Source organism: Glycine soja, chromosome 2, assembly GCF_004193775.1.
Source record: "Glycine soja cultivar W05 chromosome 2, ASM419377v2, whole genome shotgun sequence".
NCBI classification, from domain to species: domain Eukaryota; kingdom Viridiplantae; phylum Streptophyta; class Magnoliopsida; order Fabales; family Fabaceae; genus Glycine; species Glycine soja.
In genome coordinates, this window is record NC_041003.1 from 12,356,257 (window position 1) to 12,428,345 (window position 72,089).

Genomic DNA, 72,089 nt, shown 5'->3' on the forward strand with positions numbered 1-72,089 from the left:
GCTTGGTTGGTGATTATCAATTGTGTTTTTTGCAGAGGTTTTATGTTTTCATGATATTATGATATGAAGGGAAGTGGAATAAAATTTTAATGGGAGTAATCAGTGATGAATCACCAATCACACTATTCCCCTTCTCTCAATTCCAATTTGTCTTCCCTTTTGATTGTTTACATTAGAATCCTTCTCCCAACAGGTTTGTATAGTTTGCATTAGCCTAGGTTTATTTTGATTACTTCAATGAACACGATGCTCTTGGGAAATTTAGTTGATTGTGTTAGGTGTTCATCTATTTAAAGTTACATTTGCACCCTGTCTTGAAATTTTTTTAGTGTTATGTTAGTGACAATTTCACACCCACAGCAAAGAACAGGTAGCTTTAAAACTTGATCATCTTTTTAAAAAGAAATTGAAGTAAAAGTTTGTGATTTAATGTGGGCATAATGTAATGTCATCTTCTGGCGGTTGAGATTCTTAGATGTAGGTCCTGCCGCTGAAGAAATAATAAGTTAACTGAACACAAGCACCAAAATTCTTAATCTGATGTGCATTGATCTGTCAGATTATACGAGCATGGTGCAACAAAAATTTCTTCTTCCCTGGTTTTTTCTTGCTTTATTTGTCTTTATAAATTGACATGTGAAGTAGAACTCGGGCAGGACATGTAGGAAGCTGCAAGCTTGTTAATTTTCCTGCAATCATTGAAATAGTTTTCTCAAGTAATATTTGTTCAACAATTACTTTTTCATGACATCTTCAACTTTGAGAATATAAGATGCCATCTTCCAATGACTTTGTCCTGATTGGATCTTCAAAGTTATGAAGCCATGTGATTTTCCCTATTGAAAACTTGATACTGTTTTAAGAGAAAAAAGGCTATTCAATCCTTGTAAACTTTTATACTCCAAATCCAGAACATCCCATTTAATCCCTTAATGATATTTATCTCAAGCTCTTGGTTAAGGTCCGTTTCAAATGACTTGTCTTGTGCCCTTTTTTTTGTGTGGTCAATGATGATAAATATAATCCCAGCTCTATGAGACCTTCTTTGCAAGGTCTGGGAATAGATTTGTTCACATTTGTCTGAGCCACCTTCTCTCAAACGTCATGTATACTTTATTTTAATGTTCAATTGCTGGAAATGTGATATTCTTAGAGCCAGTTGAGACCGTTTGATTGAAACTTTTTTGTGAAATTGCAATTCGTTCGTTGTTGTATGCCATGTTTGAAATTGTTGTACAAAATTAGGCATTTTGTGTAGTTGTTATCTAGTGTTGGTAGACAATTGTTAAACATATCTCATTATCATTAAATATTCTTTATTTCTTTTCTTATTTGTTATTAAATATCTTTATCCCTTGCATCTCTCTTGCATTTTTTTTTTGTTGGTCAATGATGATAAATGTGATCCCAGCTCATTACGAGACTTTCACCATTGCAAGGTCTGGGAATAGATTTTTCCACATTTGTCTGAGCCACCTTCTCTCAAACGTCATGTACATTTTATTTTAATGTTATTGCTGGAAATGTTGTAATTTTATAAATTGACTATTGAAGTAGAACTCGGGTAGGACATGTAGGAAGCTGCATGCTTGTTAATTTTATTACAATCATTAAGATAGTTTGCTGACTTTGCTCAAGTTTGTTCAATAATTGCTTTTTCATGACATCTTTAACTTTGAGAATTTAAGATGCCATCGTCCAATGATCTGATTAGATCTTCCAAAGTTATGAAACCTTGTGGTTTTCTCTATTGAAAACTTGACATTGTTTAAAGAGAAATTACGTGAACTTTTTTATTTTATTATTAAATTTATTAAAATATCACCCTTGCCTGTTTTTCCCATACCCCTTTTATGCATTTTTTATTGTGATCAATGATGATAAATATAATCCTAGCTCTATGAGACCTTCACCATTTGTCTAAGCCACCTTCTCTCAAACGTCATGTAAGTTTTATTTTAAGCTTAAATATGTTTTTGGTTTGTATTTTTTTCAATTTCGGTTCCTTTAAAGAATTATTTATTTTTAGTCCTGTAAATTTGTATTTTTTAATTTGTTTTTATAAAATATTTTGTTTATTTTAATCTTTATAAGTTTGTAATTTTTCAATTTTGATCTATGTAAGTGTTAATTTATGAGGATTATACATAAAAAAAATTAAAATCTTAAAGGAACTAAAATTAAGAAAGCAAAAATTTACAGGAATTTAAAAATGAACAAAAACTAAGTAACCAACATTGGAAAAGTGATAACATGTAGGGATTAAAATTAGACAAATGAATTTACAATTACTTAAAATGAAAAAAAATGCTAACCTATGGGAATTAAAAGCATAGTTATGCCTTTAATTTCAATGGCTGGAAATGTGATATTTTAAAAACCAGTTGAGACCATTTTTTTTAACATGTTTTATGATATTGCAATTCGTTCGACGTTGTGTACCTCTTTTTATTCAAGTTAGAGTAAATCCGCTGTAACCTGCAATTTGTGAAATCGATGCTATATGTAACTTCTTAATTGAAGAAGTTATAAAGAATTTCAAATAGAATTGCTTAGCCAAATTAAAAAATCATTTAAAATCCCTTTAACTTTTTTTTGGTTGATTTAAATAAATGTTATGTACGGTTGGATAGGGTTGAGCATATGTTGGATTTGGGTACAAAATGGCTTATTAGTCCATAATCATCCATGTTAAGATTTGGTTCAAATTTGATCGCTAGAAGCTTCGGGTACAAAGGGTTCGGATTGTTCGATTCACGGGTTTAGTCAATTGGGTAGAAATGGGTTGAAGACAACAACTTTCATTGCAGAACCAATGTCAACAACAATGACAAATCGAAAGTTTGTATCGAAACCAGAAACACAATGATGAAAAAATATAAGATTACAAAAGGAATAAAAAACCAAAGATGAAGAAAAATATATTGAACGTTCAAATGTCAAAGCACAGCACTGGTGCTATCAGAGAGTACGATGAGGGTGTTGTTCAATAGTAGCAGATAGAAAGATAGAGAGTGCGATAGCTTTTCCTTCTTGATGGCATGAAGCTGGACAATGAAGGGGAAGCAAGAAGATGAGTGGTGTAGGAGGAGAAAGAGTAACACTCAACTTGGGTAAATGTAAATATAGTTGTGTGACACAATGGCACAATGCTCAACATGCGTGGCAGAACTCTATCTTTTCTACTCATACCTGATATATCCGTTCTTAATCGAGATTTTCACTTCACCCCACCAGAAACCCAAAACCAACCAACCATTTCAATCAAATTAGGCTCGGGTGGATCCGGAATTGCTGCTCACCCCTAGGGTTGAATAACATATATGGGTAAAAAATTAAGGCAATCGTATAACAAAGTTATGGTTGTTGCTTTCTCATTTGGCCATTCTGGATGTTGCATTGGTAATTGGAGCTCCCCATTTAGACAATTTTGTTATCGGTGGATTTGATCATTAATTTTTTTTAACACTTTCTTATGTTATTTTGATGAGGTGGTTGGATTTAATAATCAAAGCCGAACATTAGTACATGCCCTTGTTTAAAGATGCTTGTAGGTGGGACTGCCTCAAATCTGAACTCTTCATGAACAATTGGTACTATCATTAAAAGATGTTTTGTGAAGCTGAAAAAAAATTAGTTTTCTTTGTCAACAAACTAATCAAGTCACTCATCATTTAACAAGGGCGTCGAGATTATATGCTGGATTAGTTATAAATTAGTTTTGTGAAGTCGAACAATTGGTTTTGTTGGTCAATACACTAAGTTCCTAGACACTACTCCAGCATTATTGTTTGTTTTGACTTCTGAGTTTATTTGGATTTCTTGATGTTGATTCGCGATGTGAAAGGGAATGGAAGTGAAGGAAGGATTAATTTATCTGGTTAAAAACTTATAATATGAGATAAATTTGAGTAAACAAAATAGATTTAAATATATTTTTGTTACTTGTAAGTTAATGTTTTTTGTTATTATATATAAGTATATTTTTTAATTTTAGTCTATTGATATTTTTTTAATTTTGATTCCAATAAGTTATTTTAATTCCTTAACATTTTTTTTCATTTATAGTCTTCACAAATTTGCTTTTATTGAGACTAAAATTGAAAAAATTCAAACTTATTAGAACTGAAAATAAACAAAATCTCACAAGGATCAAATTGAAGAAACATAAACTTATAAAGAATATAAAAAAAAATTGCATAGACCAAAATTGAAAAATTGCAAATATGTTGAGACCAAAAACATATATTTAAACCAACAAATCTGTTTTTTTTCTACAAGACATTGGTTTGAAAATTCTTTTTCTCCTTTTATAAGATTTTTTCAACTTGTCCATTGCATTACTTTTTTTTAAAACTAAAATACTCTTACTTAATTTAGTTCATAAATAAATGTTTCAATGCAAAGCTAAAAGGACAATTATATTATAACAATAAAGTTTTTCTTACAGGACAATTATAATGAAACGGATGAAATAATTTCCATAATTAGTGTAAAATTAGTTATTTTGTTATATACAAGAGTCAGATAGAATACATCTAATGTTACAATAAAAAGAAAAAATAATAATTATATTAAAATAAAAAATATTTTTCTTACATGACAATTATAATGAGACAAAGCGAATAATTTTCTTAATTAGTGTGAATTAATTTTGTTTTATATATAAGAGTAAGAGAGAATATATCTAATAGTTATAAATAGTAGTACACCATTAAATCACTTGTTTCACCTATTCATTATAGAATTTACTATGATTTAAACACACTCAAAAAGAAAAGGAGAAAGTGAAGAGAGAAAGGGAGAGAATCAAGATAACTTATCCAACAAAACATCAACTTGCACACACAATTCTATACCTCTTTCTAACTTGTTTATAAATTTAATACACAAGATGAGTTATAAAGGCAACAACCACAAACCCAACAGCTATTAGTGTTCTGTTGTCCTTGTGCACGAAACTAACAAAAGAGTAGTACTCCCCCTCAACTAGTTTGCTTCATTACTCCCCTCAACTCACTATTAGAAGAAGTTAGCATTAATGCTAGTCACAGTTGCCAGAAGGTTGCGCCCCTATTCCCAAACAAAACCACAACATAGAACAAGTAGGGGATATATCAATTACAAAAACGAAGTTATTGAAAGTAGGATGGTAGTAGTTGATTTCTATGGGCAGCCTAGCTAGTTTACATTTTACATAATAATATTAAACATTTGAATTGTCGATTGCTACTACTTAATAGTGTAGGTAAGAGTGTATTGAATGCTCAAAATGGGTGTGCAATAAACTTATCCAACAACTTGAAATATGGAAACATCGATGAAGGTGTTGGGAGGCATTGCACTTATGTAAGAGGTCACTTGTTACAAGACCAAGCTTCTATATATTATTGTGCTTCTTCACGTGCCTTTAAGTGTGCATGCCTTTTCGTTTGTTTTAATCAATATTCAACATTGCGTTGACTTATGCACTTTGACTGCTCAAAGACCACGTGAGGCAACTCATTTCTAGGTTTCCAGTTTCCTCCTCCCTTCCTGCATCCATGTTTCCTCCACTCCTGTTTTTCCAATTTTCACTTGCACAGTTGCACTTTTGCAACTTTTGAAATGTCAAGCTCTTGTCCAATCACCTACAAACAAGAATTGAGAAGAAAATGCGGACTGTGTCTATTATTATATCAAGGGTTGTGCAAGATTTGAATTTCGAAAAAATTACACCGAATCAAATCGAATTACATTAAAAAAAATCAACTGCTTTCATAAAGTGGTTCGGTTCAGGGATTTTTTCTTAAACACTTTGATATTTTTAGGTTTGGTTTGATTAAATTTAGTTATTCATTTTATACTTATATATACCTCAGGTTTTTTAAAGAATCAAATCGAACTACACTTTTTAAGAATAGTTTGATTAACTATAGTGTTTTTAATTTATGAAGCTATTTCATTCAGGGTTTTTTTCCTTCTCAAAACGGTTTAATTTTTATAATTATAAATTTGGTTTGGTTTTTTCATACCCTTATTTATGATACAAACATATAATTTCATTATATTGGATAATGATTATAGTGAAGCTTAAAGCACAATGCGTAGTCATTTTAGAAAACAAAAAGTATTAGTTGTGCAAGTGAGAAACCATTTCACATTTTTTTTTTTTTGGATAGGAGAAAGAATTTATTTCACATTAAGATCTTCAAATCAAAGGAATTCTATATTTAAATGATGTTATTATTTCAAAAGAATACACATCTTTAATCAAGTGGTATAGTTAAAAAAACATTAAAAGGACTATTTATGATTGATTTTGTACAGCTTTAGGTGAAGTACGGACACATACGGCCAGCTAACAGTATCTGAGATTGTTCCAACTTCCAATTAGCTACCTTAAATTAAATTAGCTTTTAAGAAAGTACATTGCTTGGATTCATTGGGTACAATTACAAAAAATGAGGAGCTATAAAAGATTGTGCTTTCATGTGTACAAAGTAGTACGGTACAATATTTGAAATTACAAAATATATACAAAGTCTATAAAAAAATATTTCTTATAATAAATGAATATTCTTATTGTCTGTGTTTTCCTCGTTCTGGTATCTTCAGAGAAACTTCACGGGGACTAACATACATATATTTTTTTTAATTAAAAAACTGAACTACTTTTTAATGCGAGATCAGATTGAACGGAATACAAATGATGAAAAAGATGTTAAGAGTTAAAGTAAATTTTGTTGCTATATTTATATCTTGAATAGTTAAAGTATTATTATGCATATTCAATACATTTGTCCGTTGTTATATTTTTTTTTCTCTCTTCTTTTCTTATCATACAACCTATTACATCTTACATTTCCTCTCTTATTATTCAAGATAGATACACCTCCAAAAAACAAATCTGCAACCATATATCATTTATCATAATTATTTAAGCCCTCTCAATTTTTTTTCAAAATTTTATTAATAAATGAATTAAAAAATATCATTTTATTGTGATATTTTATTTTTTAAAAGTAATGAATACTTAGAATTTGTTTGAAATACGCTAATAGTATAAAAAAATTATATTATCATTTAATTATAGATTGTTATGTAGGGTAAGATTATTAGTTTTTATAATACAATAAATATTTGAAAAGTCATATTTAAAATTATTTATAATTTTAATAATTTAAAACATTTACATTGACAATTTATAAAAATTAAATAATTGTTTATATTATTCTCAAATTAAAAAATAAATTTTGTTTTAACAAAATTTAAGGATGCTTTTAGAAGTTAAAATATAATAAAGAATGAGTTTAATATTTATGTAATGATAATGTAAAATAGTTTTATATCATCATTTAATCATATATTATCATTTGAATTACTTAAAATAATCATTTTAAAAGTTAATAAACTTATCATACATGGTGTGATTGAATGATTATGTAAAAAATTTATGGTGTGATTGAATGATTATGTAAAAAATTTATATTGTGAGTGTATAATCATTTTTTTTCATAAAGAATTCCTATTATTAGAATTTCATGCTTGATTTTTAAAATTAAATCTCTCTTTTTTTAGTTATAGCATTATAATTTTGTATTTTTTATTTAATTTATACAAATGTAGTTTTCATAATATATAATTAATAATTATGAATCTTTTAATTATTGATTAAATTTAATATATCAGTTTTAAAATTATATTTTGACTTTAATTTTTATATTTGATCCCCTAAAAAGTCTGGTTCCGTCCATTCGTACTAGCTTGGCCTTTCCACATCCAAATCGTGTTTTGTACAGTAAATACGTGTTTCGCGTGTTTTGTAACAACAAATAAAATTTTCGCACCTTCTCTTTTTGGTAAATACACGTGTCTTTACTCTTTGGTACATAGTCGCTTCATAAACGTGTTTGCTTAAAATTGTCTTTTTTTCCTAACATTTTGTCGTTGAAAGGACTGAGGACCAAATAAATAGAGTACGTCTTTTATATGAGTTTTCTTAAATGAGAGTAAACATAAAAAAAAAAAAAAAATTGGCTTTACATATGGATAAAGGGTGTGTAATTATTTTTAACTTATATTTTCTTAATTACTCTTAAATTACTTTCGTGATAAATATATTAAAAATGTTTGAGTAAAACTTTGGTCCTTAATTAGTTCCCGGTGTAAAGATGTCCTTTTTTTTTATTATCATTCAATTGGCATTGACGAATTACTAAAAGAATTTGATTTTGTAAACGGTTGTCTTTATAATTATCGAACAAAAAAATTAAATACCGACCATATAAATGTTTGGATTGAATAATAATGTAAAATAATTTTATAATATTACTATATCATCATTAAACCTATAATCATTTTACTTGTTGCATTTGAACTTTACAATAAATACATATATATAAATTAAGTAAAGATTATATGGAATGAATTAATATTATTTTAAAATTTTCCTTAAAAAAACATTATCTTAAATTTTAAAAATGACAAATAAATAAAAATATTATTTTTTTTAAAAAAATACGACAATTAAAAATGAACGAAAGTAGTACATTTTATCAATAACATACAATAAAGCACATGATTAAATAATAATTTAATTTTTTTATGCAAATAGTGTAACCTAAATCTCAAAGTGTTTTACCTAATTAGTTGTAGCTAGTCTTTGATTTTAGCAACTACTATAACCTCGTAAACAAAGTTTGTCTTCCATACTGGAAACAATTACTTTGTCTACAAGATTAGTAGCTAATGCAGGTAATTAAGGCCAACTTGCATTTGCAAACATCCCAAGCCAGATCACCTTGAAGACTGTTCCCAACAAACTTGACCTCACATAGACGTTAAATGTGTTGATTAGATGTTTATAGCCATAGTTTAGTATTTTGTCGCCAAGTTGTGTTTTTGAAAATGAATAAATTTGTCCACAGAACATGCTTAAAACTAAATATCCTTTTTCCAATAATTTTCTTTATTTTAATTGCAACATAAATTGTCGTTCACATTACTAATATTTATTGGCTCTATTACTTTTAGTACTTCATTCGATTAAAGATAAGGGCATACTTTTTTAAAAAGTTCGAGCTTGCAAATGCTAGATCAGAGCAGTTCTCTCCATTGAGTATAGCTTCTTTTCTAATTTAGTGACATAAAAAATTCACAAATATTAAGAAATTAAGAATTAATAAGAATAGAAATGACTTATGTTAATTATTTTTTAAAATCAATGTTATATGTGTGAAGTATTAACCGATTTTGTTAATGATTAATTTTTGTCAAAAAATCTTATTAATCAACCATTTTTTGTAAGGTTCTCCCCCCCCCTCCTAAATGTTTTTCTTTCATCTCAAATTTGAAATCTTACTTAAAGAATCCAAACTCAGATATACTCAAACCAACGACTTATTAGTTGACTTGTATTAAATTAAACTTATCAAACTTATTTAGGACTTGGCTAGGGTAATTGTGAAATTTTGAATTTTAATTTTTAGATCATTTTCAAAACAAATCATGTTTAACAAAAATGAAGTTGAAAGTAATTTTTAACTGAATTTCAAAATATTTCTACTTTCATTTTTAAAATCAAGAACAAATGATATGTGAATCTTGTTTTTAGTTTAAAAAAAAACACATTCTCCTTACATTTTATAATGATCTTTCCTGCTTCCATAACCACCACCACCATTGTCATTGTAAACATTATATTTTTTTCAATGTCTAATTAGAGTGGTTTTAATTAGATTTCAAGATTAACTAAATTTAATTTAAGTGCTTGTAATTAATTATTTAATTATGAATTGGTGGTGAAACTTGAAGGTTTAGTGGTGAGAACTACTTCCTAAAAGGTTTAGTGACTTTTTAGTGTTAATGAGATGAATTATTGTTGATGGTGAAACTTGGATACTCGAAATTGACCATGAGTAAGATGGTGGGTTCGAATGTGTCAAACCTGAAACTCTCAAGGAATGTAAGTGTAGTTGTTGTGAGTAGGCACATAAATTATGGGCTTTTGATGAGCCTTGGACCTAATGTTGGAGGTTGTCTTTGGTGGCTAACAGAAATGAACCTATAGAATGGATGGATGAGTGAATCTCTAAATGAATTAAGATCTTTGCAAGTCTTACCGAGATAAGTCAGTATCCACGCACATCCATTTTTTTTTATAAAACCACACTTTCTATGTAGGTTAATTCGAGTCTCCCCGAATGATCAAGGTATGATTATATTAAGGGATGTACTTTGGTTAATTGCTCAAAAGGTGAAATCTCCATGTAGTTGAGTTTGTCAGTGGTGTCGATGATTGATGGGTGGATGATAGTATTGTTTGATGGATGAATCATGGTGATGATGATTGATTGACTGATGATGTATGTTTATTGAATCTTGATGTGATGGTTGATGAACTAATAATTATTATGAGATGCTCTATTATATGATTTTATAAGATTTATGCCTTAAATATGATTTTTGAATATTATGTTGCATATGTATATGATGATGTTTGTTTATGTTTTAACTTTTAAGTTCTATCTTGTTTTCGGTATGTTTGTTTTTTATAACTTATCCCGCATTGTTGTCCATGTGATTTGTGTCTATAATAACCTTGTATCTGATGTACATGGGGAGTAAAGGCTAAGAGGTGTCCCCATGTCTTTGGAGTCTTCAAGAAAATGCATTTTCGTCTATTGTTTCTCTCTTAACATCTTGTATAGTATTGATCAACTTAGAGTCTAGGAAGTTTATCTTTATAGAATTGTATGTGTTTATATGTATGTTCTGAGGAGTTATGAGTTGTGTTGATGTTGTGTAAGTGTATTTTATGATAGTGTTATAAGACGTAATTATTTAGTTGTACGTAAATAAACTAATAAAAGAATTTTAAATGAATTAAAATAAAAATTTTCATTTCAAATAATTTCTAGTTTCATATAACGACAATAAATCATTACAAGCACATAAACACTACTATCATCATTATCATCATCGTTAACACTGTCTTCATTGTCGTCTCTATTGTCATCGCTATCACCATCTCTACCATTACATTGTTCTCATCGCCTTTGCAAAACAAATACCAAACTAGGTGCTAAAGAAATTTCCTTCTTCATAACTCCGCTTTAAGTGTTTAGTTAGTTGTATGAATGTGGCTTCTCTACAAATAAATGTGATCAACTTTTACATTGCATAACAAGATCAAACTCCTTATACATTAAAATTTAAGGCGTTATCTATCGAGAAAAGAAGAAAGAAATGATGGTCCAATTATGATAGTACAATGGTCCAAAAAGGAACTCCTTCAAATGGTCCAACGCTAGCATGTTTTGCTTCCTCAGCATCGTGATCGGGCAATGCAAGTGAGCAACGGTACCTAAGCCGACCACATCACTGTTTATTAATATATGTGGGTTCTCAATATTGATGATAGAAATTTAATGTATTGTCTAATTAAGAATTTTTTTGGCAATTCAATTGTAGCTCAAGTTAGGTGTTTGATGTCATTGAGCGTCACTGTTTAATTGCTATTCATGTTAATTCTATTTCTACATGTCAAAATTACGGATGAAGAAGGTTCTTTCCTTCTACAAAAAAAATGAAATACAATTTTTATCCTTCCATTTTATTTAATCTGTTATTTTAGTTCCTATATTTTAAAATAGGGACATTTTATGCTTCTATTTTATAAAATCTATATTTTTTGTTCTCCTATTTTAAAATAAAAACATTTGATTCTCATATTTTAATAAAATTGTAATTTTGATTTTCATATTTTAGAAAATTTGTAATTTTTTTCTAATTTTTAATTTTCTCTGTTTCATTTCTTACACTGTAAAGAATTTTAAATGAATTTGTTAAGTTTAGGATTCAATTGAATAAAAATAAAAGAAATAAAACATAGGAAAAATTTAAAAAATTGACTAAAGTAGAGTATTTTTTTAAAATATGAGAACTAAATGTCTTTAATTTAAAATATAAAAACTATAATCATATACTTTTTAAAATAGAGAGATTAAATGTGTCTATTTTAAAATAGAGGGACTAAAATTGTGAATTAAATAAAATAAAAAGACCAAAATTGCATTAAAAAAATGGATGAAGGGTTGGAAATTATTATCGTATATTCTAGATTCTGACTTACAACACACTTCTTATTTTAAGGGTTTTTTTTATCAAAAAATGTTAATTATTAGTTTGTTAGTTTTTGTTAGCAAAACAATCAAACTCACCGCCTTTCCTCTTTTTGATTCTTTCTTAACCACTCAACTAACCTTATATCTCCCCTATAATAGTGTAAATGTCATCAATGTGTTATGAGATATTACAAATTTGATACTTAATTACTTTTTATCATAGCTTTTAGATAATCTTTTTCATAAATATTTATGAAATAATTTCTTTTATATGCAAATGAAATAAAAAAAATAAGAATGAAAAATGAAATAAGCTTTCTTTATAAGTTACTAGTTTAAATATAAACTAATAAATGCGTAAAAGTTCTTTTATATTATATTATTTTCTTCAAAAGCTTCTTTTAATATAATTTACACATGAGTTAATTTTAGCTTTAAAATATTTATTATTATTTTCTTTTCTTATAAATACTCACTGATAAGTTTATCTAAAGAAATCTTAGATCTTTCCATCAACACTTATAGAAAAAAAAAAGAAAAAAATACAACAGATTAAGTTTCTCTCATAAAATAAAATTAATTTATGCACCTAATTAGCTTTTGAAAACGTTAAATGGGGAGAGTTTCTATAAAAAAAAATCAAGTGCATGATTAAGTTGGCTGTACATTGTGAGAGAAACTCAATCCATCCTATAAATACTTACCAAAAATTTTATCCAAATATTATTATCTTATTTCTTTTTCAAGGGTTGTTTTAGATTGTAATACTGTAAATGAGAAATAACTAATATTCTCGTATTTAATTTTATATTATATCCTTCATTTATATATATGAACCATTATTTTTTTTGTCATTTATTTTCTTCATTTTTCTCTTTATTTAATTTCATGATACTTATGTCACATTTCTCTTAAAAAATTATTAAACATACTTTTACTATGATAAAATGACCTTCTCTCACAAAATTTCCTTTATCAAATTAAAAGTCAATTATAGTTGAAAATTCACACGAAAAAATATACTTGTAAATTAAATTATTTATGTGAGCTACTAATAAATGAAAGTATTTTTTACTAATTAATAATAATTAATGTTTTCTAAATTTTCTAAAGTAACAAATATTTTTGGACATATTAAAATGCCTAAAGTGAAATATAGTATGAGACAAGTGTTAGATTATTTTAATTTGAGTGAATCATGTAATTATGGAATGACTTTAATGAAAAGAAATCTAATATAATGATGGTTAAACTTAAAATTATATTAAAGATATTAGGATTTATTTTTAAGTTATTAAAATAAATCTTTCTCTCTTTTGACTTCATTAATGTCAATTTTCACATTAAAGAAAAGATTAAAAAAGAGGTTATGGAGGGATAAATTTAGTCTCTGTGTGACACATGCTAATAACTTTGAAGTCTCACGAAAGTAAAAAGTGAAGAAACAATTTTCTTTTTAACATTAAAATAAGTTATCAAGGGTCTAATTCAGTTGGATTAAGTAGGATGTGAGAGTATTATAAATCCTCTAATATTATATTTAATTCCAACAAATAAAAAAAAAAAATTCTCCTCATTTCATTAAGGTTGATTTTGGCATTAAAGGAAAAAAAAATTAACTATGATATCAATATGATGTTATCTTTTATTGAAAACAGTAACACATCTCTGTGAGAGACCTTGAAGACATACAAGATATATATTCTCCTAGTGCGATACATCTAAAGAAAAGGATTTGAAAAAAAAATGAGATTATGGAAGTTATCAAAATAGAAATAAAAAATAACTTTCTTCTCTGTCTTGACACATTCTGATAATTTTTTATTTTTTTATAAATTTTATGATATATGTTTTTCCATGTTTTAAAACCTACACAAAAAGCAAGATAATCTATTGAAGATGGTTGAAAAACAATTATATTTAATAATACATCAAATGATATAAGGAAAACATTTTTCTACGGTTAACCATCACAAAATACATCACTACAAAATACCACTCAACAACTTCCACTGTTTTTCTATGCATATTAGCAATGTAATAAAAAAAAAGGTGTAGGCTACATACATTTTTATTTCTCTCCCCACTTATTTTCACATAATCAAACAATCTCACGCGTTTATTTTTCATCAATGTCTTTTGTCTTTTTCCTTTTTTCCCCGCCATTTCTGTTCTACCAAACAAAAAAGTAAAGACTAAAGAGTATGTTATGTTGCAAAAAAGAAATAATGAAGTAAAAATACAAATACTTGCTCTTTTTGTTGTTAAAAAGTAAATAAAAATGAAAAAGAAGAAAAAATCGAGGGAAATCATAGGCTTGTTTCATTTTTGGTACTACTCAATAATTTCTGTGTGAAATGTTTAAAATCAAATGAAGGCAAGGATACGTTTGATAAAATACTACTAATGAACATTACCTTAAACTCTTAAATTAAATGGAAATAAAAATAATAATATTTTGACAAAAAAAAAATCAACCGTTAAAGAAGAATAGATGTAATAATGATATCTGAAAATATTTTCAATATTATACCTTTAATTGCAGTTTCAAAAAAAAATTCTGAAAATAATGTCAATAACAACTCTATTGGCCATATTTTTTATTGGCAGCATTCATATGGCTCAACCTAGACAAGAGGGGGCAGAGCAGAACCAACCAGCAGCTCATTAATTTCAGAAGAATTTTCAATTCGATTATAGAGTTACATTATAATAGACTTATATTAATTCATTTAATATCCCCTCTATTGGAGAACAATTATGTATCACTTGAGTCATAATCTATATACAAGTAATAATAATTTATGTTATTTAATGAATTGATTTAAGCTTCAAATTTTGATTGATGCTGAGGTTTTAAAAGAAAAATATTGATCTTATTTGCACTTATGATATTAACGACTACTCATTCTGTTGGGGAATAAGCTTTAATTGCTTTCATAACAATTATAATTGACTGCTGTCGGTGAACCACCCTTTTGCAAGTTCAATGAACTGAACGCTGGCTACCTCAGTGTGTGACTCTTTAAACGGTTCCAAAGTGCTTAACAATGACAACACATTGATCAATTTCTAACTCTTTTGAAGACATCATTTGTGTGCATAGGCTTTTGCAGGGTTTGTACCAAAACCAACCAGACCAATGTGCATGCATGTACATGCCTACACCAGCACCCAACTTAATTGTCGGTTCTGAAAATTATCTAAAGTTGGATAAGAATTGAAGAACGGCAGGTGTATTAATCAAACTAGGAAACTTTGTTGTTTTATGTTTTGCAAGCATTTTTCTTAAAATGAAATCCAATTTAAAGGCATGTAGAGAGAGAAATTAAATATAATACATGTTTGGATGGATATCTTAAATACACTTAATGCTACAAATTCACGTTAAATAAGTAACATACAAGTAACAAGGAGGTGCTTCAAGATAACACACATTAATCATCTCTCGACATGAAATTAAACATGCGCATAAACAAATTTTAAGAGAATTTAAATTGTTGTTGGTTTGTTACAAGAAAAATTAAAATTTGGGATATTGTAATTTATGTATAATTTTTAAAAAAAGGTGGTAAAAGTTTTGTGACACTAATATTAACGACGAAAATGTCATTTTTTTCACAAAGAAATTATTTTTTTCTTCTCGTACGTTATTGGATAAAATTACTAAATTCAACCTCCATTGATAGAATTCAGTGTTTACTTACATAGAACTTAAAAGAACTGTTACACTAAAGTGGAACAAATTTTGAACACTATATATTAATATTTTAATGCAGTGTATACATTTTATAATAACATAGTCCTATATTTTAGAGTCTTAATTAGTCCCTGTTCACCAATTAACAATTTTTTTTTTATCAACACTTGCCAATTAGTAATTACTAATTAATGACTTTCAGTATAGGAAATATGGAAATATCGATGAAGGAACAAGGAGGCATATAGCACAGTGTGATGAAGACACTTCATTCATGGGAATGGGATCAGACCTACCAGCTACGTGCTTCACGTGCGTTCTTGTGTTTTCTTTTGTTTGCATCATTCAGCATTACGTGGTATCCTTTGACTACTCCACCACCACGTGGGGCAACATATTTTCAGGTTTTCACTTTCCTTCTACCTTCCACGCCTCCATGTTTTCTCCACTTTCAATGTTTACTTTGTCACTTGCTCTTTTTTATTGTTTTTATCATCAAAGTTATATATATAATTATGTATTAGCATTAAATATTTATTAATTTTATAAATAATTAACTTTTTTCGAGAAATTTAACTATTTATTAATTTAAGATTTTCATTCTAAAATTTAAATTCGATACTTTATTATTATCAAAGTTATTTACATGTAAATTTAATTCATCTACACTTAAAAAATAAACTATAAATTACTATAAAAAATCGATTAACCATTATTTTTAAGTTCTTCATATATTCCTAAATATATTTTTTTCACAAAAAAATCCAAACTCGATACCTTGCTATTGCCAAAATTATGTGCTCTAAACTCTAGTAATTACAAAGTTTCACATGATTTAAGAGTAAAAAATATGAATAATTTATAAACACCCTTTCCTTTTAAGTCTCAATGCATTAAGACACTTTTTATAAGAATAAAACCACGATAATCATTAAACACTTAAAGTGAATAATATCTCATATACAAAACTTTAAGGATATTTGGGGACTTGAGTTGAAACATTATACACTTTTAATTCATCCACACTAAAATAAAATAGTAAAAATGGGAACTATGGCATTATTATGTTTCAAACTATTTTAAGGAATAAATTATAAGAAAACTCAAAAATAATTATTCAAATTTTAAAAAATATATATGTTAGCATTTTTAGAAATCAACATAGAATATTCGAAAAACCGTCCATATTAAAACACTCATAGCTTCTTAAGGCAAGTGATATACGCGGAGGAAGTATTAATTGAAATGAGGTGACAACATGAAAAACGTGATAAGTGTTTGCCTTTTTGGCATTTAATTTACTATAACTCCAACTTTTTACTACTTTGTTCTTCATCACTAGCTAGGTTCAATGTTTTACGGCGAGTCAACAAGATGACACTAGCTGGCATTGTCTAACTTTACCAAACTTTCTTGGTCCAAACTTTGATTTGCGTCGACAATGGTAATTAAAAGGATAAGAGAGACGTATAATCCGAGAAAACAAATATAATGATGTACTAAAACGTATACTTTATACGATTAATTTCACATGCAAATTTAAGAACTTCGCGTATTCGTTGTCTGTTTTTGTTGTATGTAAATGTTATTAGAATATCACATAATTATGCAAATATTGTATTAATTGATTCATATATAAAATGCATCGATCTTCTCGGATATAAACGATTGATCAGTTTGGACTTTTCTTTATTTTTTAAAATCTATTTATACGATTGTGTAAAATGTGAGTAAGGTATCTGTATAACATAAGGTATTTGTGGCATTCTAAATAAGTTTTTTATTTTATATTTTCAAAAAATATTTTAATTTTTCAATGGTTTTTATTTAAAAAATAAAAAATTTATCTATACAGTATTTATGAACTAAAAAGCTCATAAATAAAAATCAAAGCATGCACTTTTAATAAATTGTAAATTTTCACCAATATTACTACACCCAAGTGGTCCCTATGTCAAATTCTCTTAAAGAAACAAAACAAAAAACTAAAAACTAAAAACAAAAGTTTAGAAAATATTATCTTATTTACCAACAAAAGAAAATATTAGGTAGCACTTAGTTTGAATGTTTATTTTTAATTTTTGAAATTAATTTTTTTCTTAAATTTTTAAGATTTAAAAAACATATATTGAGAAGAAAGTACTCGAACGTGTTACTGGGTTTTTACTTTTTCAGAAAACAATGTTGAAAACGTTAATCTGTTTTTTTCTTTTCAGTTTTAGATCTATTGTTCAAAATATTTTTTAAATTTTAAACAAACATATTTTTACTCTTATTTTCTGTTATTTTAAATAAAAATAGAAAACACATAAAGTGTGACAACTCAATATACATTTTCTCTTTGAATGACTTTATTCGCTCACAAATATTAGTTGATAAATCAAGGTATTCTTCATAGGTAATAGGTAATTTTACTAAAACGTATATCATTTAAGAAGAATAAAGAGAACATAATTATTATTTTATGTTAATGAGCTGAAATAATGATTATTATGAAAAATTCAACGGTCAAGAAATTAAACTGAACAAAAAAAAGTAAGGCTGAGAAGAATATGACAGATACATTGTTTTTGCTCCATCTCTATTTTCTACTCAGCATCCCAATCCATAATTTTTCACCTTTTTCACTTCAATTCGACATAAGAGTTTAGAAGATACGAAAAAAAGCATGAAAAAGGTAAAAAAAGAAAAAAAAAAAAAAGAACAGACGAAGACTAGAAAATTTTGGATTGGCCTCCTTACTTAATTTGAGTAGAACTAATAAAAACCATTTTCAAAACCCATGCGTGTAACTTCGGGGGCTAGAGAAAAAAAGAAAAAAAAATTATTGTGGCTGCTTAGCCATAGATATTAGATAGTGCCATTTGGTTTTTATTAATTTGGTTCACTGTTTTGAACATGTTAAGCTGTTAAACAGTATAGCAAACGAATTTTCTTTGTGCTGTGGAAAGTTTGGTCAAGTCAAAAATCTTAATTAGTTCATGTCAATGCAGTTGGTCTCAATTGGTCGAAGAAATTAACATAATATTAAGTATATAAAGTACATGATTGACGTGCATATAGGTTTGAATTCTCCATTAATTATGCGTTAGTCCATTTGAGTTTCTAACGAATTTTAAAATAATATATATATACCCTCATTATATATAGATATAAGTACATACAGTTTAACCTTATCTTAATTAAATTATATAAGATGATGAACGAAAAAACAAGTGGGGTTGGGGGATTGAAAATGATACTCCTCCTATAAATAACCATAACGTGTTAGGTATTTACATGTCTTTATGCCAACTTTTTACTAATACCGGAGTAAAACCCTATTACATGCATATATCTACGCATCCCTTTGCGTTTGTGATATGCATAACCTCTCAGCCTAATAAAAGTCAATGCATTATATAATTCAGAAGAACCTTTCTTCAATTGGAAAAACAGAAAGGCCAATTAGATTAATTGAAATAAAACATGCACTATCTGTTGTACCCCATTAACTAACTTTGTTATTCAATTCATATATATCACCTAATTTTCAATCAAATTAATTAGAAATTCACTTTGAAGGGGGTCATCACATAGCTAGATTGGACCGAATTTTTAATTTGAGTAAAGAAAGCATAAGCAAGGATGAATAAGGACAAGCTATGAAATTATTTTTGACCTCACACGGAATTTTGAATAGAAGGATAACAAAATGTCGGTCCAAACATGTTATCATAACTTAGATTCCAAGCGTTAATTATTGTGATGGTTACTAACAGTTCAGTTTTCTCTCACTTAATATTGTTAACAAATAAATTAATGTGGATTATTTATTAAAACGTGATCAGTATTTTATGTTAATGAGCTGAATAATGATTATCATGAAAACCCATTAATAAAGAAATGCACCGGCATTAGCCACAGTGATTATTCTTAATATTTTTAAATATAGAAAACAAATAAAAAAAAGTATAGTCATTACAAAATAAATGAAGAGAAAACAACAAATAAAAAATATCCATTATTTAGAAGTTTCGAACCTAAAGACAAATACCTTCTTTTTTCTTTTTTTTGAAAATATTAATTCTATATACATGCCAGCAGTATATATGAAAGCTGGACAACAATCTAACTAATAGATTTCTAAGTCATTTTCTATTAAACAAACAACTATTTTCGATATTAGTCGTGATAATTTTAATCAAAAGCCTTTTTGAAACCATAGCATCAGATTTGTTATAAAACGTAAAACACACATAAGTATAAAGAATTTTGGATAGGAAGTTTCACTGAAAAGGGGGAACACGTGATTGGGGCTACATATTAGATGATGTTCAAAATGTTGTGAATCTTGTCAGGGTTGTTATATCTTAAACTGTGTATATTACATAACATTTTCTTAAAATTATTTTTTCTCTTTATCTCTCAGTATTATATCTATTAATGATTTTATTACACACTTTTTCTGTTTTTTTTTTTAATATTTTGTTGTATAAAGGAATTATATAAATATAATTTATCTTTAGTACTTACCATCTTCTATCTTTTCCCGTTACAAGTGTGCGTTTTCTAATCTAAATTATTAATTATTAATATTTATAACAAACTTGCGTTAGGGTTTACAAGCGTACGTGCATGTATAACCAACAATTACATTTACATTGTCATTTTCCTTACATATAATTTAGGGAACTTTTTTAGCAGTGCCATAGTAAATATTTATTTCCATAAAATGTTAAGACTCATTTTTATATGACTATTTTCTTGATTTATTTTTAATTAAAAGAAAGAAAAGTTGCAAAATGAAAAAAAAAATTACGAAGGAATAAGTACCGTTAAAATTTCAAAAATTTACTCATATTAATTCAGATGGCAAGTATCCCTTCTTAATATGTAAGAGGCAGACTTAGATGATTTTTTACCCTAAATCCTTATTATTACTCTCAAAACTCAAAAGTACAACATATCTATATGTTATGAGAATCATATTTGTTAGAAATAGAGACATAAATTTGACTTAAACTATAATTAACAAGTGATAAGAATAAAAAATATTATTTATTTTGGTATTTCCCGTCCTAAATACTAGTAAGTCTGTAGGTTAAAGAATTAAAAAATATTTTTTAATATAATAAATAAGTTTTATAATTTCAATATTGTAATAAATGATTTTTATAATTTCAATGAAACAAATGTTTTTTATGATAAAATTTGTCTTTTTTTCACCCACTGCCCAGGTTAGAAAAAAATGTTTGTTCTGAAAGCAATAATCTTTTCTCTAAATATCTTTGTCCTCTAATTCATACACCTCAAAAGCAAATTAATTTCTTCTTGGTACGTTCAGTTTGACCATATGCCGTCCACATCATTCATTATTTCATTGCCAACACACCCCATTTAATTCGTCATGTAATAATCAATTTCATTATCTGATCACCAAATATTTGCTCTTTTTCTAGTTCTATTTAAAATTTTATAAGACTTCTTCGACACTGTTGGAATATTGTACTCTTTGTCCTAATCCGAATTAGAATGTAATTATTATGACGTAAACAGAATCATATTGATGATGATAAGAACAACACTAAGTCACAAACAGTTGGAGTGGAAAGGAATTTGGCATGACAAGATATATTAAAGCAATCATGTTATTAATTTTTTTAAAGAAAATTGTTCCCTTACCATTTTCAATAGATAGGCCGGTTGTAATCGTTCCTTAAATTACTTATGGTCCTATGTTTGGCTATAGATAATACCCAGTATCATTCGTAGCATTACATTAATTAGCATTTTGTAGTGACAACGTAACAACATGAAAAGAAAAAAAAATAAAAAAAATCTTAAAGACACATTCATTTTGAACAGCATATTTGTTAGAGACACAACAAACTGACTTAAACTGAAAACTTAATTATCCATCTACTGAAAAGAAAAAGAAAAAGAAAAACACAATTAATTCTAATAATTAACAACAATAATTTCTCTAATTATCCTTGTCCAGTTCATTCATACATTTCGAGGGCATGCAAAAGAATTTGTCCTCGGTATGTGCAGTTTGACCATGTGCCGTCCACATTCGTACATGGTAATCATCAAGTTCATTTCCTCATTATCCGATTACCAATTATTATGAGCTATTTAATTAATAATTCTTACTGGATATATAAATTAAACTCATAAAAGTAAAAAACCTGTTCCTTTTGCGGAAAACAATTAGCACACTTGTTGTAATTTCTCGTCATTGGAATACAGTAACGTACTTTAATTAATTGTCCTAATCCAAATTAGAAGGTACTGTAATTTTATGTCACCAATGATAATATTAGTGTAAAGTACATTATTTATCAGTTATGATTAATCTCTGAATGATTCGCCATCTTTAGTGATATCTTGGACTTTTAAGTAAGTTTTTTTTATATTTTTTTTTATCAATAGACTCAAATGCATAAACTTAGTTGAAAATGTCAAATTTAGTTTCACTAGCAAGCGCAATTACATAGGCATATTTATCTCACGTGCAAATAAATTATAGTAAATTGTTTGTTTGTTTTTTTTTTTTTTGGCGAAATGGCTTGTACGCCGGCAAGCCATCGTTGTCGAGGCCCAACAATGGTACCAGAAATGGGTTCCTTGGTTGGTCGACGCGTATTATCTTCCAAAACGAAAACTACCACTCTGCTTCCTTCGTTGACATGGCTGGTCCCTCACTCACATTTCCTTGCCCATTTTTCTGCCTATGTCTACGTGACGTGGACCCCACTTTGTCCCCTCCCTCCCCTACACCACCCTGTTCAACCTTTTTCTCAACACCTCTTCAGCTTTTTTTCCTTACTACTTTTTTTATTCTTAAACAATGTTTTAATATATGTTCTTTATTTTCAACCTGGAAAAACACTTCCAATCCTATTATAGATGACATTTCAGGGTTGATTGGTCAAAAATAAGGTGAGTTTGAATTTAACTTATGGTATACAATTGATTTGTAAAATAATAATTGTTTTTTATTTATATAGTTTATTTTAATATTATTTTTAGTTGATACGTGATTTTAATATATTTTTTGTCCTTTATGTGAAACTTTTAACCTACCTATTTTATTTAGAATTGATCATAATTTAAATAATTTTTTCTAGTAGAATCTAAACTCAACTTGAACTTGAGATCAAAATTAGAAATATCATATTTTACATCAAGATGAGTCGATCTAATAAGAAGAAGATAAATTGAATATCAAATAAAAATTTCAAATTTCTTCTTATAATATTAAACAGTAACGAATTGATTGCACTGAAAGATGAAAATTTAATATGAATCCTTAATTACTTATCAAAACTAGAATTAGCTTAATTAATGATGTTAGTTGCCAATTAACAAATTATTATATGTTTTTTATTTAAAAATTAAAAAATTCGTAAATATCATAAAAAATGTTGGTTAGAGTTCATTCTTGTTCATATTTATTGATATACTAGGATTACGCAATTGAAAGAATATTTCGCTACCAGGGAAAGTACTTTTTGTATTTGGCTGTTTGTGTTGCTTTATCTTGCGTGTGTCACTGTGCACTCTGACTCGTCAAATTTCTTGTTACTCGTTTCAGTCAACAATGTTTGTTTGAAGGCGGAACCTAAACCACGCTCGTGTATTGTCACCAAGTTGTCGTGGAAATCCACTATTCACAATTCTTTGAGTTTTCGTATGCAAAGTGAATGGTTAATTACTTAATTTTGTTATAAATATTTAATATTTTCAATATAATTGACAATTCAATTTGAGAATATTGTCTTTATACAAAAATTTAATGCTAGAAGAAAACTTTTTCGTGCAATAATTTTTTGAAGGTAGACAAAAATGACTTTGCAATAGGCATTAAATTAGGGCACTTAGCATATGCAAAAGGTCTTGATCGAAGTCTGATGTTTCTTTCTCGTGTCTTTTTCTACGTCCATTTAATTTAACAATGACTAGAGAAAAATGACAAAAATATTTTTTTATGTAACATACTTCCACTTTTAATTTTTAGTTCGTATACTAGACTAGAGAAAAAAGGACAAAAAACAACAAATTACATTCCATTAAAAAAAAATACTATATCGTACCTCAGGAAAGAAAATTAGACTACCGTCCATTCAAAAAAAGAATATTCTGAAAACACTGACTATTGATTATTGAATCACTCAAATTAAATATTTTTAATCACTTAAAAACTAAATCTTATTAATTTTTTTTTTCTCAATTTCCATACAATAAATATGTTTATTTCCCCAACTAAAAACCACTCCCTGGATTCTCTTAAAAACAATACATTTTCTGCATGTTAGAGTTTTAGTATGGACGGCACACGGCAGCAGGGTACATAATATAATCTTTTTATTATTTTTAAAAATAATAAAAAAAAATAGTAAAGTACAGAAATAATCTTGTTTCTCACCACGTGGGTCCCACTGGATGGCATGGCACAGTGCAGCGTGTAGTCACACACACCCCGGTCCCTCCTTAGTTCTTCCTCTATATAAACTCTGCAACGTGCACTGGTTCTCTCACTACACCATAACCATAACCACCACGAGTTTCTCTATCTGCTTTCTTCACAAAGAGTAACTCAGTCTTCTAAAAACTTTCTCAAAACCATTATTATTCTCTAATCTTTCGTTTCTTCAATTAATTAATTGGTTTCTTGCTATGGCTGTGGACTCTGCGATTTCGTCCCCATTGGGTCCCCCGGCCTGTGAGAAGGACGCAAAGGCGTTGCGGTTCATCGAAGAAATGACTCGCAACGCCGACGCCGTCCAGGAGAGAGTCCTGGAGGAGATTCTCACACGCAACGCCCAGACAGAGTACCTTAAACGCTTCGAACTCGACGGCGCCGCCGACCGCCAAGCCTTCAAGTCCAAGATTCCCGTCATAACCTACGAGGACGTCCAGCCGGAGATTCAGCGCATCGCCAATGGCGACCGCTCCCCCATCCTGTCCGCTCACCCCATCTCCGAGTTTCTCACCAGGTAATTACTTGCTTCAACACAATACTCAATTTAAATATACCAGAAAGAGATCAATTTACATCAACATGAGTAACTTTTTCAGTTAAATAAAATTAATGATCTATTACCGTCGTTAAAGTATAAAAACAAAAAATAACTCTAAAAATATTATTCTTGGTATAAACTCATCGAACTAAAATTGGGATTTGTGTTGGTGGAATCTGAATCTGCAGTTCTGGGACTTCAGCTGGGGAAAGAAAACTAATGCCCACAATCAAGGAAGAGCTGGATCGTCGCCAACTTCTATACAGCCTCCTCATGCCAGTTATGAACCTGTAAGTTTCCATCTCTAAATAATTGACCTAAAAAAACAAATAATACTATTACTATACTCCTCTGCTTTCCGATTCTCATCTGCGTCTAATTAATGTTTTTTGTCTTTACCTGGCAAAAAAAACCATCAATTGCGGAAGAATAAATTTATAGTTTTCATAAATTAAAATTAAAATATTGACTTGAGAATTTAGTTTGTTTTTAGTCAATTAAATTAATACATTTATTTATTCTAACGGTGATTATTATTATTTTTGAATGGAACAGTTATGTGCCCGGCTTGGACAAGGGAAAGGGCCTATACTTTTTGTTCGTGAAGTCCGAAACAAGGACCCCGGGTGGGTTACTGGCCCGTCCGGTTCTCACAAGCTACTACAAAAGTGACCATTTCAAGACCCGACCCTATGACCCGTACAATGTTTACACAAGTCCAAATGAAGCCATTCTTTGCTCGGACTCATTCCAAAGCATGTATACTCAAATGCTATGTGGCCTCATTGAGCGCCACCATGTCCTCCGCCTCGGCGCCGTCTTCGCCTCCGGGCTCCTCCGTGCAATCCGGTTCCTCCAACTCAATTGGCCCGAACTTGCCCATGATATCCAAACCGGAACCTTAAATTCTCGGATCACCGACCCGGCAATTAGGAGTTACATGGACAAGGTGCTAAAATCCGACCCGGAATTGGCCCAATTTGTGACACAACAATGTTCCAAGGACAATTGGGAAGGAATCATCACAAGGATTTGGCCCAACACAAAATACTTGGACGTCATCGTAACGGGTGCCATGGCCCAATACATTCCCACTCTTAACTACTACAGCGGAGGAGGGTTGCCACTTGCATGCACCATGTACGCTTCATCAGAGTGTTACTTTGGACTCAACCTTAATCCGATGTGCAAGCCCTCTGAGGTTTCATACACCATTATGCCAAACATGGCATATTTCGAATTCCTTCCCCACGATCCTAAGCCTGGCTCCACCAGTTCAAAACTAGTGGAGTTGGCGGACGTTGAAGTGGGGAAGGAATACGAATTGGTGATCACAACCTATGCGGGACTCTATCGGTACCGTGTGGGCGACATCCTCCGAGTCACCGGTTTCCACAACTCGGCACCACAATTCCACTTCGTGCGCAGGAAGAACGTGTTGCTGAGCATTGACTCAGACAAAACAGACGAGTCAGAGTTGCAAAAGGGGATTGAGAATGCCTCAAAGCTTTTATCAGAGTTCAATACAAGCGTTGTGGAGTACACGAGTTATGCAGACACAACAACGATTCCGGGTCACTACGTGATTTATTGGGAATTGTTGACCAAGGACTCGACGAACTCACCCAGTCACGAGGTGTTGAATCGGTGTTGTTTGGAGATGGAGGAGTGCTTGAACTCGGTGTATAGACAATGTCGTGTTGCTGATCATTCCATTGGCCCATTGGAAATTCGTGTTGTGAGGAATGGGACCTTTGAGGAGCTTATGGATTATGCAATCTCAAGAGGTGCGTCCATAAATCAATATAAGGTGCCAAGATGTGTGAATTTCACACCCATAATGGAGTTATTGGACTCTAGGGTTGTGTCTGTGCATTTTAGCCAGGAATTACCACATTGGACCCCTGAAAGGAGGAGGTGAGGTTCTTCGTATGTGGCTTATTGGGCTTGAGTCAAACATGTAGATGTAGATTTTATTTGTTGTTTTTTTTGCTAAGGTTTTGTATTTTTTGGGTAGTGTGTAGGACTCATGGTGAGTCTACATGGAGATGTTGAATTAGGATGTCTCTTGGTTGGATTAATTATGTATTTCGGTTCGATTAACTTGTGTAAAAGATGTGACTTTTTTTTTTTTTTTCCTTTTAGCAAAGTTATATGTTGTATGTATTGGTCTTTCCATGTAGAAGTGAAGAAATGTAATTGAGCAGAGGATATTTTCTTTTGGCAAGTAAAATTGTTCTATTCATTTATGTCATTATTAAATTTATTTAGATTCCTTAATCTCTATGAGAGAGAAAGATGGCAAATCATAATTAATTATAAATTTCAACAAATTACTATTACGTTATTGTTGGAGGTGTTGTAATAAAGGATCTTTATCTCTTATTTCTCTCTCCAATGTTAGCCTCCTTTTATACATTTTAAGAGAAAAAAAAAAAACAGGTTCTTCTTTGTTCACTTTTAGTCTTCTTAACTCTGAATGATACACTTGTTGAATATTTTGTGGGTAAGTTTTAAAAGCGACTCCCACATGGACTAAACAAGGAGAAATAAGAAGAAAAAAAAATTATTTATTAGGAAACTAGTTTTATTTTCAAATTTGTTGTGGTAAGTTTTGACTTGATCAAACTTATATTTTGCTGACTAGTGTTTTTACATTGTCCAATAGTCTTGACCATTCTTTTGCTAATCCTAATTTTTCTTACCCTTTGATGTTAATTTTCAACACTATTTAACATCTGTTACGTCTTCTTTCTCATAATCATAATTCTTCGTTCATTCTCCAATACTATATTAAGTATTAACATAATTTACTTCTCGGTAGTTCTCGGAATTTTGGCATTATTAAAATCCTTAAAAGCAGTGTTTTCACACGTTTTAAGCTACCAATTTTTCTTTTACCTCTTTTTCTTCTAATTTAAGAAACACAGTTCGTATTAGGAGATGATCTTACGATATAGGACAAATAAAGGCTAAGGTATTACGGCTGAATTTTTAAGAACCTTTAGTAATCTTAATTGTGAAAGAATTATTTTATGTCCCACTTCATCGAGTTCTGAAGAAGAAAGCTCTGTGCAAGTATTGAAAGAGCAGAAACGAATGGTCTTTATAAAATCAGTCCATGCCCTAAGTCTAGAAATATGAAATATATAAACAATATCAATTACTAGATAGATATGAAGACTCAATATATACAATAGAAAGTAGGTAAGTGAAATTGTCAATTACTGATAGCCTCTTGGATTCATGAGTGGCAGGGTCACTCTCGGGGAATATATCAAAATTCAAAATTAATATTATTTTTATCAATGTTTGTTAGAATCTTAATTTTGTTTTAGGGGAGATTAAACTCGCCTGATCTTTCCTCTCTTTCTTTTTCCCTTAATCATTCAACACATCTTATATCTCCATATCAAAATCAGCATAGATAACCTTTGGTAAAAATTGTTAGGGTCACTTTAGTTCTAGTATCATGTTAAAGTCTCTTTATTGTGTAATCGAAAAAAGTCTCTCTATTAAAGTGTTTTTGCAAGGACCAAAGTCCATGTTGGGAGATTTTCTCACTGAACCATGGTTCATCGTTGGATGGATACGATCATGATTTGCTTTGGACCAAGATCCATTCTCGTAACGTTTTGGTGCAGTTTGTACCATGGCCCGTTTTAGTAAGTCTTTGAAAACCATAAATTATTTTGGACCCTGAATCACAATTCAATATGAATTATGATTCTTTCTCGTTAATTAGTCAATGATCACTGGGATTGTTGGTGTTGCACCTATATTCCTTCATGGGAACAAAGGGGGTCTAACAGTTACTTCAATAGAGTGTATGAGTGTTAGAAATCTTCTGGTACCTTGTTCAATTCTTACGAGTATATAAAAAAAATTCCTTCATGGGTCTTGAACTTTGGAGTTTCTGTTAGAATTATTTATTTGTGTTGAACATGCTACATCATGCTGATGCATCATTGTATGACAAGATTTAAAATCTTTCTTCTAACATTCAATAGCTTAATCCTCACATACCTTGCTCATAGGACATAATCCTAATAAGTTCACAGTTGCACTTGACTGCAAATACAAGGGTGTGCTACATGACAAAAAATGAAGAGGAATGAAAATTTTCGGACCTATGAGTAATATGTCCCTCAATTTTCAATCCAATTTGTTTATTCTATGTAAACTTCAATTAAGTACATTGAAATAGTGACTTAATATGTCTCATAACAGATTCAAATACTTCACAGGTTGCCATGTTATTAGATTCAGCAGATCATTAACAAAATCAACCTAGTAAGTGATAGTTACTTGATTACTTCCAGAAGCAGGCTAGACGAAAACCTGCAAGACCAACATCAAATTTTTTATAATGATTTGTTTACTCACTAGTGCATAAGACATGAAAAAATATTATGTTATTGATTGAATAGAACATACATTGTGAACTGACATTAAAAATCTTAAACATGTATATCAGAGTAACAGATACTTAAGATTCCATCACTTACTTGTGTGTTGGAAGCCAAGCTGAGGTTGCCGTTGAATGGTTACAGCTACAAGATCCATTTTGACTAGGCATAAATAGCTGTGTCTTGTAACAAGACTTCAAGAAAGTGGAATACGTAGGCTATTTTACTTTCTTGTGTGGTGTGATTGTGTGAACCATATTAAGGTTAAGAATACATTCATAGAGGCTCTGTTCTACCATTACCTATTTGTAGTTAACCCAACACGGATTATGGCTAATAGCTACCAGGTAACAGCCATTGAAGTATAAAATACGAATGGTTTCTTATGATTGATCTATGTTGTACCTATATATGATATTAATTCAGGATTAAATCCGAACTCATGTTTTTTTTTTTCTTTGTCAACCAAATTAAGTTTTATTAGGTATGGATACAAGAGGAACCCTTTTACATGACAACATATCAACATCCAACCAATTTCCTAATACCTTAACACCTCCCTGCCCACCTTAATGCCTTAGCACTTGTCCACCCACCTAAAAGGAAAAAAATGAGTTGGTGCATACATCAAATGCTGCTTACTTAAAAAGGCATGACAGAAACATGCATCGACTACTACAACCTATATTACATACTTCTCTGTTCAGATCACACACCTACAAGCACTTGAAACACTCCAAGGGTTCGATAATTGACCATTCATAAAAGAAAAAAGGAAAAGCCTTTCATTTTATTGGACAGTTAAGACCAAGCTCTAAATTCAATCAAAACAAACACAAGTACGTTCACCGTTAGGACCCTCATTTTTTGAAGATAACGCAATTTCTATGCAGCCAATAGGGACCAAATTGAGGCAAACCAGATAAACAATCAAGCTGTCTTAACTTTCTTATCAGAGTAAACTAACTTATATTTTTTAGAAACATAAAAAAAATAAAATCAATCTATTAATTAATTTGTAATTGAAAAATTATACTGGTTTTTTAAGAGAAAAATAAATGATAAAATTTAAATAACGTACCGACATGCATATTCCCACGCACCAAATCTTTTCAAGGTCGCGTACATGTACCAAACCTGTACCGTAACAAGCACCGAATAGTACCACAATCTATGTAACTATAATGGTTGGACCTATAGTATCACATGTTATCGAATCTTCTACACATGTGTAAGCTATGCAAACTTCTCATTTAAGATGTTTAATTCTTGGCTGCATTGGAGATCTTACCTCGCCTAGTAATATAGTCAAAGTAGAATATATAAGTGAAGATAATCCTCATCTTATAAGTTGATTTTGTAGGATCCAGTTAGACTCATTTTGAAATAAATGTGAGCTCGGGAGTAATGAGGAGTGATGAAAGGATTTATTCATCGCTCCTGAGCTCACATTTATCCCATAATGGGTCCTTGACCCTAATTGATTCACCAGTAGAGGGACAAGCTTCATGTAAATAAGCGTATAAGGAGGATTAGCATGATCCAACCCATAGCCAACCCTCCTATGATAATCCACAAGATCAAATTTCCAGAGAAGAAAACTCTTATCATTACCAAGAAACTGAGTGTGAAAGAGAGATACCCAATTAGCTCAACAATAGCTGCAAGCCGTGGGTAGGAACGGGTTATGGTATCATTGTTTGAAAATAACACCACAGAGAGTGAAGCTACAAAAGCAATCACTATAGCAGGTCCAAGAATACAAGGTTGGTCTTGGGATGTGATCGTTTGATACCCCAAAGCAGCAAAAGTTAGACAAACAATTTTTGGTAACAGATTTAAGGGAATTTTCTTGGGGTTGTAGTCTAGTTTTTCCTTCTCAGTTGCATTAAAATGGTATAGTGGCAAGTGATCATCAGAACCACCATGGTTCTGAGGCAGTGTTAAGGTTAAGGACTTATTCTTGTTACACTGGTGGGTGTTCCAAGCATTAGGAATTATTCTGTGGAAAAACGGAGGCTCAGAAGACATGAATGATAAAAAACAACCAAAGGAGAAAGACTAATTTCAAAAATTCTCTCAGTGCTCTTTGTTATCAAAGATAGTGTAGTTTTCTACCTACCTTCTTAATTGAGTGCATTTTTCTATTTTATAATGAGATAAGGAACATTCAAGAAAAGCCATGTTCTCTTTCCAACAAGCCTCATAAATTTCCAAGCAATTGCAAAGTCTTTATTGCTTGATTTGATTTTCCACGTAATGATGCGTAGGGTGTGAAATCAATTAACAATGTACGAGCAATGAAAGTTATTAAAAGAAGTTAACAACACGCTGATCCATTTTCTAATTTGATAAATCATAGAAATGCAACAATTAATTTACATTGTCTTCAAAGAAATTGTCACCCTTTGATCTTTATTAAAAAAAACACGGTTGTTTACTAATACCTTCATAGGTGTGAGAGTGGGCCATGTGATGTCCAAGAATCTTGCTTTTTTCTTTTTCTTTTACTGTGCTTATACCTTCTTTTACTTTATATTTCAAGCAATAGTTGTGATTATTTTTAAATTCAAGTAACATTGAAAAATTAAATTCTAAAATATTTAAAATAAAATTTTAATAAATGTATGTATAGTTAATTCATATAAAATTTGAATAATTTAATTCTTTAAAAATATATCTATAATTAATTTAAAGAATTTAAATTTAAACAAAAGAAATTATGAATAACATAGATAATCATTTATGCTCTATTTAAATTAGAAGATATAGAGAAAGAATAAATAAGAAGGAAGGAATAGGAGGGATGAAAAAGTGAAGAAAAAAGATGTGTTATTTGGAAGAATAAAAATATGATATCTCTACTTATTTAAATGAGTGGATGAGTGACTAAAAATATATAAATTGTATATGAAATTTTTTTATGCGAGTTAAAAATTTAATTTAACTAAAAAATTAAAATTTTGTATCTTATTTATTTATTATTTTATGTTATAAAATTATTTATTTTTTAAAAAAATTAAACGTAAAGAAAGAAAAAAAAAAAACAAATGCAACACTTCTTTCTCGGTTCATGGCTCATTACGGGGAAAATGATTTTATACGTGGGACTCAATTTTGTTTTCCTCCCTCAATAGTTCATATTCCTTCTCTCACATGAATAATAAAATTTAATATTTTTATCTTATTTTTATTTTTTATTTTCTTCATCCTTATTTACAATCAAACAAACCCAAACATATATACATAGTTAGATAACGAAAACTAAATAAAGCAATTAATATTATACGGTGTATACCTTTGCTTTTGTCCTGTCTCCAGGATTACTACGGTTCTTTTCCAGGGGTGTCCAACGAAGTTGTCTAACAATTTCATATTTTTTTATTGATAAAAATTAAAAATAATATACAAAAATTAATAATAATTCACATATTCTTTTAAACCAATTGAATTAGACTTGTTGATTTAAAAAATTCATATAAGACCGTATTGATCCACTTGCATAGCTTTTCGTGAATGGAACTAAAGAAAGAACAAAAAAATGCGGATGTGAGTCCTATTTAATGGACGCTTTTCTCTGTTGGTTTTGTAGACGAATCCGTATCCATCCCAGTCTAGCAAATTAAAAACACTATATCCTAGCATTTTAATTTATAAGAAAATTAAATTTCCTAGAATTTTAAAATACTTCATCCAAAATATTGGGTTAATATATTTGAAATAAAGTTAATATGAAAAAAGTTATAACTCATTCTATTTAAGCCTTTTCTTAAACAACGGAATATAATTATTTCTTAACAACGGAATCTTTGTTCTGTGCTATTATGAGATATTCAATCAATGAAATAAATTTTTTATTTATTCCAATCTATTTCATTTCATTATATTCTGATTCATTCTATTATTTGTCACCGATTACCTTAAAAAATCATATCCCTACTATTTATTATCTGCAATGAGGTACTTATTTTTTTCACAGCAGTTATATGTTATCAAAATTGTCAAACTAAAGCAGTTAAAAAAATAAAAATTGCCAAGCTTAATAGTTCCCAAACCCATCCGTTTAATCAACTAAATGTTGCCAGTTAATTTTGAATAATATGAAACCGTATCACCAATAAAATTTCATATTTTCCTTGTTAAAAAAAATAAAAATAAAAATAAAATCGGTTGAATTTAACTTTAAGCTCAATGATTCAATCAGGTGATTGTGTTGAAGTTAAAATTAAATTGTTTAAGTATTATTCAAATTCAATATTTGATAAAAACAATTCTTAGTCACACTTTATTTATCTTTCAATCGAACTTTGAAATAGTTAATGTCTCTTTCCCTTGATGAACTTAAATTTATTTATCATTTAAACTTAAACTTATTAAATTAGGCTAAACTTGAGATTTAAGTTTAACAAAATTTTAAAATTGGTTAATGATTTGGATATAGTCTTGAATTTGGACATTTGATCTAATGACAAGTTTCTTAGTCCTAAAAATTTAAGATTTATATATATATTTTTAAAATATGGACTAGTAACTAGCAGGCTCTTATAAATTTATATTTTTTAAGACTAACATTCCACCAATGAATAATTATAAAAATACATATCAATACTTTGAGAGATTACTTCTCTACTAAGAGATATCCTGAATTCACAAAACATAATGGTTGTAATTTTCTTTTAGGAGATTGGGTATTCTTATCTGACTAGATCCTAAATTTCACTACGGATGTTTGTATAGTAAATAAGGTAATTTTTTAATTAATAGTAGAGATAAAATAATCATTTTAAATTAATTTTATAATGACTATTGTTGTTACCATTACAATTCTCACCATTGTTACCATCATTGTTATTAGTGTCAATGCTATCATTCTCATTATCGTTACAACCATTCCGCTAAATGTCTCCTCCATTGCCCCCATTCTCCTCCCCAAAACAAATCACCTACGGTCACCATCATCATTATTGTCGCAAATTAATCATTGGATAGTATTGGATCATCATTTGTTTATTATCTCGACCAATCTTTAAGTTATATGATTTAAGCGAAAAGAATTAAGAACACTTAATTAAGTGTACTATACAAATTGGTCAAGACTCTAAACCAAGTAATAGTTTAAGGCCACCTAATAATATCTCTACAATTGAGGTATAAGTAAAAATTTCTCATATAGAGTTGTCTACTTAATATTACCTTTATGCTAAGGAGGAGAGTAATTGAAGTCTTAAATTTTATGTTAAATTAGTTTTTTGTCATCTAATTTTTTTGGGGTTAATTTGGTCTTTTAATTTTTAAAATCAATTTAATTTGATCTTTCCATTCAAGTTATAAAAAATCACATTTTGTAAAAGTTCAAAATTACCATTAAGTGATTTTAAACTATCACAAAATGCACATTTCCTAAAAATTTGAATTAGTTTTAAAAATTAGATGAACAAATTGAATAAAAAAACTAAATGATCAAATTAAATTGGTTTTAAAAATTAGAGAATCAAATTGAACCCAAAACAAATTAAAAGACTAAATTGAATCTAAATAATAAATTAAAGAAAAATTAATTTAACCTAAATTTTAAGGTGAAAACAGAAAATTGTCACTCAAATTGTCCAATTGAAGCTATATAAAGTATCAAGGTAAAACATAAAAAAAGGGAAAAGTTCAAACCCCAACATAGCCGACAGGTATGCGAAAGACAATTGTCACTCAAATTATTTGAGAATAATGCTGAAAGATATCTATCAGGTCTGATATTTAGACTCTGAAGATATTCCATACATTGTCTTTGGTAAGTCTTCGAACGTGAGATTTGCATTTCACATAACAGAAGCTTAGAGAGATGGAAAAACAAAATCTTCCTAGTAAATGGCTACATCCAACATCTTAACATAGATGATACTAATGATATTTTACAAATATAGCACATAATCCCAATAAGTTCATAGTTGCACTTGACTACAAATTCAAGGATAGAGCACACGATAAAATGGGATGAAATTTTTCCGGACTTATGAGTAATATGTCCCTAAATTTCAATCCAATTTGTTTATTCTATTCAAAGTTCAATTAAGCAAATTGAAATAGTGACTAGATAGGTCTCACATCAGACAGGGAAATTTATTTACAGAGTCGTTTCACCAATATTTGATTCAAATACTTGACAGGTTGCCATGTTCTTAGATTCAGCAAATCATTAAGAAGATCTACCTAGTAAGTGGTAGTTACTTGATTACTGCATGCCATGGAGTAGACTAGACGAAAATCTGCAAGACCAATATCAAATTTTTATATAGTGATATAGCTTAATAGCTACTAGCTAGTGCATAATAAGTATGAAGAAATCTAAGTTACTGATTGAATAAAACATAGTAGCATATATACACTGTGAACTGATATGAAAATTTTTAAACATGTAATCAGAGTAAACAGATACTTAAGATTGCATCACTTACTTGTGTGTTCGAAGCCAAGCTGAGGTTGCGGTTGGAAGGTTTCGGCTACAAGATCCATTTTGACTAGCGGTAAATAGTTGTGTTTTCTGACAAGACTTCAAGAAAGTGGAATATGTAGGCTATTTTCTTTCTTGTGTGGTGTGAACCATATAAGGTTCAGACGGGTACTGGACTTTGTATGTAGGTGCCAGATAGGTACTGGACTTTGTACGTAGGTGTTACGCAGGTACTAGACTTTGATGTAGATGTCGGGAAGGTACTAGAACGATATATGGTTTGGATTCTGGAGATGGACTGCAGACTGCAAAGTTTTATGATATACTAGGACAGAAGGAAAAACATATATGTAGTTGTAGATGTGGATGTAACACAAGCCATCACAGCATGATGGCTAAAATAGTAGAAGCCACAACATCCCTTGCACCTTGTAAACTGATACTTAATTGATCAATATAAATTGCGGTTGTAGTAGTCGATATTTGATAATATAAAGACTTAAATATATTTTAGATCTTTGACAAATGATTGATTTTTGTTGTAGTCCTGATAAATTTTTTCATTGCATTGAATTCCTGATAAACGTTCATGTCATTATTTAATTGATACAAAGGATTCGAAACAAAAGTTTTGATATATCAGGAATTCAATGTAACAAAATTTCGTTATTAGGGATCTAAAACAAAAATTGATCATTTATCAAGGCCTAAAATATACTTTAGTCTAATATAAATTATGGACAATTGTGGTATGTGGCCACAATTGTACCTATGATATCATCAAGGAAATTAACCTTTAAAACCGCAACAGATCAATCGATCTTTTACTTAGTTTGGAGATTTTGCGACTCCTACGGATAGGATTCATGTAGAGAATCGTATGCAGAGGGCTAGCATGTTCCAAGCCATAGCCAGCACTCCCATGATAATCCACAAGGTTAAGTTTCCAGAGAAGAAAGGTTTTGTCATTAGCCAGAAAATGAGGGTAAAAGAAAGAGAACCAGTTATCTCCATAATTGCTACAAGCCTTAGGTAGGAAGGCTTTATGGTATCATTTTTTGACACCAACATCACAAAAAGTGAAGCTACAAAAGCAATCACTATAGCAGGTCCAAGAATTGAAGGTTGATTTTGGGGGGTAGACATTGTCTGATTAGCTAAAGCAGCAAAGATCATACAAACAATTTTTGCTGATAGATTTGAGGCTCTCTTCTTAGGGTTGTAGTCTAGTTTTTCTGTCTCAGTTGCATTAATAAAATGGTACATTGGCAAGGCCTCAGAACCATGGTTCTGAGGCAGTGCTAAAGTTAAGGACCTGGTTCTGGTTATAATACTAGGTAAGGATAAAGGGAGGTTACCTTCATACCCAAATGTTGGAATGGCAATGCTAGGTAAGGATAAAGGGAGGTTACCTTCATACCCAAATGTTGGAATGGCAATGCTTTTCCAAGCATTGGAAATTATTTTGTGGAAAAAGGGAGGATCAGAAGACATGAAAAACAACCAAAGGAGAACACAGGCTTCAAATTCTCTCAGTGCTCTCTGTTGAAAATGCTAGTGTGGTTTTGTGCTTTTTTCAAGTGAAGTATGGTTTTCTATTATATAATGAGGAAAGGAACATTCAAGAAAAGCCAAGTCTGGTGCTCTAGTTCTTTTTCCATGACTCAAAAATTTCCAAGCAATTGTGGAAGACTTTGCTTGACTTGATTACATGGCAAACATTTTGGAACCAATAATACTGTAGGATGTGTCTCATCATAGTAGACTAGTGAGGATTGAAGAGGGTGAAATCAATTAACAATGCATAAGAGCAGGGGAAGCGATTAAAAGAATTTGGTAGTAACTAGTTATGGCAACGATGGACCACCAGTTCACTAATAATTACTTTGTCCTTTAATTATAAGATTCAGTTTAGAAATTTATTTATTTATTTTTTTGTAAGATTTGATTTTTTTAATTTTTAAATACATTAATTATTTTTTCTACATATTTTTATTTAATTATTCTCTTTTCAAATAAGTGAATATAGAAATAAAAATAATAATTTTAGAATGATAATATAAATAATTAAAAAATCTTATAATTAATTAACCACAAAGGATGGAATACCTTCATTGGTGGGAATGGGGATGTGATGTCAAGAATCTTGCCTTTTTTTTTTCTCTACTTAGGCCTTCTATAGTTCTTTTACTTTATATTTCAAGCAATAGCTGTGATTATTTTTAAATTAAAGTAAAATTATAAGAAATGTCTATATAATTAATTTAAATACAATGTAAAATTTTAAAAAAAAATATGATATTTTTTTATTAAGTTAAAGAATTTAAATTTAAAATTCAAAAGAAAATTATGAATAATATGGTTCATTATTTATACTCTATTTGGCTTAGAAGTGAAATAGATAAAAAAAAATAAAATGAAAAGAATAGAATTAAAAATATATATAGAGAGAGGAGAAATAATTTCTTATCGTGATATGTTAAAAAGAAAGAAAAGAAGTAGACAGATATCTCTCTCTAAGTGAAAATAAATAATTAAATTGTATAAATAAATTTTTTTATATTACTTGAAAGTTAAATTTAACTAATTTTTTCAACATTTTATTATGTTATATCATTTTTTATTAATACTAAATTATTTATTATTTTTGTTATAACAAATTACCTTTTTTAAAGAGGTAAACATAAAGAAATTATAAATGCAACACTTCTTTCAACCACTTTCATGGCTCGTTAGGAGAGATGATTTTGTAAGTTGCCCTAAAAAAAAATCCTTCACATTTTAAAATTAGTTAATGACTTGAATTTAGACATTGATTCTTTTTTTTTAATAAAATGTGGGCCAACGAGCTAGGAAGTTCAGCCAACGGCATACAAAGACTGGGCCAGACTTGTAAAGTTTTAGCCCGCAATCAAATTGATTCGATCATCCGATTAAAAAACATTTTGTCTAACATGTTTATCCAAATGTATGGGGCAACCCATTTCCACAACCTTAAGTAATTATGTTGACTTCAAGTAAACGCCCCAACTTTGTTGTTCCTCAATTAATAGACATATTCCTTCTACTTTAAAGGAAAAGAAGGAAAAAAAAAAAAAAGGAGAAGAAAAAGAGCATGAACCCCGGGTATGGACTCAACTTGTACACTTTACGGTAGAAATGAAATAGGTAAAGGTTGATACACAAGTGGTGGTAATTCAGAAAGTATTTAATTAACACACCCAACAGAATTGATCAATCACATAGATGACCACTACCTATTTGATGAACTTAGTAGTCTTCAGGAATATCTTTTCATCTCCCATTAACAAAAGAGATGTCACACTCACAATCACATTCACATTTCACACCCAATTTCTATGTTGTAGTAATTAGAGAGGAAACTTCCTCTATGCCAAAAAGTCCACGACACTCCTTCATGCTCCTTACTTTGGACCCCATCTCAGCTTTCTTATCCTCACTTCTTTTCTTTCTTTTTATTTTTTTCTTTGGCACCAAATTCCTTGAAGTTTCATGTGAAAGAGACACCAAATTCACCATCTTCTACCGTGTAATGTATTTCAGAAACTTCCCACAAGTTTCCTAGAAATATCTCTCAAATTTCCATGTATTAAGTGTGGAAAGTGTTAGTTGTATACTATATACTACACACACACACACACATATATATATACACATACAACTTCATAATATCCACACAATCCAACATGGCTTAATTGATCTCTCTTCAAACTCCTTGCATTCTTTCTTTCTTTACAACAATGACTTTCGAAGAGAAGACAATTTATCAAACCTCTTTAGCCTCAATTCCCAACTACACCCTTCTAGAGTGTGTCTTGGGGCTATGCTTCAAAGTGATAACCATCCTCCTTCAGCTTCCTTATGAGTACATAGACAACAATCCAATTCCCACCATAGTCTTCAAGGGTCGCCCAAGAACCTTCCATGCCTTCATAACATGCATAATCTTCGCCTTCTCCGGTGCTACCAATGCACTTGTGGCATTCAATAAGTCAAGATTTTCTAGGCTTTGTGGGTATTATGCAATGGCTTCTATGGCTTCTGCTTTGGCAATTCTCTTGTGGGCAGTGTGCTGCACAGGCATCAATTAGAATGGCTGGACTTTGATTCTGAAACTGCTATCGCTTTATAAAGAGTAAACAGTGTTGTGTTGTATGTTGAAGATTTTTGGTTTCAACCTCTTAGGAAACTACTGGTTTATGTGAGAGCCAGTAAGAATGTTAGATAAAAGTTTTGAGCAAAATTAAAATTAATTATTGATTGGTAATTTATTGGATTAATAATTATAATTCTAATGCAAAAAACATATTAAAATTGATTACATATTAGAAGATAGTTGGATAAATTTATGCAAAAAAGTCGTATTTTTTGTTCCAAGGATCTGTGTACTTTTGGTTCCCTTGTTTCATCAATCATGTGGTATGTTCAAACTTTTTTCATTTGGGTATTTACTGTTACCAGGCACGAGATAGCTAACTAAAACCAATAAATGAAGATACCAATTACCAAGGATAGAAAAATGGAACAAGCAAACCCCTGCCTCATGTCTGAGATTAATTATAAGCCTTACTTTAGTTTCATAATTTATAACTTTATTTACTAAAGGAAAAAAAAATAATTAAAAGGTAAAAGACAAATCCTATGATTCATAATCCCTAAAAGATACAACTCATCTATAAATGCACCACCAATTGAGTCTTGCTTACCACTCGTCTGGACCAGGCATTTTGAAGAATTTTCCTTCTCTGACTATCTTATTATAATGTTTGGCACATATAGGTATTTTCCTTTGAGAAATCAATAATAGCTGTGTTCTTGTCTCAATAGCAATAGTTACATCATGAGATTTAATGAGAGAATTTTGAAACCTTTAACTCTATTCTTTGAATGAGTTCAGAAACATGTGACCACTGGCATCTGTTACATTCATATAAAACAAACTCACCCACCTAGAATTGAAGATATGTCCAAGCTAAGGGGTCTAAGTATTGTTACAATAACATGCAGTTCACATAATCACATGTTAACAACCACAGATCAAACACTAACAATTAACAACTAATCTTTGTTGATAAAAAATAAAAAATAAAACATGCTAACAACCACTAACTGTAAGTCTGTAACAGCCCAAGTAGCTGGTGGACCACAAAATAAGTTTGGCAAAGTGTATGTAAGGGGTGTTTGGTGCCCCAAACCAAAGGAAAGGAGTAGGAGCACATGGTCGATGAGGGAGAGTGAATACTCAAATAGACACATAGGAAAGAACTAAGGGATCAAGCTCGGTTGATTGAACAGGTGTGTGAGTTATTGTAAATTCTGGTATTTATCTTTCATTCCTATGGATGAAAAAAAAGACACAGGAAGGGATATAGGGGGAAAATCTGCCTGGACCAGGAGAGAGTAGGTCAGTAGGATGAAATTCTGTTAGATTTGTTGGAACAGAGAAATGCTTCTGAGTGAAGCTTTGGCTTGGGGGAGAATCCTCTTTTTCCGGAGGATCGTCCATTTCTGGTTTTCTGTCATTATTGTACTAAAATAATACAGTATACTGTTTCACCTTGTATCTGATATTTCGAGTGTTGAGTATGGGATTGTATCAATGCATCACATTCTAAATGCATTGAGTCTCTATAGGAAGTAGCACTCATTCACGAGTTGCCTAAGGAATAATCTGTTAAGACTATATGTATATAGATGTTGAGCATAATCTAAGTAATGTACAATCAATCAATTTCACTTAAGAAATTCTATCGTATCTCTGTTTTTCTCTTCCTCTCCCCCTAAATTCAACAAGTATTTTTAAATCCTGTTCAGTTTAATTCTTAAGGAATAGAACCCCAATCTCTCAGTTCATTAAAATCTCCCACAACAAATTATAAAAGTGAAAGTACAAGCCAATAAATTAAGTCATCTATGTTTTCTAGATTGAGAGGGGGACAGTATAGTTGAACTAAGATTTGTGTTCAGCCTTGCTTTCAATTTGTCAAATACTAATCCTAAACTCAGATGAACAAATTCAGCATATCATATCCATCTTATATTTAAGACTAAATTGTAAAAATAATCTTCTTATTTTTCCTAACTTATTAAATCATTTATTCTATTTTTTAATTCACTGTAAGAGTTTTTTTATTTTTTTAAATTGACTAGCTGAATCCAAAAAAAAAAAAAAAAACTGGATGTTCATAACTTTTCGGGAAGCTTCTGGAACATTCTTCTTCGGAGAACTCTGAAGCATTTTTGGTTTACGTCTTCGTCGGATTTTTCCGACGACACCTCCATTGAACCGCAAAAGCTTTTAGAAGCTGAAAACCAAAAAATAAAGTACCAAGTTAAGGAATTAAACTTAAAACTACCATTGCAAAAATAATACACGTTTGAACGTTTAATTTTTGCTTTGGGATTCAAATAGTTAATCTTAAAAAAAACTCAGATGATAAATTAAAAAAAATAAGAAAATCAATTTAGTAAATTGAAGAAAATAGGAAAATTATTTTTATAACTAAGCCTATACTCAAAACACAACACCCGAATCCTCTTTTTACACAAATAAAAATTTAAAAACATAACTTACTGAAAAAAGTTACATATATTTGTTTCACGTGTCTAATTCCTTACTCATGTAATAAGTTATTGGGCTAAGAACGTCCCTATTATGTCATAGCACTAATGCCTTATACTTGACCACATAAATTAAATACATTGAAAAAATATTAAAGAATCAAAATTAAAATAATCATATTTTTAAAGACAAAATCATATTTAAACCTTAAAAACTTATTAATAAAAAAAGACTCAAATTAAGCATAAGAATTTTTTGGGTACAAAATTAAGCATAAGATATGCACAATTCAAAACACTAATACATGATAATAAACAGAAAATAACATATGCCAGTGAAAAAATTAAATAATAGGAGACCAAAAAGTTCCTAACTATAAAAATAAAGAATCACCTAAACATTATGTATTATATTAGACAACATTAGATCGGCTAAACATTAAGAAAACCAAGCACAAATAATATTAAAATTCACATAATTTTAATTTATAAAAGAGTGACACTATACCGAGATGAAAACCTCACATTTTAAATTATGTATTTTTTATAACATAATTAGATATTCTTACAACACATCAACATCAAGTAATTTTATTTGTTTAATGGGAAAGGAATTAAGATTGCCTGCAGTTTAAAAAATATTTTTTTAACATAGAACTAACTATTTATTTACTCAAAAATATATTTATTTACATATTTGTTTAAATATTATATTAATAACATTAAATGCTATATACATATTTCTTTGCAAGTTTAATTTTCTTTTTGCAAAATTCTTTTCTCATATTACATTAATATATTTAAGATTTATTTTTTAATATATATTAAAATTTTATTTAACGACATGCTTTATTTCCACCGAATAAAAAAAATATAATAATATATTTTCTTTTTTAAAACATTTTTTTAAACTGAATTTGATAATATCTCAATTAAGTAAAAATAACGAGGAATAGCGTATAATAAAAAAATCATGTATTTATTTACATATCTATATAAATATTACATTAATATTATTTTTTTTCTTTAAGTGGAGTTTATTTAGTAATAATAATTGATTTTTGTTTTGTTTTTATACTGTAAATTCTTTAAAAAATGCATCTGCACAGGTCACATGTGTGACAGTATACGAGAAAGTTGGACGGTGTGCAGCTCTTGCGCCACCATGGATCAGAAACAGTGAAAGTGTTTCGGGACCACACCCAACACACGCCAAGCACAAGCACCCACTCTCTTCCAAAAATACCCCTTAAACTTCTCAACAATTACTCATTCTGGCGCAATCTCACAAGTCCCCCCGAGAGAGCAAAAGAGTAATTTCCGCAATTTACATATTCACACCTGAGATAGTCCTCCTCGTCATTCGCTGCGCTATAAAACAACCTTCACCTTCTTCTCCTCTCACATACTCACTTTCATAATCTTTATATCTTGCCAACTAATCTTATCATCACTTTGATATAATTCATTGATTTTTTAAGTCTCTTGAGAAATTAGTCTCATTATTTTTTTAATTTCGTAAATCTTTACATCTTGAAGGTTAGTCTTCTCATCATGGCTTTTAATACCCGTGGAGTTTCAATTATAAGGAAGCTCCTCGTCTCAGCGGCGACGCTACCACCACTGGCCTCGGCAGCGGCGCCACAATGCGAGTTGAAGTATGAGGGAGGGTGTCGCGACAAGGCGGAGGCGCTCAAGTTGAAAATCGTGGCCATATTCTGCATACTGGTGACCAGTATGATTGGCATTTCGCTCCCGTTGTTCTCCCGCGCAGTTCCTTCACTGCACCCTGACCGCGACGTGTTCGTCCTCGTCAAGGCTTTCGCTTCGGGCGTGATACTCTCTACCGGTTACATGCACGTGATGCCGGACTCCTTCGATGACCTCACATCGATGTGCTTGCCGGAAAGACCCTGGCGGAAGTATCCGTTCACTACTTTCATCGCCATGCTCGCCGCGGTCTTCACTCTCATGGTTGATTCCTTCTCCATTAATTACTTCAGGAAGAAGCTTACTACTTCTACCGCTGAATCCACCACAGCTTCTTCCCTTGAAGCCGGCGAGAACAAGGAAGGAGACATGTTCGGTCATGGACATTGTCATGGCCATGTAAATGGACATCGTGGAGATGGGATGAGCGTGAATGGGGAACAGTTGCTGCGTTACCGTGTTGTGGCTCAGGTCAGTTTTTTTTTTATTTTTTGTTATTTACTTATTTATTAGTAAAATGTAATTAATGTTTTTAAGTAGGTACGTGATCAAGTTCGATCCTTAACTTGTCCTTATTAAAAAATATCTATTTAGAAAATTTAACTCTTGGTATCTCGAATGATTTGTGATAGTGGAATGGGTGTAGGTGTTGGAGATGGGGATTGTGGTGCACTCGGTGGTGATTGGTTTGTCATTGGGAGCTTCGTTGAACCCGTGCACGATTAGGCCTCTCATTGCTGCGCTCTGCTTTCATCAATTGTTTGAAGGAATGGGCTTAGGTGGATGCATACTTCAGGTAATTCATATCTCAATGTTTTTCAAAAGGAGAAATATATAATTTGACAATAAATTATACACTGGCAAGAGAAAATTTGAGAGAGAGAAATATGAAATTCAATAGTGATACGATGAAAAAAAAAGGATAAGTGTTGTGTAAATTATTGTTTGATCAGTTGTGTGAATAACAGACCTCTTTTGTTAATAATTATGGGGGCTCAATATATTTTTACTTCCACTAAACATGAAATTATTCTTTTTAACCTTACATGAACTAAATATTTTAACCTTAATTAATAAAAAAATTCCATCCAAAATACTACCACAGTAGCAATATACTACCATTTCATTACAAATTGCCCTATATAATATTTTTTTAATGTTTTATAATTATTATCTTTAAGTATCATATCTACTATGTTTTAATAAAAATCTTGTATTACGAACATTATGTTACTAATGCTATGCAAATAACTAAGTGTAATTTGATCCTTTGGTGACAGGCTGAATATGGAATGAAGGTGAAGGCTATAATGGTCTTCTTCTTCTCGGCAACGACGCCGTTTGGGATCGCGTTGGGGATCGGATTATCGAACGTGTATAGCGACGCGAGTCCAACTGCGCTTATTGTGGAAGGGATTCTGAACGCTGTTTCGGCGGGGCTTTTGAATTATATGGCACTTGTTGAGTTGTTGGGCGCTGATTTCATGGGGCCCAAGTTACAAGGCAGAACAAATGTCATGGCTTGGGCTTTTGTGGCAGTTTTGCTTGGGGCAGGGGGCATGTCAGTGATGGCAATATGGGCGTAGATACTAGATACTGAAAATTTTGCATATTGTAGACGTAGAATAAAGTCATTGTTAGTTGTATGAAAAAAGGAAAAAAATAAATAAAGTCTTTGTTAGTTGGAAATCATTTTTGTACTTTTAGATTGAATTTTTTATATGAGAAAAAAATATTCAATCACCCAAAATCAATTGACATCTTGAGAGAGATAGTAACAGAAATATTTTTCAGTAACCTGTGAATGCATGGTCAACTGAAAAATACAAATAACAATACGGTATAGACTATATAGTTGTACTATTATATAATATTGTTATTTATTAAATTTGAAAGCAAGTAAATGAGGAAAAAATTAATATAAGCTAAAAAAATGAATTATCAGCCCTTATAACTGATTTGAACATCAAACAAAAGAAAATAAATATTATATAACAAAATGGAAGTAGCGAAATCATAATGTTAGAAACATTGTTTGTAGCAAAGCAAAAGTATTTAATCTTATGTTTTATAAAAAAAATGTATAAATGATGATTAAGATAAACATGATAACATAGATCACGAGAAACTAAACTATGGAGTAAAAATCTAAGATTGCTCACATCTTGAAATGCATTCATGATAAATACATTGAAGAATAATTATAAGATTAATTTGGAACATCAATTAGACAATGTAGTATGATAAATGATTTAATAAAAACATGAGAACAAATAAAAATATTTTATTAGATTTAGAAAACAAAGTTAAACCCAAAAAATAAAAAAAAATATTTAATCATATGTTTATATATAATTATTTTAATATATATATATATATATATATATATATATATATAAATTATGATTAAGATAAACATGACAATGGAGCATCACGAGATTGCATGTTATTCATTATTCTTATTTTGTAACATCATCTTCATCCCTGTTCTTGATTCTTGACGATGATAATAAATAAATATAGAAGATAGAAAATAAATATTAATAACAATAATAATTATCATAGATACTTATATAGTATAATTGTAACTATGTATAACTTATTTAAAAAATAAAACTAAAGAAATAAAATTGATACAAGACAATAATTGATATTTTTTTGGGTGCAATTATTTATTATAAAATTTGATTTAAGAAATAAAACTAAAGAAAAAAATAAAATAGGTTAATTTATTTGATCAAGAATATATTGAATAACATAATATATTTGTAATTAATTTGAATATAACTTTTATATCCAATTATCATTTTTTCGAACACAATTACACATTATTTAATAAATTTTTTATATATCAAGTTATAGATATGATAAAAAGAATTACATTTTAATTTAAATATTTTGATGCCAATAAATTTAAATTATTTTTTCTACCGATGATGTCGACTCTACTACATAGATATTAAATAGCAGAATTTTTGTTTGCAAAATTACAATAACAATATTTTTATAATAAAAGTTTTACCTAATAAAATTTAATTTTTATTATCTACCATTGGAAGGTCTACATGAGTTTAGAATGCCTTAACATAACTAAAAATGCAATCCTAATAGGTCTTGCAGTTCATACAAAATTTCATCCCTTTGAAACACTACAGGAGGAAGTGTTTGTATCAGAAGAGAGTCACCCTTATGTTTTATGCTTCCTCTTCCTCTCTCAATGTTTGCTACTCATTTTTTTCTCAAACACTATTCCAAATCCTAGCTTTCCTATCAATCATAAAGTTCTCTAATATTACAATTCCATAGTATAAACTTAATCATATGAGAATAAATCATAATTATAAAGATCACTTAGACATAAATCTTAATCATATGAGAATAAATCATATTATGCATTTCAAGATCAAGATATAATACAATGATGAATTTTATTCGAATAAAATTCTCATATATAATTTCATAATTGAAACATAATATTATGCATTTGATTTCATATATATTTGCGCAAAATAATTTTTTTTAGAATATATTCATGCATAAAATAGATCAAAACTCCATAAATTGTAAAGGTAAACAGAATAATGATATATCATATGAAAAATAAATATATATCAAAGAACCTTCAACGATCTAGTGACTTGCGCGTATTTCAGTGTTACAAACTACAAAATGAAACTCAAATCATTAAAAAAAATACAGAAAAACAAAAATCAAAGTGTATCTCCAACCATTGTCATGAAGGAGCTGCCTTGTTTTTAGTTATTTTAAGCTCTCACTCTCTCTCTCTCTATAGATGTAGATGGTGTATCAAACAAAATTAAAAGAGACGAGCTCAAGGATCAAATACATGTATTATATATAGACATTTCAAAAATACATTTAATAGTTATTACCATCCATTAGTAATAATTCAATATTTGACTTTTCAATTCCAAAGGGATGGAACATTTTATTTTTCAAAACCATACATACCAAATTATTTCACTTCATTCATATATGGACTTGATTAAAAATCTAGAAGTTTCATTTGATTACTCATATGACCAGTGGTACGTGTGCCAAGGTGATTGGGATAGATGTGCATGTAATAATTTGGTCATAACATTTTGAAATTTTATAATGCTCATCAGTTTGAAAGCCAAATTGAATGGTTGTTAATGGATGATAATGGCCAATAATGAATTGTAACAGCCAATAATGAGTGGTAATGACTAGTAAATGCATTCTTGATGGTAGAATGCCTATATAGGCACATGAATTTAGTCCCTAAGCTCATCCCTTCGAATTCAGTCTTATACACCATCTAGAGAGTGGAAGAGAGAGAGCTTGGAAGAACCAAAACAAGAAACTCTTCACCGCAATGGCTGGAGGTATGTTTTGATTTGTAATTTCCGCATTTTGTTAATAACCTGTGTTTCTTTTGTAGTTTGTAATATCACAGGTTAAAAGAGATTTGTTCTAACATTTGGTATCAGAGCAACAATTGCCTCTGCCTTGTCCATTTTCGGTTTTCGGTATTTTCCAATTTGATTTCGTTTATGGTATGAAGGGTCTTGTTTCTTAAAAATAAAATTAGAAATCTGAATTTCATTTGATTTCCTTAATTTTGGCTTTTGAATCGTGAAAAATGGTGTCCAAATGAATGAAAAATGACCGGGTCTGCGTATGGATCGGGTTTGACCCGCTAAAGGTTGAAGATGATGAACAGTGTTATAAAAAAAAAAAAAAAAAAACCTACGTTTTGCGCTAATTGGGTGTTGAACCCTTGACTCCTAGAATGCAGTAGTACGAACAAACCACTAAACCAATAAAACTTTTCTAATATGTAATCATTTTTAATACATTATATACTGATTCTGCTTTATAGTTTTTGGAATTTTGATTTAATTTATGCATGAATATATTCTGGAAAATTTTATTCTATGCATATATATATGAAATCAAATGCATAATATTATATTTCAATTATAAAATTATATGAGAATCTTATTCATAATTATATTGTATCTTGATTTTGAAATGCAAAATACTATTTATTCTCATATAATAAAGTTTTATGTCTAAGTGATCTTTATAATTTTGATTAATTATGGATTAGCCACAACATCTATATTTGATTAAAATTATATATTAAGTTGGTTAAAAATCATATAAGGAATTAGACATAATATTATAATTAATTATACTTATATAATGAATTTTATCTCACAAGAATTTTTATTATATCTGTATAATTAATTGGGATAAAATGACGTATTATTCATGATTTACCCACAAGCGTCATGATATATGTATAATTTGTCGATTTTATCATAAAGTAAATATTTATGATAGAAATTAAATTATTTTCTCATATTTGGGTGCACATTGATTTATTTAAGAAAAATTATGTTTTGGACCAAGAATAAACATTGGGTTTATTCATGAAGTTTTATTACCACTTTAAGTATATTGCTTGGAAAATTGAGTATATTGTAATACATGGATGATATTACTTGTTATAAGAGAAACTATCGCTATGATTCGTATATTCATTTCTTAAGAAGATTGAAGATTGAGCATTAAGTCAAAATGTTTGGACTTAGTGGGAGAATGTAATAATTTGGTCATAACATTTTGAAATTTTATAACGCTCATCAGTTTTGAAAGCTAAATTGAATGGCTGTTAATGGATGATAATGACCAATAATGAGTGGTAATGACTGGTAAATGCATTCTTGATGGTAGAATGCCTATATAAGCACATGAATTTGGTCCCTGAGCTCATCCCTTCGAATTCAGTCTTATACACCATCTAGAGAGTGGAAGAGAGAGAGCTTGGAAGAACCAAAACAAGAAACTCTTCATCGCAATGGCTGGAGATATGTTTTGATTTGTAATTTCCACATTTTGTTAATAACCTGTGTTTCTTTTGTAGTTTGTAATATCACAGGTTAAAAGAGATTTGTTCTAACAGTGCATGTGCAAAGGAAGACCGTGTTAATGACACGGGTTCATGTCCAGGCCGGGAATTCTTCAATTTGTAATTTTTAAGGTTGGCTTTTGTAAAAGTGGCAAGTGTGATATTATTTTGTAACATTTGAGCTAGCTAGGATAGTAGTTGATATTGGTTGAGAGTGGGTAACCTTTATGACTATGGTTGAGAGATATTAGTACCTAGCATTGGTATCTAATATTAATTAACCATTGTATATCTCTTTCTGTAACTTGTTAAGGTATTTCTGGTACCATTTAATAAAAATCTTCTTCGCCGATTTAAAAGAAAATGCTTTAAACAAGTGAAATTTCTTAAATGTACTTGTTTTGTAATAAATAAGCTGTTAGAAAAGATTTGAAATTACAAATTTGTCCAAATAAAAATAAATTCTAATAATAATCTATCATAACAATAGTTAATTATATAAATAATCAATTATATTGTAATAATTTAATTTTCATAATTGTCTCAAACACATCAATTCTGTCATGGTTGTTGCATAGTTTTACAATTTGAAAATTAAAATAAGCCACCTCATTGTTTGTCAAATCTAAGTTAGTATGAAAAGATTTAAGTCACTCGGGTACCATTGTATGGCTCGAAAGTAGATTGACAACTTCCATGAAGGCAAGATATGGTTATGATTTACATGAGTACTAGCAATTACAATACTTTGCGATTAGACATGTCACATATTTTAAATGGTTAGTGATGGTAGGTAATTAGGATTGATGAACACACATCACAAGAGACTACCTAGAAATATATGGTAGTGATTGGAGTAAACCTCAAAATGTGGATAATACTTGTTCATGGGATTTAGAAAGAGGGTTTGTTCCATTCATGAACGGGAAATATGGTGTTACTCAATGTGTCCAAATGCAATCAAAATGATATTCATTGCCTCTCAAGACCTTTCAAACCGGTTTAACTATTAGAAGTGGTTGGTTTGGTTTGCTCTATTTCAAGCACTTTTCTATTAGCTAATATTTTCTCCAAGAAAATTGTAGTATGAAATACCACTTCATGGACCACACGTGAAGCACTTGTAAAATTATCTTTCTAGAAAACTGTGATAGTACTATTTTTCCCACTAAGATTTTTTTTCTCTTAAATAAAAAAAACTTCAATGATGAACAAATTGTTGAGTCAATAATTAGTGGAATGTCTTAAAATATAAAAACATTAGGATTTTCGGAATACACCATTTATGACACAACGAATAAAATGTGAGTTATATTCTTATCATAAAAGTCAAACACGTCAACAATTCTATTATTTGAATATTTTATAAATGAATAATATATTATGAGTTTATTGACGAATAATTTTAACTAGAAATTTACTACTATATAAAACGTTAATTTACGAATACTTTTGCTTTGCATCAAGGTAATATAAAACGTTAATTTTGGATGTAATTTAACTAGTTTATATATAATGGGTCATTTTCATTAGCTTATGTGTTTAACAACTTTTGATGGGTATTTTCTTTTTTCTATAGCAACCAACAGATTTTGTTTTTTACTGACAGTAAATTAATATGTAAAATCCGTCACTAAGAAACTACTGATGAGCATACATCCGTCGATAAATGTCCACCGTAAAAAGATTCTATTGAAAATCCGTTGGAAAAAGTTCATAATTTTGACAGATTTGGTCCGTCATAAATGTTGAATTTTTTTACAAAGATTTGTCCGTCAGAAACATTCATCAGTAATGTTAACCTTTCCGACATATTTAGATCTGTCGGTAATTTTCCGCCAGAAAATAAGACTTTTCTTGTAGTGATATGCACACAGATTTTTAAAGAATATTGTATTCTAACATTACATTCGTGTTGCTTAAAAAAATTATGTTCGTGTGAGTGGAATTAAATTTAAATATATTAAGTAAGGTATTAGATTTGAGTTATATTTAATAAAATTAGTTAAAAAATTAATTGAATACGGGAAAGATAGATTGAAGTTGAACAACTAACTAGTAACTGAAAGTTAATTTATTAAATTATGAGCGTGAGTTGTTGAAGTAATTAGAAAATATAAATGATATTTTTTAAAAGAATAATAAAAAAAATTGAATAAATATTAATGATAAAAAGAGAAAAATACAAAAACGTGAAAATTAACATTTTAAAAAAACATTACTTTTAAGTAGCATTTTAAAAATCATTAAAAACTATTTAAAAAAATTATTTACCAAACAAACTTTTGATACTAATAAAAACAACTAAAGTAATATATATGTTCCACAATTATTTAGAAGATAATCTTTTTCCTGATTTCCCTGATGATTGCAGTACTAATATGCTCCACAATTATTTCAATCAACTAAAATTTGGGTGGATATGATGCTGCACGATTCTCTACAAGATTCTTACTTAATTTTCTTAATTAGCTCACGCTAAAAACATACTTATTATTAAAAAAATAATGACGATACACTTAGAATGTAAGATAATTCTATATCATATGTTTATAATATTTTAGATTGTCATTTAACTATAAATTAATATTGATATGACTGTTAAGATAATTTAATAAAATTTAACAAATTTATTATATAGTGTAAATTATAATTAAATAATAATATAAAATTATTTTACATTATTATTGTATAATTTTTTCTCCAAAAAATGCTAATTAAAATATTTGATTATAAATCCCAGATTTTCATTTTGATATCAAACGATGAAACGTCTTAATAAACACTCGAAACACAATTCAATGTCAACATGACTAACTCCTTATTAAATGCATTCTTGTACACCAATAATACTTTAGTTGACCTTCTTGATTCCTTCAAGACATCAATATTATCTTCATAATACCAAACAGTTTCATTTGTGTACTACAAAAGCTGCCTTATTACGTGTCTTCTATTGCAACCTTTCAGCATATTCCACTTGAAAATCTAGCAACTTAAGTATTGCCCGTTAGTCAATAATCTTAGTACTATCATTGCCCTTTTGTTATTTGGCACTTTTAGTAGTGTCATTGTTGCCATGTGTCACACTCAAATGTCCTCCAACCTGTAGTGTTGTCTAGGGATGATTTTAAGTATAGGAATTAAAAAAAAAATCTTTTTATAAATATGAAAATAAATAAGTAATTAAACCTAAATATTTTTTCTCTCATAAAATCACTCTTTAACTAATCACGTTACTAGATATTTTTCTGTAAGAAATTCCTCCATTTCGTTTAAGTGTTAGTTTAGTTTAAGCCGCTAGATTTAATTGACACACAAAGCATAAAGTTTTAATCATGCATTATTTTTTATTGGGATGAAATGTCAGTCAAGCTTAGAGTTAGTTGTTTACCCAAAAAACTTGTTAGATGGATTTCTCTAAAATGTGTTGAAATATCGACTCATCGTTTAAAAATAAAACACTTTAGTACATGAGTGCTGGCAATACATTTTAGGAGTACTTTTAACAGAGGTGCTTAATTATTTGATGCAAATTTATTAAGCATTGATTTTAACAAGAGATGCCTTTTGGAACAGTTATACTCATGGAGCAGGACCTTATATAAGTATCGGTCCTTAAAAATTTTGATGTTTCCAATGTTTCATATCCATGTGTTTTTATGTAGTGATAAAATATAAAAATGCGAAGTTATTTGGACTGATTTAGTATAAGTTTTTGGAGTCACTGAGTTAGAGAGACGAGTGGTTTAAATTATAAAAAGTAGATATGAGTAATGTATAACAGTGAGACCTATTTAAGGCCCTCCAAAAGTTGAAAAAATGAGTTCCTAGAATAGATATGACCTATTCTACTTCTTTTAACACTCTTTAATTTTATCGGATAAAATTTATTAAAAAAATTGAGTAAGACTAAGTAAATGCTTAATTATTTCTCTCTTATCTTAAATATAAGAAAATTTTAATTTATTTTATTTTATTTAATACTATTATTTCTAAAATATTATTTATTTAATTAAGATGTTACTTTCAATGATTCTTTCATATCTTTGATATCAAGTTTCAATAAAAAAATATTTTTTTAAAATATTTTTTTAGTTAAAATTAATGCAATTAAATATGATTAATTTATTTTTTCTTGACTTAATTGCAAATTTTGTCCCTCTATTTTGTCTATTACACTAAATTGATCTCCCTATTTTTTAATTCATTATTTGAATCCTCTTATATTTCAAAATACACTATTTTAGTCCGCAAGACTGATTTTAACCATTGACTAACAGTTAAATTTTAAACATTGACTAGACTAAAAAATTTACCAATATTTTCTTAAGAAATAAGAGGGTAAATAGTCATTTTTGTCCCTCAATGTGTAATTCGCTAATAAATGTGTCCCTGAAAGATAAAAATATAAAATTTAGTCCTTCAAAAGTGTAAAAAGTGCGACAAATATGTCATGTCGTTAACTTCCGTCCGTCACCGTTAATAAAATAATTTACGTGGTACGGAGGGACGAATTTGTCACTGAAATGATTGTTAACGTGGATTGCCAGCATAGAGGCATATTTGTCATACTATTTTTATTTTTTTGACTTTTCGTCTTCTCACTTCACTGACAAAATGCGTCCCTGAAAGATGAAAATACAAAATTTAGTCCTTGAAAGTATAAAAAATACGACAAATATATCCGGATGTTAATAATAGATTCTGACTAATTATTATTATTATTTGTTTATAATTTACTTTTCTTATTTGTTTAGTACTTATGCAATATATTTTTAATCTTATTTGTTTATTATTATGTGTTTATAAATTTCCTTTTAATATATATATATTTTTATTATTTTGATTTTTTTGTCAAACCTTAATCTTTGCTATTAAAAAAATTATTTTATATGTTATAATTTTATCAAATTTCTACTAGATTTTTCACTTTTAATCTTTAAAATTATTTTATATCACAATTCTAACTTAAGTGTCCTCATATTTAGATTGAAAATAATATGTCTAGAGTTTTGAGTAGAAAAAACAACCGACAGCAGGACCAAATTTATTTATTTATTTATTTTAAAAAAAGAATTTAATCAACTATTTTTTTTATAAAAAAAACTCTCACAAAATTTAAACTAGATAAAGCTAAAGTGAAATTATAAGTTTTTTTCCTTAATCAATAATATATATATATATATACCTCAAATATAAAAGAATCCCTTGGATAAATCTTATGTATTTCCATTTGAGACGACATTTATTATACATAATATAAATGAAATAAAAACAGTTACTAACAAATAAATAACTCAAATAAATTTAAATAAAAAATACTATAATGCTCAAACTAATACAGAGGTTAACTTTAAAACAAAACAAAAAAAAATTAATACAGAGATTTATTTTTTGCCTTTGGGACGTAGAGTTGTATCTCTCGCTTGATTTAGGAGTTGCAGCGACCTTGCATTCCATTTAACATACTGTGGGCAGAATACGTGATAAAGATTAATAACTAATTGAAGAAACAAAAAATTTCAAGAAATAAAAGGCTTTCATTTTTTAAAATGGTAACTCAATTTTTTTATATCATAAAACTAAAGAATTTTATTTTATTTTGGAAAATAAGTAGTTATATTGATTAATTAAAAAACTAATTAACAATTTGATAGATGGATAAATAGATAAATAATCAAAGGATAAAAGTTCAAATCTTAAGCTGTATTCCACTGTTTTTTAATCCCTTTTTTCATAGCTTCTCTCCTATACAATTTAGTATTAACGTCCAAATATATTTGTCGCACTTCTTATACTTTCGGGGACTAAATTTTAAATTTTCATCTTTTAGGGACGTATTTGTCAACAAAGTGGGAAGACGAAAAATAAAAAAAATATCATGACAAATATGTCTCTATGCTGACAATCCACGTTGACAATCATTTCAGTGACGAATTTGTCACTTCGTGTCAGGTAGGCTATAATCCTGCCTAGGTTAGCTTTGCTATTCTTAGCCGGTCCCAAGCCCGTATAAAAGGAGAGGGTTGTGTTAGACTTTCGACAGCCAACGTTAAACTTTGTCGAATCTTTATGACATGGATCAATTACGTAATAATGTGAATGCTAGGTCGTTGCCCGGAAGCAACGCGCTGTATGGCTCGAGTACAGTGTCAAAAGAGCAAGGGCCGCTGCATCGCCGCCCGGATGTAGTGAAAAGTAAGCAAGGGTTCCCACATTTTCGTGAACGGGTGTGGGTAAAGAAGCTAGTTCATGACAGGAGGATTCGCTTTGGTACATGGAATATAGGCACACTTACTGGAAAATCTATGGAAATAGTGGATGTTATGGTGAGGAGGAAGATCAATTTTATGTGCCTACAAGAAACTAAGTGGACAGGTGAAAAAGCGAAAGAATTAGACAACTTGGGATTTAAGCTGTGGTATACGGGAAAAATCAGATCAAGAAATGGGGTAGGGATTATTGTGGACAAGGAGTGGAAGAAGGATGTCGTAGATGTAAGAAGAGTAGGAGATCGTATCATAGCCTTAAAATTGGTAGTGGGACAGGACACCTTTAATGTTATTAGTGGGTACGCACCTCAGGTTGGGTTAGCAGAACACTTTAAGGTAAAATTTTGGGAGGATCTAGAAGGGGTACTTCAGGATATACCCCAAGGAGAGAAAGTTTTCCTAGAAGGGGATCTCAATGGACATGTAGGTAGCGTGGATAGAGGTTTTGAGGGGGTGCATGGGGGTTTTGGCCTAGGGGAGATGAATGGGGAGGGTAAATCCATCTTGGAGTTTTCGGAGGCTTTGGATCTTTCTATAGCCAATACATGGTTTAAGAAAAGAGAGGAACATCTTATCACTTACAAAAGTGGAGGGACATGTTCTCAGATAGATTTCTTCCTTATCAGGAAGTCTGATAGGAAGTATTGCTTGAACTGTAAAGTTATCCCGGGAGAGAGCTTGACTACCCAACATAGAGTTTTGGTTATGGATGTAAGAATTAGAGATAGGGCAAAGAGAAGAAGTCCTATGGTAGCACCAAGGATCAAATGGTGGCACTTGAAGGGTGAGAAACAAGGAATCTTCCAACAAAAGATATGGGAGGGATGGTGTGGACAATTACAAGGAAGTGCAAATGATATGTGGAACAAGACGTCCCAAGAGATTATTAAAGTGGCTAAAGAGACGTTGGGTGAATCTAGAGGTTTTGGACCTAAGGGTAAAGAATCGTGGTGGTGGAATGAAAGTGTTCAGAGCAAAGTTAGAGTAAAAAAGGAGTGTTTCAAGGAGTGGTCTAGGTGTAGAAATTCTGAAACTTGGGATAAGTATAAGATAGCTAGAAATGAAACCAAAAAGGCGGTGAGTGAGGCAAGAGCCCAAGCTTTTGACGGACTATACCAAGCTCTAGGAACCAGGGACGGAGAAAGATCTATATATAGGCTTGCTAAAGGTAGAGAGAGGAAGACTAGAGATTTGGATCACGTAAAGTGTGTTAAGGATGAAGAAGGCAAAGTCTTAGTGCATGAAAAAGATATCAAGGAAAGGTGGAAGGTGTATTTCCACAAATTATTTAATGATGGATATGGATATGACTCTAGCAGTCTAGACACAAGAGAAGAGGACCGGAACTATAAGTATTATCGTCGGATTCAAAAACAGGAAGTAAAGGAAGCGTTGAAAAGAATGAGTAACGGTAAGGCGGTGGGGCCAGACAACATACCTATTGAAGTGTGGAAAACTCTTGGAGATAGAGGTCTTGAGTGACTCACCAAACTCTTTAATGAAATTATGAGGTCAAAACGCATGCCGGAGGAATGGAGGAGAAGCACGTTAGTGCCAATCTATAAGAACAAGGGGGATATACAAAATTGTGCAAATTATAGGGGAATCAAGCTCATGAGTCATACCATGAAATTATGGGAAAGAGTGATCGAACGGAGATTAAGAAAGGAGACTCAAGTTACTGAGAATCAATTTGGTTTCATGCCGAGAAGGTCGACCATGGAAGCGATTTATTTATTACGGCGGGTGATGGAGCAATATCGCATGGACCAACAAGACTTGCACTTGATTTTTATTGACTTGGAGAAAGCGTATGATAGAGTGCCTAGAGAGATTTTGTGGAAAGCTCTAGAGAAGAAAGGGGTTAGGGTTGCATATATTCGAGCTATCCAAGATATGTATGATAGGGTATCGACTAGTGTTAGGACACAGGGTGGAGAGTCAGACGATTTTCCCATCACAATTGGTTTGCATCAAGGGTCAACCCTTAGCCCCTACCTTTTTACCTTAATTCTGGATGTCCTCACGGAACAAATCCAAGAGATAGCGCCGAGATGCATGCTTTTTGCAGATGACATAGTCCTCCTTGGAGAGTCGAGGGAGGAGTTGAATGAGAGGTTGGAAACTTGGAGACGAGCTCTAGAAACACATGGCTTTCGCCTAAGCAGAAGCAAATCGGAGTATATGGAATGTAAGTTCAACAAAAGTAGGAGGGTATCTAACTCAGAGGTGAAAATAGGAGACCATATTATCCCTCAAGTCACACGGTTTAAATATCTTGGGTCTGTAATACAGGATGATGGAGAAATTGAAGGGGATGTGAATCATCGCATTCAAGCAGGATGGATGAAATGGAGAAAAGCATCGGGGGTATTATGTGATGCAAAGGTACCGATCAAGCTAAAGGGAAAGTTTTATCGGACTGCGGTAAGACCGGCGATTTTGTACGGAACAGAATGTTGGGCGGTCAAGAGCCAACATGAGACTAAAGTAGGTGTAGCGGAGATGAGGATGTTGCGGTGGATGTGTGGTAAGACTCGACAGGATAAAATTAGAAACGAAGCTATTAGAGAGAGGGTTGGAGTAGCGCCTATTGTAGAGAAGATGGTGGAAAATAGACTTAGGTGGTTTGGGCATGTAGAGAGAAGACCGGTAGACTCTTTAGTTAGGAGAGTAGACCAGATGGAGAGAAGGCAAACAATTTGAGGCAGAGAAAGACCCAAAAAGACTATAAGAGAGGTTATCAAGAAGGATCTCGAACTTAATGATTTGGATAGAAGTATGGTACTTGATAGAACATTATGGCGGAAGTTGATCCATGTAGCCGACCCCACCTAGTGGGATAAGGCGTTGTTGTTGTTGTTGTTGTTGTTGTTGTGTCAGGTAGGCTATCTTATAACGGTGACGGACGGAAGTTAATGGCAGAATATATTTGTTGCACTTTTTACACTTTTAGAGACTAAATTTTGTATTTTCATCTCTCAGGGACGCATTTGTCAGCGAATTACACATCGAGAGACAAAAGTGACTATTTATCCAAAATAAGAACTTAAGAAAAATGCTTAAAGGACTAAAACCATGGTCCTTGAAGTAAGAAACACACTCTTTTATCACTACACCCAAGCATAGTTGTGAAACCCGGTCCGGTCATTGATTCGATCGAGGTAGTGAGTCAGTGGTCCAACCAGTGAGCCAGTAATTGGCCCGACACATATTAAAAAATTTTAAATTATATATGTATATATTATATATAAGTATATAACTAACATTATTTGATTAAGAAAAGTTCATCCATAATTTCATACTCTAACATTCATAATAACAATTGAAGTATTAAAGTTGATAACACAAGTGAAGTATATTGATAATAAAGAGAGTGTAAATAGTAACTACCAAAATTAAAATAGAAGTCCAGTTTTCAATAAACAAAATGAGCTAGAAGCTTAGTTTTCCAATAAACAAAAAGAGTGTGGATAAACTTTTAGTACTCCCATTATTGTTTTCTACACTCCCATTATTTTTTTAACGCTCACAATCCGGTATGGGTTTTAAAACCGGTCGAGTCATCGGGTTTTCACAAAATCGGTCGGGCTATTCCGGGTCGCATGCATGAATGGTCCAATAGCGAAATCGGTCTGATTATGTCACCGAGTTCCGATTGGACCGGGCCGAACCGGATTTCACAATTATGCACCCAAGTGTTTATTTTAACATTTGGTACAAAATATAATATTAATATAAGTTTTATGCGAAAATAGTTCAAAATTCAAATTTTATTCTTTTTTAATTTATTATATTTTTATAATCTTATATATTGTCTTTTAAAATATAATATATAAGATTAAATTTTATTTTCACATAAATTAGAATATCTATATTTATATAAGTTTTATTTTTATTTTATATATTATATTTTGAAATATAGGAAATTCAAATAATGAAATAAAAATAAAGAAATTAATTTAATATAATAGGTAAAATTGGAGGACGAATTTTATAATGAATCTTTTTTAATTAATATATCATGATTTTTTGTTGTTATATTTGAGAACACGGGAAGTAATGGTTAAATACTACTTCAGATTAATTTATATCAAGGATATAATCATTTATTTATAATTTTCAATAATGTTAGAAATAGTTACTTTTTTCAGCAATAATGTTTCCTAAACGTGCAATATTGCGTCAACGTTACCCCATATCCCCTGCACTCTCGCATTGAATTCTTTTAACAATTTCAAATTAGTCTCGAAAGGGTATGTGTGTGGCTGTGTGGGGGCAATGCCTCAAGCAAACGCCAAAAAGCTTTATGGAAACGCCAAAAGCTTCAAAGTTGACGTGCTTACGCCACTTATTTTTCTGTGTTAGGTTCAAAGACAACGATGATAAGCATAGCAAAAAAAGCGCATTTACACATAATAATGGCGTGTGCTATGCTTTTGAATTTAGTGTCACTAACGAAAACGAATTGGATTATCCTTGGTGTGTATATTAAAAGGTGACACTTGGTTTAAATGTTTATTTTTATTTATATATTCTGAGAGTAATTTATAAATTAAACTTTTAAGATTTAAAAAATATGTATGGAGAAGAAAATATTCTAAAATGTTATCATATTTTCAATTTTTTTTTAAAAAAGCTAAAAACGTTAATTTATTATTTTCAGTTTTGGATTTTTTTAAAAATATTTTTAAAGAAAATGTTTTTTTTTTATAATTTTAAGAAAATATATTTTTATTTTTTGTTTTCTTTAAAAACAAAAATATAAAACACTCAAAAATCAAGTGTCCCCTTAGAGTTTGTGGTTCCATTTACGTGGAGAATCTCCTTAATATCATTCTTGTCGAATCTAACACAATATTTTAAACCTCATTTTCTACCTAAATAATGCTATCTGGCAGTGAGGCAGCAACCCAATAAATAATCCATAGAGATATCGCAATTTTTCCAATTGGGTAGCCCCTACATTGAAAATAAAAATCACTTTAAACATGTGGATGTCCATTTTTTGTGAATTTTTTTTAAATGTGAAAGAGATTCAAGGAAGTATTCGGAAGAGTTTCATAAATATTTTTCACTTATTTGAATAAGTTATATGAAAAAATTACCAAATTAACTTTTAACTTATTTTAACATTTTTATATTAAATTTATAAATATATATTTATTTAATAAGAATTTTAAAAAGAATGATGAATTAATTTATTTATCTATATATATACATTGTCTCTACGTGAGGCACGCCTATTGGAACTGGTTTCTAGTTTGGCAGCATAACTTATATATTTTTTATCTTTACATAAAGTTTGTTTAAAATGTATTATCTTAAATAAATATAAAAAAATAATTTAATATATATATATATATATATATATATATATATATATATATATATATATATATATATATATATATATATATATATATCAGTAAAGAAGCTTTTAAAATTACATTTTATATCAGTAATATTTTTTAAAAAAAGAATTACATCTAAACATAAAAAGAAAATTCTCTTTTGCGAGATTGGTGTTTCTTGTGATATTGGTACGGTATTAGAATTATAATAAAACAAAAAATCATTACTCCCCTGAAGAGTTCGAGAAAGTATATTTGGAAGAACAATTTTTGGACTTCATTTGATTTATAATTAATAATGATTTGTTTGGAAACTTTAAAATAGATTTTGATTGTTTTTAAAATAATGTTAAATTATGTCTTTTTTAAAAACCACTAGAATTTGGATGGTATAAGTGGATTTGATTTGATTTTGGCTTGGGTATTGAATTTAGAATTTTGTTCTTATTTAATTAATTATTATACCCATTCTGACTGATAATCTTCGGACAATAGAAATATATAGAAAGATGATTAAATTTTCTTGTTTGAATTTAAAACAAAAAGTCCTAAATATATTATCTGGACTCCATAAATATATATGTTGTGTTTTTCAAATAATATTGATTTTCTGTAAAAAAAATCTTAATTTGAATTTTATCAATCTTGGTCCTTAAAAATTATAAATAAAAAACGTGTTTCTAACTCTTATTAAAGTACTGAATATGATTTTTTTTTTCAAATATAGCGAGATTAAAAGCAAATAAAATTTAAATGCTGGCTCCTTTCAAAAATAAATAAATTAAATGCTGATAAAAACAAAAAAAAATAGTGAAAAATGTTAAAGCCAAAAACAAATAAGAAAGAAGGAAATTGAAAGAGATGTATTCCCCTTTGTTTCTCTCAAAGACTATTTTTTCTTCCTCCCAGATTTGGGTTAAAACAAAAGGATTAAGAATTAAGCTTTTATATATAAGGTCAAAAGTTCGTATTTTTATATGTTTGGCCATTATCTTATTAATTCATCAAAATTTTCATATATATTTCCCTTTTGTTTTTTTTACCAAATCGAGCTTGTTTTTTGTGACACTTTTTTATGTTAAGAATTTTATAATTTCTAATTAATTAATTATTGTGAACTACATATTATATTTATCATTTATATTAGTTATTTATATTTATGGGCTCAATAAAAGTGATCTAATTTGATGAGCCTATTGGACTATCATAAAAAATTAATTAATATGGGTTTGATAAGTGGAAACCAGTTTGGTCCATTAGAGGATAATGGAAACTCTAACAGGATAAAACCTAAAGCAAGGTTGTGATCCCCAATACACCAAATCAGAAATTATATTCTCTTCTCCCCATCTGATGAGAAACCTGAGGTCCCAAAAGGAAAACGGTGATTTGGTTGAGGAAGAACACAAAACCAACCGTTCTTCAAACTCATCAATTTCACTGCTTATCATGGATCCGATATTTTTCACAACCCGTCTCGATAATCTAACGTAATGTGTTTCCAGTGATTATTGGTATTTTATTAAGATCCTTAAAATGCCAAACAAGTGATATCAAAGCCACCATTATTGTTAGATTATTGGGAATTAGAGTTATCTGGTTTGTGTTATACCTGTATTATTTTGTTACATGAACCCTAATTTTATTTTAGAATTTTATCTTTGCAATTATAATTATGATTGTAAGTTTGAAATTTTTTTTCGATCATGATATAATAATCATCATATGCGCGTTCATGTTTTGCGTTCGGATTCCATGAGAAAAACTATTTTTTTTTCTCGCTCCAAAATAGTCATCCATTTTTCACGTGTTTGTTTTTTATGGCTGTTGGTTTTGTTTCCTTATGCATATCATGAATCCATGCCATACATGCCATGACATGATATACATGTGATACAAAATCTTTTACTTTATTATATCATCATAAGAAAATCCTTATTGCGTATCGTTAAATGCAATTTGGCTTTTGCATTTTATTTTTGTTTTCCTTGTTTTTATTTGTGAATTATGTGTATTAACTGGTGATTCCCATTATGTTTTGGTGTAAATTCAGAAATTGCAAACCCTCAAAATTATTCATTTTTTTATGTCTAGTAATTTTGATTGAGTTGATTGAAACAATATATTGTCAAAGCAATCTCTATTGCGTAAATTAATTTAATTAAAATCGTATAGATATTAATATAAAATTATTTATGCGAATTGTGCTTAGCCCAAACGAAGACACAATTTGGCCAAATAATTTTTTACCTGTGATGATAAATGTGTGACAATTATAAGGTATTTTCATGTGAATTATAGTCGGTCCAGAGAAAGATTATGATTTGATAGAATTTATTGTCAATATTTGATCAATGCGTTGAGAGTACCAATTACAAATTAATTTCTCTGTCCAAAGACTATGAATTAATGTTGTGCTGGGTATCTTGTGATGAGTTTGTTATGTGAACTATTTTGCATATGTCTTGTTATATATATATTTTATATAACTTATTGGCTTATTTGTGAGCATGTAATTATTTTATTTTTATTATTATTCAGCATCTGTTGCTAGTGTTACAAATGTATTTGCTCAACTGAACAATACCCCCCTATGCTGAATGAGACAAATTTGAAGGTCTGGAAAGAAGCCGTAGAAATTATTCTCGGCTGTATGGATTTGGATTTGGCACTGAGAATGGAATGACCTACTTCCACTCTGGAAGCCTCCAATGAGGTAAAAATTGAGAAATGAGATCGTTTCAATCGAATGTGCATTATGATCATGAAGCACTCTATTCCAGAAGTATTTCGGGGCTCTATTTCTGAGGGTGAAAATGCAAAGAAATTTATTGATGAAATTGAACAGTACTTTGCCAAGGTGAAGACCTACTCGTGCATTTAGTTTTGATCTCACTTCCTGCACACTTTCAGCTATTCAAAGTGAGTTATAACACTCAGAAGGACAAATGGTCCCTTAATGAGCTTATATCTCACTGTGTGCAAAAGGAAGAGAGGCTGCAAAGAGACATATCTAAAAGTGCTCATTTAAGCTGCACCTCTCAGAATAAGAAAAGAAAGAAAACTAAGGGTGCTACTAAAGGGTCTTCTCAACAAAAGAAACTAAAGAAGGATGAGGAATTTACTTGCTACTTCTGCAAGAAGTCTGGACACATGAAGAAAGAGTGTCCCAAGTACGCCACGTGATTTGTAAAGAAAGGTAAATCTCTTGCACTTGTTTGTTCTGAAGTTAATTTAGCTTTTGTACCTAAAGATACTTGATGGGTGGATTCTGGTGCTACTACTCACATAAGTGTAACCATGCTGGGTTGCCGGTGGAGCCGACTGCCAAGTGATGATGAAAGATTCATATTTATTGGCGATGACAAAAAGGTTGCAGTGGAGGCTATAGAAACTTTTAGATTGCAGTTAAAGACTAGATTTTTTTTGGATTTGTTTGAGACTTTTGTTGTACCGTCTTTTAAACGAAATTTAATTTCTATTTTTAGTCTGGACAAATTTGGTTTTTCTTGTTCATTTGGAAATAATAAAGTTAGTCTTTACCAGAATTCAAATTTGATTGGGTCTGGTTCCTTAATTGATAATCTATATATGTTGGATGTTAATTGTTCCTATAATGAAATACTACAAACAAATTCACGTGGTACAAAAAGGAAATTAAAAGAGAATTCAGTCACTTTATGACACAAACACTTAGGTCATATCTCTAAACAGAGAATTCATAGACTTGTGTCAGATGAAATTCTTGAACCTTTAGATTTATCAGACTTTGAAGTATGTGTTGAATGCATAACGAGAAAACGAACAAACATTAGGAGATTAGGTGCTGAAAGAGCTAAAGACATCTTAGAACTGATACATATGAGCATTTGTGGTCCTTTTCCAACACCTTTTTGGAATGAGTAACAATATTTTATCTCGTTCATAGATGACTACTTTAGATACGGTTACCTTTATTTGATACATGAGAAGTCTCAATCCCTAGACGTTTTTAAGAGTTTCAAGGCTGAAGTTGAACTTCAACTTGAAAAGAAAATTAAGGCTGTCAAATCTGACCATGGTGGTGAGTACTATGGTAGATATGATGGATCAGGAGAACAACGTCCATGACCTTTTGCGCTTTTTCTCAAAGAGTGTAGAATTGTTCCGCAATACACTATGCCAGGAAAACCTAGCATGAATGGTGTTGCAGAACGATGAAACCGAACTCTTAAGGATATGGTGAGAAGTATGATTAGTCATTCTTCTTTGCCATAGTCACTTTGGGGAGAAGCCTTAAATACCGCAGCTTACATCCTTAATAGGGTGCCATGTAAAGTAGTTAATAAAACCCCTTATGAACTTTGGAATAACAAAAAGCCAAGCATTCAGCATTTGCATATTTGGGGTTGTCCGGCCGAGGCGTAGCCTTATAGGCCACATGAAAGAAAGTTGAATTCAAGAACAATTAGCTGCTATTTTGTTGGCTATGCTGAACGCTCTCGGGGATATAAGTTTTATGATCCCACTTTAAGATCAATATTTGAAATGGGAAATGCAAGATTTCTTGAGGAAGTTGAGTTTGGGAAGAAAGAGAACATAAGGAAAGTTATCTTTTAGGAAGAATCTGTTATTGATAGTGCTCAAGTCCTCATATCTATTATTGTTCAAGAAACAACTCCAATAATAGAAAACAATGTTTAAACTATTGTTGATGACATTGTTCAAGAACAAGACAACGATGAGGTTCTTCCTCAAATACCTATACAACAACCTTAACAACCTCAAGAAGTGCCATTAAGGAGATCTGATAGAGAGAGGAGAAGTGCAATCCCTAATGATTATATTATCTTTCTCCAAGAACATGAGGATGACATTAGTTTAACAGAGGATGATCCGATTAACTTCTGTCAAGCCATGCGTAGTTCTAACTCTCAAAACTGGATCAATGCCATGAAGGATGAGATGAAATCTATGCAAGACAATGACATTTGGGATCTCGTCGAATTGCCTAAAAGTGTGAAACCTATTGGTTGCAAATGGATATTTAAAACCAAAAGGGATTCAAAGGGCAATGTCGAGAGATATAAGGCTTGTTTAGTCGCTAAAGGATTTACCCAAAAGGAAGACATTGACTATAAAGAAACCTTTTCTCCAGTATCTTCAAAGGATTCTTTTAGAACAATAATGACACTGGTAACTCATTATGATTTAAAGCTACATAAGATGGATGTTAAGACTGCATTTCTAAATGGTGACATTGAAGAAACAATTTATATGATGCAACCAGAAAACTTTGTATCAGTTGATTCAAAGTCTATGGTTTGCAAACTAAAAAAATCCATCTATGGTTTGAAACAAGCTTCTTGTCAATGGTATTACAAGTTCCATCAAGTCATTACCTCATATGGTTTTGAGGCAAATGCAGTTGATGATTGTGTATACCACAAGTTTAGTGGGAGTAAATACTCATTTTTGGTGTTATATGTCGATGATATATTGCTTGCTAGCAATGATATAAGCTTCTTACAAGAGACTAAGAAATTTCTGATGAAAAATTTTGAGGAAGCCTCTTTTGTATTAGGAATCAAGATACTAAGATATCACTCTCAAAGTATCCTAAGGTTGTCACAAGAGTTATATCGATAAGGTCCTAGATAGATTTGGCATGAAAGATAGTAAACCAGGAGATACCCCGATAGCTAAAGGAGACAAATTTAGTCTCAAACAATGCCCCAATAATGACCTTGAAAGAATAGAGATTCAAAAGATTCCTTATGCATTAGTAGTAAGAAGTCTAATGTACGCTCAAGTTTGCGCTCGTCCCGATATAGCATTTGTAGTAGGAGTTTTGGGCAGATATTTGAGTAATCCTGAAATGCAGCATTGGAAAGCAACAAAATGTGTGATGCGTTACCTAAAGAGAACACAAGGATACATGCTCACTTATCAGAAGTCTGAGAATTTGGAGATCATTGGGTACTCAGACTCTAATTTTGTTGGATGTCAAGATAGCAAATGCTCCACATCTGGATACATATTTATGATGGCTGGAGGAGCTATCTCTTGGAAGTATGCTAAACAGCTCTCATAGCCTCTTCGATCATGGCCACGAAGTTCATTGCTTGTTTTGAGGCATCTAACCATGGAATATGACTAAGAAATTTTATCACTGGTTTGCATGTGGTTGACCATTAAAGATTTATTGTGACAATAACTCAGCAGTTCTTTACTCCAACAACAATAGGAGTGCAACCAAATCAAAGTTTATTGACATCAAGTTTTTGGTTGTTAAAGAAAGAGTTCAGAATAGACAAATTTCTATAGAACATTTAAGGACTAATGATATGCTAGCTGACCCACTTACAAAAGGTTTGGTACCTAAAGTTTTTCATGAGCACACTGCTCATATGAGAGTGATTCCTTATAGTACCTTAGTTTAGTGGGAGTCCCATTTATGTTCTATATATGCCTTATGTTGTTCAGATATTTGTATAGATTGATTTTCTATAAAATAAACTTGAAGGTTATCATTTCATTCTGAGCTTGTTTTGTTAGCAATATTTATGTTGTGTTTGGATTGATCTCTATAAAGAATAAAGTTTGGACTAGTTGGAAATGAACATGAATGAGATCACATTAGATGTTATTTTTATGTCGCTTATCTATATTTGATCTATGTCATCAAGTATATGTGACATTGGTGATCATTGTGGCTTAATCAAGTTGGATTGTGAGGAAAATTACAATGGTTATGTGTTACTATATAAGATGGACTAGTTTGTTTAAGGAAAGTCTAAAAGTAAATAATATCTCCTAAAGACTTTTGCAATATAAATTATTAAGGTTAATATGAAGCTCAAGTGGGAGATTGTTAGAAATTTTATAATTCCTAATTAATTAATTAGTGTGGGTTACATATTATATTTATCATTTATATTAATTATTTACATTTATGGGCTCAATAAAAGTTATCTAATTTGGTGAGCCTATTGGACTATCATAAAAAATTAATATGGGCTTCATAAGTGGAAAATCGTTTGGCTCGTTAGAGGATAATGATAACTCTAACATGTTAAAACCTAAAGTAAGGTTGTGGTCCCCAATACACCAAATCAGAAATTGTATTCTCTTCTCCCCATCTAACGAGAAACCTAAGGTCCCAAAAGGAAAACAATGATTTGGTTGAGGAAGAACACAAAACCAACAGTTCCTCAGACTCATCAATTCCACTGCTTATCATGGATCCTGGTATTTTTCACAACCCCTCTCGATAATCAAACGTAATGTGTTTTCGGTGATTATTGGTATTTTATTAAGATCCCTAAAATGCCTAATATCCTATTTAAGAGCCTGTTTCTCTAGCTGAAGAGACTTTTCGCAACAAAGTGCTTAATTGATCAACAAAACTCTTCCATAGTGACTTGCGATTTGAAGAAAATAACTATATATAATAAAATTGTCAATAGAATTTTGGGGCCTAGTTCCCAATTGCATTATTTTTTCTTTTCTAATAATTCAGCATTATGATGACTATTTGGGATGTTAAATTTTTTTATAAAGTGTTATTGAGAAGTTATTTTTCAATAACTCAATAGGGTTATTTGGAAAAAGGTTAACATTTAAAACAATTTTCTTATGTTTTATTATAATTTAGGATTCAATATAATTTTGGTTCTTAATTATTTTATTCAATTCTTAATTTTGGTTTCTTTATTTTAAAATATAGAGATTTAGTTATCTTATTTTAGAAAATCTAAAATTTTAGTCTAATTTCAATTTTGTCTATGTTTTATTTATTTATTTTGGTCCAATTGAATTATAGACTTAACATATTTATATTTTTTTTTACATAAAACATTCATTTAATGTATGTACTATCAAAAAATAATTTTATCAGTTAAAATGTAAGAAAAAAAAGAAATAATTATAAACAAAATTAAGGATTAGACAAAAAATGTAAATTTTCTAAAATGAGACTAAATACATCTATTTTGAAATAGAGTGACTAAAATTATGGATTTGATAAAATAGGAAAACAAAAAATTGTATTTAAGCCTAAAATTTAAAAGTGGTAATGAAGTTTTGTCTCTTTTCCTTTCCAACAAAAAAAAATGTATCTTTTTCTCATTAATATTTTAAACAATGGTAGAAGTAATTTGTTGCATTTGTCCTCTTCCATTTTAGATCTGTTCCAACTTCCTTTTGTTGTTTGATTAATGACGAAATAATCGGCTACATTATAATGGTAAGAAAATAGAATGACTAAATAAAATAATTTCACTCATTTTTTCAAAAATGAAATATTCAATTTTTTATAATAGATTCTAAACATGATATTTGACTTCTTAATTCAATTTATTCTAATTTGAATTATCTCAAACATAACCTTAATAGATCTACTTATGAATTATATATACTTCACGAGCCAGAAGAGAGAGAAAGAGGGAGAGAGAGAAAGCAACTTATATCTTTGTGGCTTGTCTCTTTTGTTTGTTCCTTCATCAACCTTGTCTCCTTTCACTTAGTTCATAGTTGTTGGAGCTCCTGCCACCACAGTGGAGTTCAGTCTTCGTCCTTGTGATTGGGAAAGGGAAACAATTGGAAGTTACTTTGAGGAAGAATCCAAATGGCAGAGGGAAGAATGGATAATTTCAAAAAGAAAGAGAGAAAAAGAGAAAAGGAAAAATTAATAAAAAAAAATTTGAGCCTTTAATTCAAAAATATAAAAAGGATAAATAGTTATTTTTATCCCTCAATGTATGCGTAGACAGATTTGTCTCCGAAAGATAAAAATTCAAATTTTAGTCTCCGAAAGTAAAAAAAAAGTGATAACTTCATTTATCCGTTCACTCCTACTTATTACCATTAATGAAGGAGCCTACGTGTCATAGAGGACCAAAATGTCACAAAAACAATTGCTAACATGGTTGCTGAATAGATTTGACCAAGATATCAATAAGTTACCATTGGACCAATAGAAAATTACTGACATTTTGATCCAATGGTCACTTATTGACATTTTTGTCCAATCTATTCAGCAACCATATTGACAATCATTTTTGTGACATTTTCGTCTCTCTGTATCACGTAGGCTCTTTCATTAACAGTAATGGACGAAAGTTAATAGATTGATGAATTTGTCGCACTTTTTTAATTTTGGGGACTAAAATTTGAATTTTCATCTTTCGGGAAAGAGTTTGTTAGCACTCTACACATTTAAGAAGGAAAATGATTATTTACTTGGTAAAAAAAATCCAATGGTTGAAAAAACCCCTCCCATGGTGGGAAACCAACTTACCTTTCCCACCTCAGCCTCCATCTTGCATCAAACCTCATCTTTTCTTTATTAATGAAAACAATCATTAATTGATGCTATTTTTTTCTCAATTCAACTAAGAAAGGAACATAATGCATGTCTCGTTACGACTATTTATTTAAGCTCACACAAACAAATTAAGCAAACTCACTAACTCAATGCTACCATTGGTTCCACCACAACTTGTGACCTACATCTAATTCTCAAGTCGTATTTGAGGTTTTCCACTATGCCAAAAGTATTATCGAGCATTGATCTTTTTACACTAAAGGCAACCTACCTTGACAATTCAACCTTGGGACACTCCTTTATGAACACTCTAGACTAGCCCCCAAAGGTCAGACACCCTAGTGAATCTAAAGATGTATTAGTAGACCTTTTACACTCCTCGAAGTCCACCTTGAAAATCCCACCCAAGATTCCGTTACCTATATCTATCAAATTATAAGTCCAAGAGGAAACCACCCTTGAATACAAAGGAACTTGAAAAGCTTTGATTCACTCTCAATAGTGATGATAGCACACATTGAACCTCTAACACACTTTTTTTCTCAACCAATAATTTCAATAATGGTCCAAGTGTAATTCTCTTATTGGTTTTCTTAGCTTTATTTTGTTCAATGAAAATCCTTATTACGTAGAGTTTAGAAATATAAGTTCATATTAATTTCACATCTTAAAAAGGCATAAATCAATAATGAAAAAAAAAGTTTGATTAAGATTAAAATTACCTTGTGATTCACTACTGAGACTTGAGTCTTATCCATGGTACTCAAGTCTTTTTTGTGTAGAACTTGAGTCTTTATTGAGTTTTCTTCACTAAAAACTCTAGAACACAAGTTTTCTTCATGAGACCTGAGTCTTACAAGTGGGACTTGAGTGTTTCAAACTTTTTAGCACAAAAACAAGATTTTCATTGTTTTATGCCTTTTCTTATGAAATTGGTTCTATTAATTATCTTTTTTGGAAAACCAATTTAATCTTAATTACCTTACTAGATCTTTTGAGCCAGACTTGGTTAGGAATTGGAGTGTTTAAGAAAAATTCCCAAGTTTTGGCTTTGGCTTTGCGTGGTGTCTTCTTTGAGAAAGTCTTATTTGTTGGCTTTGTCTTCATCAAAGTTTATCTTTATTGCTTATCAAAAGTTCTTTATTCTTCATTTAACTTTGAGACTTTTCTGTCAAGAACAAGATATAATGATTTACATTTACAAAATGAGGTCTAAGTGGTGTTGATTGTTGACCATAGTGATTGGTTTATGTATGATGGCATATGTGTTCATGTATACATGGAACAAAC

The 72,089-nt window shown here is 30.1% G+C and overlaps 3 protein-coding genes, 2 long non-coding RNA genes, 2 other non-coding genes and 1 pseudogene across 7 annotated transcripts in view; 6 read left to right on the top strand and 2 right to left on the bottom strand.

The window, feature by feature from the left end:
* The window catches only part of LOC114404370, a 79-nt gene extending 76 nt beyond the window's left edge, over positions 1–3 (top strand). The window contains exon 1 of the small nucleolar RNA XR_003664945.1: positions 1–3. This exon is cut by the window's left edge and continues 76 nt beyond it. This is a non-coding gene — a small nucleolar RNA (small nucleolar RNA R160).
* Positions 4–1,000: 997 nt separating this feature from the next.
* On the top strand, positions 1,001–1,092 carry LOC114404424. The gene has a single exon (XR_003664967.1). It is a non-coding gene; the product is annotated as a small nucleolar RNA snoR69Y (small nucleolar RNA).
* Positions 1,093–1,382: 290 nt separating this feature from the next.
* Positions 1,383–1,479, top strand: LOC114404428 (annotated as a pseudogene).
* A 22,846-nt stretch (positions 1,480–24,325) lies between these two features.
* On the top strand, positions 24,326–27,045 carry LOC114388122 (probable indole-3-acetic acid-amido synthetase GH3.1). The gene is made up of 3 exons (XM_028348456.1): positions 24,326–24,791; positions 25,004–25,105; positions 25,371–27,045. Exons 1-3 carry the CDS (start codon positions 24,472–24,474, stop codon positions 26,734–26,736), a joined length of 1,788 nt encoding a protein of 595 aa, XP_028204257.1. The 5' UTR covers positions 24,326–24,471; the 3' UTR covers positions 26,737–27,045.
* A 1,811-nt stretch (positions 27,046–28,856) lies between these two features.
* LOC114388132 lies at positions 28,857–31,333 on the bottom strand. Its single transcript, XR_003661453.1, has 2 exons — positions 29,324–31,333; positions 28,857–29,156 (listed from the first exon to the last, which is right to left on the bottom strand). It is a non-coding gene; the product is annotated as an uncharacterized LOC114388132 (long non-coding RNA).
* Positions 31,334–34,906: 3,573 nt separating this feature from the next.
* Positions 34,907–37,310, bottom strand: LOC114388137. Its single transcript, XR_003661454.1, has 2 exons — positions 35,674–37,310; positions 34,907–35,484 (listed from the first exon to the last, which is right to left on the bottom strand). It is a non-coding gene; the product is annotated as an uncharacterized LOC114388137 (long non-coding RNA).
* Positions 37,311–39,344: 2,034 nt separating this feature from the next.
* Positions 39,345–40,129, top strand: LOC114388145. Its single transcript, XM_028348474.1, has one exon. The coding sequence runs from the start codon at positions 39,431–39,433 to the stop codon at positions 39,779–39,781; it is 351 nt and encodes a 116-aa protein (XP_028204275.1). The 5' UTR covers positions 39,345–39,430; the 3' UTR covers positions 39,782–40,129.
* A 3,529-nt stretch (positions 40,130–43,658) lies between these two features.
* LOC114370983 (fe(2+) transport protein 1-like) lies at positions 43,659–45,646 on the top strand. Its single transcript, XM_028328387.1, has 3 exons — positions 43,659–44,432; positions 44,608–44,757; positions 45,242–45,646. The coding sequence occupies exons 1-3, from the start codon at positions 43,806–43,808 to the stop codon at positions 45,545–45,547; spliced, it is 1,083 nt and encodes a 360-aa protein (XP_028184188.1). The 5' UTR covers positions 43,659–43,805; the 3' UTR covers positions 45,548–45,646.
* The last annotated feature ends 26,443 nt before the right edge of the window (positions 45,647–72,089 follow it).

Coding starts and splice junctions, on each gene's coding strand:
- LOC114388122 (XM_028348456.1), top strand. CDS start 24,472: ATGGCTGTGGACTCTGCGATTTCGTCCCCATTGGGTCCCCCGGCCTGT. Junction 24,792..25,003: donor ATCTCCGAGTTTCTCACCAG/GTAATTACTTGC, acceptor CTGAATCTGCAG/TTCTGGGACTTCAGCTGGGG. Junction 25,106..25,370: donor CTCATGCCAGTTATGAACCT/GTAAGTTTCCAT, acceptor TGAATGGAACAG/TTATGTGCCCGGCTTGGACA.
- LOC114388145 (XM_028348474.1), top strand. CDS start 39,431: ATGACTTTCGAAGAGAAGACAATTTATCAAACCTCTTTAGCCTCAATT.
- LOC114370983 (XM_028328387.1), top strand. CDS start 43,806: ATGGCTTTTAATACCCGTGGAGTTTCAATTATAAGGAAGCTCCTCGTC. Junction 44,433..44,607: donor GTTACCGTGTTGTGGCTCAG/GTCAGTTTTTTT, acceptor GAATGGGTGTAG/GTGTTGGAGATGGGGATTGT. Junction 44,758..45,241: donor TAGGTGGATGCATACTTCAG/GTAATTCATATC, acceptor CTTTGGTGACAG/GCTGAATATGGAATGAAGGT.